Source organism: Nicotiana tomentosiformis, chromosome 5 (assembly GCF_000390325.3).
Source record: "Nicotiana tomentosiformis chromosome 5, ASM39032v3, whole genome shotgun sequence".
Lineage (NCBI taxonomy): Eukaryota > Viridiplantae > Streptophyta > Magnoliopsida > Solanales > Solanaceae > Nicotiana > Nicotiana tomentosiformis.
In genome coordinates this window covers 104038860-104110948 of record NC_090816.1, presented here as the reverse complement: position 1 = coordinate 104110948, position 72089 = coordinate 104038860, and the positions used below count along the sequence as shown (strand labels likewise).

At 38.4% G+C, this 72089-nt stretch overlaps 2 protein-coding genes and 2 long non-coding RNA genes across 7 annotated transcripts; 2 read left to right on the top strand and 2 right to left on the bottom strand.

The window, feature by feature from the left end:
• The first annotated feature begins 49171 nt into the window (after window positions 1-49171).
• LOC104089677 (uncharacterized) lies at window positions 49172-60655 on the top strand. The gene is made up of 4 exons (XR_011407972.1): window positions 49172-49526; window positions 53749-57694; window positions 58115-60112; window positions 60195-60655. It is a non-coding gene; the product is annotated as an uncharacterized lncRNA (long non-coding RNA).
• Window positions 49533-53346, top strand: LOC138891602 (uncharacterized). Its single transcript, XR_011407973.1, has 2 exons — window positions 49533-50474; window positions 52722-53346. It is a non-coding gene; the product is annotated as an uncharacterized lncRNA (long non-coding RNA).
• Window positions 53876-58224, bottom strand: LOC104089678 (BTB/POZ domain-containing protein DOT3-like). Of its 4 annotated transcripts, none has more exons than XM_009594622.4 (6): window positions 58091-58224; window positions 57891-58002; window positions 56421-57304; window positions 56009-56276; window positions 55789-55917; window positions 53876-54470 (listed from the first exon to the last, which is right to left on the bottom strand). In XM_009594622.4, exons 1-6 carry the CDS (start codon window positions 58219-58221, stop codon window positions 54105-54107), a joined length of 1890 nt encoding a protein of 629 aa, XP_009592917.1. In that variant the 5' UTR covers window positions 58222-58224; the 3' UTR covers window positions 53876-54104. The 4 variants fall into 4 exon arrangements, with proteins under 4 accessions (XP_009592917.1, XP_009592918.1, XP_009592919.1 ...); XM_009594623.4 differs by having other exon boundaries at window positions 57891-57960; window positions 58091-58221; XM_009594625.4 differs by lacking the exon at window positions 53876-54470 and adding an exon at window positions 54772-54858.
• A 173-nt stretch (window positions 60656-60828) lies between the features above and the next one.
• LOC138891600 (uncharacterized) lies at window positions 60829-64140 on the bottom strand. Its single transcript, XM_070175181.1, has 2 exons — window positions 61991-64140; window positions 60829-61646 (listed from the first exon to the last, which is right to left on the bottom strand). The coding sequence occupies exon 1, from the start codon at window positions 64122-64124 to the stop codon at window positions 63222-63224; it is 903 nt and encodes a 300-aa protein (XP_070031282.1). The 5' UTR covers window positions 64125-64140; the 3' UTR covers window positions 60829-61646; window positions 61991-63221.
• Between the last annotated feature and the right edge of the window lie 7949 nt (window positions 64141-72089).

Below are 72089 nucleotides of genomic sequence, written 5' to 3'. Positions count from 1 at the left end.
TTTCATGAGTTTATTGCTTTATTTCTATTCCTGTTTTTTCTATAATTATTATTTCGTACAAGTTATTTGTGAGTGACTTGCCATAGCCTCGTCACTACTTCATCGAGGTTTGGCACGACACTTACAGAGTATATGGGGTCGATTGTACTCATACTACACTTCTGCACTTCTTGTGTAGATACCGGAGTTGATCCCATCGGCGCGTAGCGAGACTGCTCGGATTTAGCTACTTCTGGAGACTTGAGGTATATTTGCACGATGTTCGCAGCCTTGAAGTCTCTTCCAGTCTATCTTTACTGTTTATGTAGCTTCAAACAGTTGTATTTTGTTCAGACTTTATCTGTAACACTCTAGACGCTCATGTATTCGTGACTCCAGATTCTAGGATATGTTTAGATTTCGTCATTTAAAACTTTTTATTATTCCATTTCAGGTTATTATAGTTTATTTCCATTAATATTTTAAATCGAACTGTTAAAACTAAATAAATAATTTAGCTTACGTTGACTTGCTTACAAAGTGAAATGGTAGGCGTCATTACAGTTTCAAGGGTGGGATTCCATGTCGTGACATAAAAGAATACTAGAAGGCACATCTCATTCCTCAATCTATGCAATAACGTCTTCATTAGCATAATAGTTGAATTCCTTATTATTATAAGAATGTCGTTGGATAAAATTATGTATAGCTATAGTAGTTGTAACAAGATGAATCTAAATGTCAAACTTGAAAAATGGCATTGAGCGCAAAATAGAAAACCTATTTTCCTAGACTCCAAATGCTCTTTCAATCGATTCCATATCTCCTTCTTTTGCTTGTAAAACCTTTCTTCAAACTTTTTTTCTTGGTATTTATAATTATTATGAGATGCAATTGTAAATTTGTTATCTATTGATAAGTGGGGATTTTGACTATTTATTAGCACCTTTTAACTTTTATTTTAGTCTAAAAGTATTGAATTGTGTTCCCGGAACTAATAAAATTGTGCAAATTTGCACGAATGCTGGAAGTTGGGCTCCCGAGATGAAATATAACTCAAAAAGGAGAAGTTTAAGCACAAGGCAATAGAAATTACCGTAGAAGGAATTCTGCGGTCGCAGAAGAAATTGCGGACCACAGAGTTCCATCTGCAGCCGCAACCAAAGAAGGCAAAGTCTGCAGACAATTGTGCAAATTGCAGACCGCACATAAATTGTGCGGCCGCAAAAGTTGGGCTAGGAGTTAAGATTAGAGAGTACGCAAATTACCAAGTCCAGAACCTTAGTGCATTGCGGACCGCACAATATTTGTGCGGCCTCAGAAGATTGCCTTATGGCCGCAACCTTAACATTGTGAACTGCAGAAGAGTGTCTTGCGGCCGCAGTTCTAAATCTGCGGACCGTATAAAAGTTGCTTCGCGGCCGCAGTTCAGAATTGTGTGGCCGCAGAACTCTATCTCCTGTCAGATGAAGAAATCTGCGGTCAGCACATGGAATTATGCGGCCGCAAAATCTCCTGAAGGGTATTTTCGTTTGAGATTTTTAGCCTTGTATAAATGGATGAGTTTCACAAAATTAGGTCAAGTTTGAACATCAGCAATTACTGTAGCCGTTTGTCTTTGCCATTTTTGGAAGTTCACTTTGCTTTGGTGTATTTTACAATAGATTTAATTATTTTAAGCTTTCATTATGAGTTTAATTAGTCTTTCTTCTCTATTTTCTTCGAACCCAAGTATGAGTAGCTAGAGTTTTACTAGGGTTGTGACCCAACCCTAGTGTGTAAACCTCATGGGTATCTAATTTAGTGCTTGTTTATGATTGAGTGTTTATTATTTAGCTTAGTTCATGCTTTAATTATTGAATTAATGGTTGCAAATATTAGTTCATGCCTATTTGACTTAGTCTCTTCTTGAGAAAGAGAGACCTAGTCTAGGATAACTTAGCTAACAAGGAATTGGATCAATCAAGAGATTGATTAACCCAATTAAAGGGTTCAACCTAGAGATAGTAATAACCTGACTTGAGCTTTTATCCACTGTTTTGTGTGATACCCATTTGGTATTGAGAAATCTAAATTGGGCAAAACCACTCTCTAATCGAGAGGTATTGAGTGGGTAATTTAGAGTTGATAACTATAATACATCCCAGTTAACAGAACAAGCATTTAAGTCTTTATCTCGTTAGGCAAATACTTAGGTAATGGTCACAACCCTAGACTTTTTATCAATTTGGAAAAATCCCAAAAATAATTATCTCTAGTCTTCTTTCTTTATTTTGCAATCAGTAGAGTAAAATTAGAAATAAAAAATCAATCTTTTTGTGGAAGTGCAATCTAGATAGTTCAATCACGTGCATTGAAATATATACCCATAACTCCTACCTTAGCTCCAGTGGCAGACCCACGTAGTGACTAGCGGATTCAACTGAACCCGCTTCATCAAAAAATAATACTGTGTATATGTATAAATTAGGATTAAAGTTGTGTAAATTTTGTATAAATATTTTATTTGAACCCACTTGATAACTACTATTTTACGACTAAAGTTATGTACTACTAAGATTGAACCCGCTTGCACAAAATCCTGGGTCCGCCACTGTTTAGCTCCGTATGGATTCGACCCCGACTTTTAGTAGGGTTTCTATAATTACAAACGATCGTTTCATACCTATTTTGAGGTTTGCATTTGGACGCGATCACCTATCTGTAGGCAATTTTTACAAATCAGATTTGATAACTATTTTAAAGACTCAAAAATTAATAGCCTATAATAGAAGCAAATATAAATGATTGTTTGTAGGAAAGAGAATTGATAACCGAAAGAAGCAAAAACGAAAAATCAAAAAACGAATTTGAAAAGTTATACATGATTCCTGTATCTGATATTTCAACCTTTCAGCCTAGAATTTTCCTCATTTTGTAGCCAACAAATCCAAGAGTCAGTTTGGATTTGGACAGTCTACTTTGTCATCATTTGCGTTCAATTATATTATAGAGAGAGATGTTAGAAGGATGGTAGAAAATAGAAATAAAAAAGAAAAAAATGCTTAAATCAGTAAGGGATAATTTGAAATATATAAATTTATGGTAAGGATAATTTTATCTTGAATAAATTAATTTTCTGCTTCTGTTTCTCGGAAGAAGCTAGAATTTTTTGCTTCTTCCCAAAAGCAGAAAAACTGCTTCTGCTGCTGGCCAAAAGTACTTCCTCTTCTTGGTCAAACAAAAATTTCTAAAAAAGTACATTTTTGGGAGAAAAAGTACTTTTAGCCTACGAGAAGCTAGGTCAAACAGGCTCTTAGAAACACTTTTTAAAAGATTGACTAAACACTAATTATTGTTCAGAAGTGTTTTTCAAATTAATTTGCCAAACACAAATTGCTTCTCACCAAAAATACTTTTGAGGGAGGAAAAAACTTCTCAAAATAAGCTGATTTTATAAGCTTGGCCAGACAGGCGATAAGCCTATATGTTAAATTGTCCATGAAACTCTACCCCATTGATATAATTTGCCTATGTTGTTCAAATGAGTGTTCTAAAAATTGCAATCCTAGTTTCAAGCAAACCACCTCAAATCTATCCAAAAAACTTGAAACCAAGCCTTCAAACACCAGCACAAACGATCCTAAATTATCAATTAATTCAAATAATACAGAATCAATAAGTCATCTTCAACACTTTCTAAGGACCAATAATGAAGTTTTAAAATTTTTAAAATAAATTATTAAATTAGTGTATAAACTATGTGAGCACATATAATTAACACTCAAATAATTTTTTAAATTTCAACCACCAAATAGAAATTAAAATTTTCAAAATTGAAGAACTATGGTATGGTTGATTTTGATTTTTGTTTTTTTTTCAAAAAAAGAGATGGAGAAGGAGTTAAAGGGTATCTTAGTCTACATTAAAGGTTCTAGTAGGGAAGGATCGGAGCTTACAAGATCACAAAAAGGCATAGTTTCAAAGCTTGGCCTTTGTCTTGCAAAGCCTGCTTAAAGCCAGCTCATTCCTGGCTTTTGCCTTGCAAAGCCGGCCTAAAGCCAACTCATGCCTGGCTTTTGCCTTGCAAAGCCTGGCTAAAGCCAGCTCATTCCTGGCTTTTACCTTGCAAAGCCTGCCTAAAGTCAGCCCACGCCTAAAGCCAGCTCAAGCCTGGCTTTTGCCTTGCAAAGCCTGCTTAAAGCCAGGCTCCTCTTTTACACATTAATTTTGATGAGTGAGCACATAACTAATACTTGTACAAAATCAGTCCACTGCATATGGAGATCATATAGTAGCTACACTTGGAAGACTATGCTGGCTTCAACTCTGTGGTGGAGATGTTTGAAATTCATTTTAGCCTATGGACAGTATACCCTGGCTCCTGGTGAGAGCTTGATAGGTGCTGCTTGGTATTTGCCAATGACAATTGGATTCACATACACTGATAGGAGAAGGAAGCATTCGACTTATTATGTTGTAATAGCTAGTTCATTAGATTTTAGCTTTTCTATCTTTTTAATAGCTAGTAGCTTCATGCAACTTCTATTTTGGTTTGGACATCTTGTAAACTTTGGACCCATTTTGAGATTTTATTTATATATTAGCCACTAGGTAAGTGCTGCCGAGTGGTATACTTGTTTAAAAAAAAAAGTTATCTTAGTCCAGAAATTGTTCATTAAACTTAAAAATGTCAGTTTCATACTTAGTTCGTGAAAAGAATTCATCTCCATAATTTTTTTTTTTTTGGTTTTTCATCCGGTGTCCGGTACTCACATTGGACTCCGACTAAATTCGGATTCGCGCCAGGAAATCTCACATTGGGGGTAAAGCGCTCCCTAACAAAGACGACTCTATACCCAGGGACTCGAACCCAAGACTTCTGGTTAAGGATGTAAGAATACTCACCACTCCACCACGTTGGTCATCTCCGTTATTGAGAAAGCTAAATTGGTTCATGTACCTTTTGAAATTCCAGAAAATTATGTCGTTTTCTGAATCAAGGATGAAAAAATAAAGTTAATAGTTTGAAAATGATGGGTCGTTGTCTAGGCACAATAAACTTAAGCAGCCCACAATCTACTACAATTAAAAATATCAGATTGTTTGGGTTAATTTTGCTCTAGTATCCTGTGCTTAATCATAGCCTTTGAACCAATTAGTAAGAAGAATAATATGGAGTTGTGCTTGTGCTTTAGAAATGTAGAACTGCCTCTCCTGTGGCTTTTGCATGCGCCAAAACTGTGTAATAGAAATTCGAGGCACGACTTAGAGGAGGAAATGCCTTTTTGTAAACATTTTAGTTTGTTAATTTATTAAATGTTTTCGAAAGGATCTTTTTTTTTTTTATCAACGCAGATGCATATTTATCATAGCGGGAATGTCCGCACACATTAAATGTGGAAAAAAGATTTTGACAAAAAATGAATTAAACAAAGAATACATCAGTAAGGGTAAATTAGTCCGAACATAATCTTTTTACACTAATAAAAATAAGTACGTCTTATGTCACGACCCAATTCCTCCTATAGGCCGTGATGGCGCCCAACGTCGTCGCTAGCCAAGCCAACGGTGAACTAGCCATATACTTATTCCTTTTAATAATTTCAAAGTAGTTGATTTTTATTTATTAAGTAAATGACAAATAAAATATTTAATAAAGTAAAGCGTAAACTAATAAAAGAGCAAATATGATGAAATAAATACTCAAAAGTCATAAAGTGTCTACTAGCATGTTCCCAAGATATGGTGTCACAAGTGTATAAGCAATTAGTAGAATATACAAAACACCTAAGCTACTGTCTGAAAATGAGATAGACAGAAAGTAAATACAAAAAAGAGAGACTGCGGGTACTGCAGAACGGACTCAGAGAGCAGTTCACCACTAAGCCTCAAGATAACGGGGATGCGCGCCTGAATGAACACCAGATGCACCTACCTCAGATTCTGCACGATTAGTGCAGAAGTGTAGCGTGAGTACATAAACAGCATGTACCTAGTAAGTATCCAGTCTAACCTCGAAGAAGTAGTGACGAGGGGTCGACATCGACACTTACTACGGGCCAATAATAAAATACAGAAACTTTAAATAGGCATGGAATACAAGAATAATAATAATAATACAATAGCCAGCAATGGATAAATGGTTCTTTAGCTAATAATCAATTTAAAAGTCTCCAATTGACACATGCTAACTCCACCAATTTTTGGCCATTAAACAAATTATAATCTCTTAATCCATAAAATAATATCAAGTGCAATCGGGCTCCAGGTATTATCACGCACAATTTATGCCGAGGTCGTACGGTCCGATCTAAAATACCGTATGCACTGCCGAGGGTCGAACGACATGAACCATAGATGCATCTATTATACTGTCGAGGCGAACGACCCGCTCCCATGAGAGTAGATAAGTTTACCTCGCTCGTGGATGTACTTGCGACGCGAGAGGACATGGGTTTCTCAGAGTTATTATGTATTTCCTCAATTCTTCCCAAAAATAAGAAATTTAAATTTAAAATTTGCAACTTTAAAATCCCTAGCCTCAGCTCTATTCAAACAATTAATATGCATAATAAACACAACGGTACAATTAAGCATGATGTGAATCTAAGACTACCCGGACATATCATGGAATATAGCTATGCACGGACTCTCGTCACCTAGTGCGTACGTAGCTCCCCACACAAGTAATACACAACAAGATACATCTAAGGGGATGAGTTCCCTCTTACAAGGTTAGACAAGAGACTTACCTCGTCTCAAAGCTCACTTTCCGGCCCACGAATTCACTCTAAAGTCTCAACTTGGTGCAGAACAATCCGAAGCTAGCCAAATATTATATAAATCAATCAATATACACTCACACGTTCATAATTTAGCTATTAGAGTAATTACCCAATTCAAATTAGAAGATTCTTAAAATTCACCTCCGGATTCCGGAAATTTTTAAAGATAAATGTTACCCATAACCTCACAAACTCAAATATAAAATTTTCATCCAATTCTATAATCATTTTCGTGGTTACATTTTATTTTTATCAAAACCTAGGTTTTTCAACTAAACCCATAATTTCTACAGTTTATGTGTTAAGAATCTACTCAAAAAGCATGTATTAAACTCATCTTGTATAGAAATTACTTACCTCAAAGTGCTAGGTGAAAACCCCTCTTCAAAGAGCTCTAAAATCGTCCAAGAAGTGAAAGAAATGAACCAAAATAGCCTAAGTCCCAACATTAAATGAACCTCACTGCCCCATCGATTTTCACTTCTGCGGATCCTAGGGCACACCTGCGATGCCGCACTTGCAGAAAATCCATCGCAGCTGCGGTCCTCGCCCAGCTTGGCCAAGTCCGCTTCTGCGGAGAAGCATACGCGCCTGCGCTTTCGCTTCTGTGGAGCTGGTCCGCATTTGCGCACACGCACCTGCGGAAGGTTTCCCGCTCCTGCCATCCCAGGCCTCCTTGTCCTAGCCCGCACCTGCGAGCTCGTAGGTGCGGTACGCCCTCCGCTTTTGCGACCAGTGGGCAGCCTGCCCTAGGCCATTTCTACAGTATATAGGCCGTTTCTGCGAGGTCGCACCTGCGGCCAAAACCTCGCAGGTGCGAACACACCAGAACTGGAGCACTAGCTGCTCCCCCAAGTCAAATTCTGAGTCCGATTCCAATTCGTTTTGCATCCGGGGCTCCCGGGACGTCGATTGTCCGCATCTGCGGAACACGCATGACCCATGATAGTTTGCACCTGCGGCCATGTCCCGCATCTGCGAGCCCGCTTCTGTGGCTTGCCTCGCGTACCTACGACTATGTCCAGGCTACCTCTCTCCGCATCTGCGGACCCTCTATCGCAGAAGCGAGTTCGCTTCTGCAGAAAATGCTTCGCTTCTGTGGACCTCGCTGACTCCCCTCAATTTCGCTTTTGTGAACAATATGCCGCACCTGCGGTGCTGCTCCTGCGGCCATCCCCACCGCAGGTGCGAACGCATCAGATGCCAGCCCTTTCAGTTCTTCTCCAAAGAGCAATCAAGCTCCGTCAACCCTTCGAATCCTACACGAGAAACGAGGCCTCGACCAAACATACCAACAAGTTTGTAAACGTAAAACGGACTCTCCTGAACCCTCGGAATGCGTAAAACAACATCAAAACTAAGAATCGCACCCCAAAACTAAATCGAATCAACTTATGAACTTCAAGTTTTTTTAACTTACTCCGAATGCGCCGAATCATACTTAAACTACTCGGAATGACACCAAATTTTGCGTACAAATCATAATTCACCATACGGAACTATTCCCAAGCTCGAAATCCCAAACGGACCTCGATGACACCAAAACCTACTCCAAACCAAACTTAAAGAACTTGAAAACCTTCAATGCGCCAACTTTCAATATTAAGCGTCGAAACGCTCCCAGGTTATCCGAAACCTGATCCGAACATACTCCCAAGTCCAAAATCATCATACGAATCTATTGGGACCGCCAAATCCCGGTTCTGATGTCGTTTACTCAAAATGTCAACTCAAGTCAAACTTAATCATTATAAGCCACGATTAAGGAACTAAGTATTCTGATTCCAAACCCGAACCCTTCCAAACCCGAACTAACCATCCCCGCAAGTCATAAAACATAAAAGCACATATAGGGAATCTTAATTAGGGAAACATGAATCTATAAAGCAAAATAACCGGTCAAGTCGTTACAGCTTCCACATTAGATTTCGTCAACTGATGTATAAAATTGAAACAATCCTTCTTTGAATATCCTAAAACATCATCCCCTCCAGTTTCTTCTGCCAAGTAAGAATATATTGCAGTCGGCTTTATACCAGTGTTAATCATATTTTCAATCACTAGCCCTTTGGTTTTAGTTATTGAACGAGAAGATCTTAACAAGTGTCTCTTTTTCGGTGAAGCCATCTCATGATTATGCTCTTTAACAAATCTATCCACCATGAAAGGACTATTAGGAAATTAAAGCTTAAAGCTAATCATTGCAAGATAATTTGATCGTGTGTCTATGTGACTTCAAGATGTCTTACTGGATTTCCTGCCTTTCATCTTTTCCCCATGCTTATAGCACACAAATCGTTTTTCTCTTATCACTACACCACCTTGAAAGTAATATTGTTTATCCTTCCTTACGCTGAAAAGTTTAGAATGTGCATATTCACAATATAAGTTATAAGCTTCGTCCTCGTCCTTAATAATTTGATCTTTTATTTTTTCCTCTAATTCAGTTATGTAATTTTCTGAAACTTTCTCTTCTTCTATTTTCTCATCATCCTCTTCAGTTCTAATATCTTCTAATGACTATTCATAACTCTCAATATTGTTTGTCTTCTCAAAATTTGACATTCTGATATTACAAAATAAGAAATAATTTTTGTAATACATATAACAACAGAAAAAATAGAAAACTTTATACAACCATAATCAAATTTAGTCAGATTCATGTAACAAATTATAAAAAGACCAAATTAATAATATTTAAAAATAGAATTTTTGATATAGTATAACTGAGAATACTCCTAAATACTACTCATATAGAATATTCGCTTCTACACATTAATTGACGTAAAAGGCTTTCCTAAGTTCTAAAGTCAAACCATGAGTATTTGTTTTAATGTTTTCAAGAATACCGATACTTCTAATTTTTTCAAGTACCAAGAGAAGTAAAATAATGAGGTTTTTTAATCAGCGGCAATGGAGCAATAAAAACAGTGGCAGAAACAATATGCACAAAAAGTATTCCTTAAATTCTTTCAATCTGCACATGTTCCTAAAATAGTATGAACTAACCTGCTATATGTCAATTCTTTAACTCCTAAACCAACACTAGTCCTTGGACATAAAATTTAATTTAAACGTGCAAAAAATGGACTAATTTTTTTATTTAGGAATAAAAAAGACTCCATCAACCTAAACGAATTAACCAAATATTGATCGAACTGCGGTCGATCCTTCCTATTAGGTCATTGTGGCTAGTGGTACGTATACTGTATGCATAAAGTAGTGAAACTCAAAGTTTTCGAATCCTACCAACGTGCTAAGCATGGCCCAACATCATACATAATATAGCAACATGGCTTTTTTCCCCCTTTTGGATCAATTTCAGTGCAGATATATTAAATGCTTACATAAATTCAGTCCTTTTGGACAAACAAGGTCTGCGAAACTCGACAGCAACCTTTGAATCTCCGAAAAATTAACTGTGTGAAAGAATCAACACCCACTATGTCCGGGATCACCTGGATCTCCACACGAAGTGCAGGGTATAGTATGAGTACAACCAACTCAGTAAGTAACAATAACAAATAAGGAACTGAAAGTAGTGACGAGCTTCTCAGCTAAGTCAAAATACACTACTTTCCAACATAAAAGGGTAGGCATGCTCTCAAGTTCAACATTTAAGATTTCACAGAAATTAAATATCAAGTTTGACTGAAACAGAAAATAATATTTTTTCGAAATTTCCAAAATAGTGATATATGACAGTTCAAATGCAGCAAATAATGAAATCAATGCATCCTCTCAGAGTAACAGTCACTCAATCCTCCCATTTACTCCAACCTCACAGTCACTTTTTCCTCACAGTCACTCATCACTCGGCACTCGCACTCAGTAGATACATACGCTCACTGGGGGTGTGTACAGACTCCGGAGGGGCTCCTTCATCCCAAGCGCTATATCAAGCCAATCATGGCATATAACAATAAAATATGTTGCGGCGTGCAGCCCGATCCCATAAATATACTCACAATTAGGCCCTCGGCCTCACTCATTCATCAACCTCTCCAATCTCTCAGGATCAAGATGTCATGAAAATCAACCCAAAAATAATAATATGATGCATCAACATATAGCAACAGAGACTGAGATATGATATAAAATGAATGAACATGACTGAGTGTGAAATTATAATTTGAACATATAATTCAACCACAGAAATGACCCTAGTGGGTACCAATAATAACAGCATATGTCTAAGCCTGATTTTTAATACGAGTTTCAACTCAATTTTCTCTAACACATAGAGAATGTAGTGGTATCAACATATTATTTAACTACACAGTTTCATGGAATTTGACCAAGTCATAATTTCTACGGTACACGCCCATACGCCTATCACCTAGCATGTGCGTCACCTCAAAACTAATCACATAACACATAATCCGGAGTTTCATACCCTCAGGACCAAATTTAGAACTGTTACTTACCTCAAACTGTAAAATTCTTTATTCTACTATGCCCTTGCCACGATAACTGGTCTCTGAAAGTCTCTTATCTAGCCACAATTAATTCGATTCAGTCAATACCAATTATTGTAGTTAATTCCATAAGAAAATACTATTTTTCCAATAAAAATCCGAAATTAACTCAAATATCGCCCGTGGGGACCACGTCTCGATACCCGAAAAAAGTTATAAAATATAAACGTCCATCCAACCACGAGTCCAACCATACAAATTCCACCAAATTCTGACATCAACTCGACCCTCAAGTCTTCAATTAAAGTCTTTGAAAATTTCTACCATTTTCAACCCAATCTTTACCCATTTGAACTCAACAATCTTACCATAAAACTTATTGATACATATAAATAATACTCTTACACCCAAGAATTATACTCTTCATTACCCATCTTTACCCCAAAAATTGAAATTGAAGAATTAGGAAAAGAAATTCTTACCTCTTTGAAGCCCTAGCAAGATCCTTGTGAAATCTTCAAACCTTGAACAAGAAATGATGGACAAATGGCTTGGTCTTCACTTTCTCTCTCTAAAATATCATATGAAACCCTTCAAAATGACCCTTAATAGTGTTTTATAAGAATGGGGTCGGGTTTATAAAACCAGAAAAATAAAGCCCCGGAATAGGATATGCGATCAGAGAATGGATATGCGGTCCGCATATCAGACGTACAATTTGTGCCCAAAAACTAAAGTTGTCTGCCTGGGTTTGCGGTCACTATGCGGCCCGCATACTTGTTCTGCGGTAGCATAATAAACCGCAGAACAGTTATGCGGTCGCATAGTCGACCGCAGAATGGCATCCAAAACTGCCCCTTTCTTGCCTCACTCTGCGGCCATTATGCAGTCCGCAGAATGATTCTGCGGTCGCATAATGGACCGCAGAAACACATTTCTCGGCCAAAAATTTTTCTTTACCCCTCAGTGCATTGTTCAACCCAAAAAGACCGAGCCGCGGCGAGCTTGCAAGCCGCGAGAAATTTCTATAACCTTTGTACTAATTGATCTACCTCGGCACCGCAGAACCTTAATTTCCATAGCAAAAATTCTCCGGGGTCGTTACACATAAGTCCACATCTGGTCAACCTTTTCAACTTAAATTCTAAACCTTGGAACTAAATATTCAAAATCATTACAAAACCTCACCGGACCCGAACCAATTACCCCTGGCAAGCGAAATAACAACCGTAAATCACAATTTGAGCAGCAAATGGGGGAACTGGGTAGTAACACTCAAAACGACCGACCGGGTCGTTACATTCTCCCCCTCTTAAACAAACGTTCGTTCTCGAACGAGTTTAGAATTATACCTGGAGTCTAAAAAAGGTGTGGATATTTTCTCCGTATCTCCCGCTCAGTCTCTCAGGTAGCTTATCCGACTGGTTGGCCTCTCCACTGCACCTTCACTGAAATTATATTCTTTGATCTCAACTTCCAAACTTGCCGGTCTAAATGGCCACCGGCTCCACATCATTAGTCAAATTCCCATCCAACTGTATTGTGCTAAAATCCAAAACATGAGACAGATCCCCGACATACTTCCGGAGCATAAATACATGAAACACTAGGTGAACATTTGATAAAATAGGCGGCAATGCAAGTTCATAGGCCACCTCTCTAATCTTCTTAAGTATTTCAAAAGGCCCAATATACCGAGGGCTCAGCTTGCCCTTCTTTTCGAACCTCAACACACCTTTCATGGGTGAAATCTTAAGCAGTACCTTCTCCCCAACCATGTAAGCAACATCACGGACCTTCCGGTTGGAGTAACTCTTCTGTCTAGACTACGCCGTGCAAAGCCGTTCCTGAATCAATTTAACCTTCTCCAAAGCATCCTGAACCAAATCAGTACCCAATAGCCTAGCCTCACCCGGCTCAAATCAACCCACCGGTGACCGAAATTGTATTCCATATAAAGCCTCATATGGAGCCATCTGAATGCTCGATTGGTAGCTTTTATCGTAAGCAAGCTCTACCAGTGGCAGAAATTGATCCCAAGAACCCCCAAAATCGATAACCCAAGCGCGTAGCATATCTTTCAATATCTAAATAGTGTGCTCGAACTGCCTGTCTGTCTGAGGGTGAAATATTGTACTTAGCTGGACCTGTGTACCTAATTCTTGATGTACTGCCCTCCAAAACTGTGATGTAAACCGCGTGCCCCGATCCGAAATGATGGACACTGGCGCACCATGTAGGCGAACAATCTCGCGGATATAAATCTCAGCCAACCACTCCGAAGAATAAGTAGTACCAACTGGAATAAAATACGCGGATTTGGTCAACCGATCCATAATCACCCAAATAGCATCAAACTTCCTCAAAGTCCGTGGAAGCCCAACTACGAAATCCATGGTAATACGCTCCCATTTCCACTCCGGAATTTCAAGTCTCTAAAGCAATCCGACCGGTCTCTGATGCTCATACTTTACCTGTTGACAATTTAAACACCGAGCTACAAACCAACTATATCTTTCTTTATTCGCCTTCACCAATAGTGCTGCCTCAAATCCTGATACATCTTTGAGACACCTGGATGAATGGAGTACCGCGAACTGTGAGCTTCCTAGAGAATCAACGCATGCAAACCATCTACATTAGGCACACATAGCCTACCCTGCATCCGTAATACACCGTCATCTCCAATAGTGACTTCCTTGGCATTACCGTGCTGAACCGTGTCCTTTAGGACAAGCAGATGGGGATCGTCATACTGGCGCTCTCTGATGCGATCATATAAAGAAGACCGAGAAACCACACAAGCCAAAATTCGACTCGGTTGGGAAATATCTAATCTAACAAACTGGTTGGCCAAAGCCTGAACATCCAAGGCTAAAGGCCTCTCTGCTACCGGTATGTCTGCTAAGCTGCCCAAACTCTCTGCCTTACGACTCAAGGCATCGACCACCACATTGGTCTTTCTAGGATGATAGAGAATGGTGATATCATAATCCTTAAGCAACTCCAACCACCTCCGCTGCTGCAAATTAAGATCCTTCTATTTAAACAAATATTGTAGACTCCGATGATCGGTATATACCTCACAATGGACACTGTACAAGTAATGCCACCAAATTTTCAAGGCATGAACAATAGCTGCTAACTCAAGGTCGTGGACCGGATAATTCTTCTCATGTACCTTTAACTGTATGGATGCATAGGCAATCACCCTACCGTCTTGCCTCAATATTGCGCCGATACCAATACGCGATGCGTCACAATATACAGTATAAGACCATGAACCTGTAGGCGACACCAATACTGGAGTTGTAGGCAAAGCTGTCTTGAGCTTCTGAAAGCTCTCTTCACATTCATCCGACCACCTGAACGGAGCACCTTTCTGGGTCAATTTAGTCATAGGCGATGCAATAGACGAGAAACCCTCCACGAAGCGACGATAATAACTGGCCAAGCTGAGAAAACTCCAAACCTAGGTAATTAAAGATGGCCTGGGCCAGCTCTGAACCGCCTTTATTTTCTTCGGATCCACCTTAATCCGTTCACTGGACACTATGTGTTCCAAGAATGCCACCGAGCTAAGATAGAACTCATACTTGAAGAATTTGGCATAAAGTTTCTCCTCTCTCAGCCTCTACAATACACCCAAGTGTTGTGCATGTTCCTCCTAGCTACATGAGTACACCAGGATATCATCAATAAATACCACGACAAATGAGTCAAGATACGACTGGAATACACTATTCATCAAGTGCATAAATATTGCTGGGGCGTTGGTCGGCCCAAAAGACATCACGAGAAATTCATAATGACCATAACGGTTTCTGAATGCCGTCTTTAAAATATCCGAATCCCGAATTTTTAACTGGTGATACCCAGATCTCAAATCAATTTTGGAGAACACTCTCGCTCCCTGAAGTTGGTCAAATAAATCATCGATACGTATCAAAGGATATTTATTCTTGATTGTAACTTTGTTCTGTTGTCTGTAATCAATGCACATCCGCATAGTACCATCTTTATTTTTCACAAACAAAACTGCTCCACTGCAAGGTGACACACTGGGCCTAATAAACCCCCTTTCAAGGAGTTTCTGAAGTTGATCTTTCAATTCAGCTGGTGCCATACGATATGGAGTAATAGAAATAGGTTGTGTGCCCGACACCAAGTCAATACCGAAATCAATATCCCTATCGGGCGACATACCCGACAGGTATGCAGAAAATACATCCGGAAAGTCTCTTATTACCGTTACTAAATTAATAGTAGGAGTATCTGCATCAACATCTCTCACAAAAGCCAAATATGACAAACACCCCTTCCCTACCATACGTTGGGCCTTAAAATAGGAAATTATCCTACTGGGAACATAATCTAGAGACCTCTCCATTCGACCTTTGGCAACCCCGGCATTGCCAACGTCACTATTTTTGCGTGACAGTCCAGAATAGCATCACATGGAGACAACCAATCCATACCCAGAATTACATCAAAATCAACCATATTGAGCAATAAGAGATCAACTCTAGTCCCCAGTCCCCCAATAGTTACCACACACGGTCCACAATAATAGTATCGCCCACCGATGTAGATACACGAACAGATGAAATTAAGGACTCACGGGGCATATACAGATAATGAGTAAAGTACGATGACACATATGAATAAGTATAACCAGGGTCAAATAATATAGAAGCCTCACTATGGCACACTGAGAAAATATATGTGATCACTTCATCTGAAGCAACAACATCTGGTCTAGCAGAAAAAGCATAGAATCGGGCCTGAGCGCCACCTGATCGGCCTCCCCCTCTTGGGCGACCTCTATCTGACTGAGCCCCACCCCGAGCTGACTGGGCGGGTAGCGAAGTAACTGGTGCTGAAGTCGTAGTCTGACTCCTCTACTGCACTGGACCTCCCGAGTGACGAGGACTATTGTAAGACAAAGGAAAGTGAAGATGTTATGGTGATAGTTCATAAAACTCATAGGTCAAAAGTCTAAAATGTTTTTACTTTGTTTTTTATTGGCATTAAGATCTTAGAATATTTGAAGTCTTTCTTTTTTTAATTCACCTACTTCAAAGACAGAGTAGTAATAACATTCTTAAATGAAAGTAAAAGAAACTCTAATAATAGTAGATCAATTTATGCATCAAAGTATATATATACAAACAACATTAGGCATATATATATATATAAGAAGAAAGAAAACAAAATACTATCTTAACCTTCCTCAGAAGCTAAACAAGGATCAATAATTATAAAAGTACTCTATTTTCTAGTTTGACTATCAACTTCTAAAAAGATGTGCATTACGTGAATGATGTTGGAAAAAATTGGTTATGGAGAATAGGATTTATCAAAGCTTGATGTGTGTCAACGACACTATCCTTAAGGATATTTCGCCCACACAATAATAAATAAAATTAGGCGCATTCCCAGAATTCAATAAGCTCTTTCGATTATTAAACTAGGAACATAACTAGCAGAAATCTCAAGAAAGAAACCCAGCATATAGGAGGAAAAGATGATTCAGAAAATTATATTAGAAAGTGTGTCTTTAGCTCTCCAAAGACCATGTTTATAAAGACATTCTCCAATGGCTAGTTAACGGCTAGTAATAGCTAGTTTGATTCTATTAACTTGCTAAATAATAAGTAGATGTAAATAATACTAAGAAGAGAAAAGTTTTTCCAAGTCAAGATGAACATTACCTTTTGAGATATCACTAATTTTCTAACAATCCCCCATATATCTCAAAAGAGATATAAATAATAAATAGTAAATAAAGAAAGAAATAGAATATAATTTGCTAGGTTTCGGGTATAATGAAATTCATCTGGTGTCTTAAAGACTATGAACCAGATATAGATAAAATAAGATTTATCTTACAGAATAATTGGTGAATTTGATAACTTCTATGAACCAAAAAATTCTTGTTGTAAGCTAGGGACCTTATTCATCATATTACACCCCCACAATTTCTGTTGTTATCGTGATTTTACGCTAATAGGCCATGCGCGCGCCAGGTTTTCATGAGTGCTCTAGAAATGTTTTGCCATAAATTTCATAGGAGTTGTAACGGCCCGATCGGTCATTTTGAGCTCTAGCGCATCGTTCCGTAGTTTGAGGCCTTGAGTAGCTTCACTTCATATATTATTACTTGTACGCATAGTTAGAATTGAATTTCGGGAAGTTCGGAGTTGATTTGGATGGAAAATTCTTATTTCAGAAGCTTTAAGTTGGAAGAGATGACTAAGGTTCGACTTTTGAGTAAACGATCTCGGAATCAGGATTTGAAGGTTCCAATAGGTTCGTATGATGATTCTGGACTTGGGTATATGTTCGGGTTGAGTATCAGGTGGTCCGGGAGAATTTCGACGCTTATTATGGAAAGCTGGCATTTTGAAAGTTTAAGAATTTTTAAAGTTTGATTTGAAGTGAATTTTGGTGTTATCGATATTCGTTTGGGGTTAAGAACCTTGAAATAGGTTCGTATCATGATTTGTGACTTGTACGTAAAGTTTGGCATCATTCTGAAATGTTTTGATATGATTCGGACGTGTTCGCCAAAGTTTGAATGTTTGAAAGTTTAAAGAAAGATTTTGATCATCGATTCATGATTTTGATGTTATTAGTGGCATTTCGAGCCTTTGGATAAGTTTGTATAAGGTATTAGGATTACTTGGTATGATTGGATGGGGTCCCGGGGGCCTCGGGTGTGATTCGGGGTGGTTTCAGATCAAGTTTGAATGTTTTGATGCTTCTGGTGTGCTTCGCGATCGCAAAGGAGATTGATGAAGGGCCCATTTTGTTTTCTTCGCGAATACGAGGAGGAACACGCGAATGCGGAGAAGGACCTGGTCCTACTTCGCGAATGCGTGGACTTAATAGCGAACGTGAAGAAGGTTGGGAGGGGGATGGTTGTGAGGCAGAAGGACTTTGCGAACACGGGTGGTGAGCGCGAACACGAAGGGCATGGTCAGCTAGGCATCGCAAACGCGATCAGGCGGTCGCAAACGCGTAGAGTAACTGGGCAACTGGGATGAGTTGTCCTTCGTGATCGCGAGACTTTTTCCGCGATCGCGAAGAAGAGCGGGCCTAGGCAGCTTTGATTTAATACGGGATTTGGCTCATTTTCCCTCATTTTTCACTTGGTTTGGCGATTTTTGGAGCTTTTAAAGAGTATATTTCACCATCTATTATGAGGTAAGTTACTACCACTTGTTGTAAGATAAATACATGAGTTATATATGAATTTAAACATGAAATTTTGTAAAATTTGTGGGATTTGGGAGAAAACTTAGAATTTGATATTTTTGGACTTTTACCACGAAATTGGACATGGAATTAGGAATAAATTATATATTTGAATTCGTGGTATTATGGATAAAGTTTATCTACAAATAATTTCGGAATCTGGGCATGTGGGCCTGAGAGTTGACTTTATTGATTTTTCGAGCGGAGTTGGGAATCATTTTAAATTGTTAAATTGTAAGCATTGGAGTATACTTTGATTGATTTGAACATTGTTTGACTAGTTTCGGAGTGTTTGGCTTTGATTTGAGGCGTTAGAGAGGCGTTGGAGCCGGTTATGGAACTTCAGAGCGAGGTAAGTCTCGTGTCTAACCTTGTGAGGGGGAAAATACTCCCTAGGTGATGTAATTGTTAACTGCTACTAGTTGTGGGTGCTACGTACGCACGAGATGACGAGAGTCCGTACGTAGCTAAAGCATGTTTATGTCCGGGTAGACTTTATCATATAATATTTGAATTATTTGAACTCATTCTGCTGGCTTAATTAATGAAAATTTTAATTGAACTTGATTTATATATATATATATATATATATATATATATATATATATATATATATATATATATATATATATATATATATATATATATGGCCGAGCCTTATCATCCTTGAGTTGTTGGTAAGTTATTTGAGAAACAGTAAAGGTTATATTCACTTTGTGCTCATGTATTGTATTGTAAGCACGTGTCTCGTAATTCGATAATTTTCTTCCTTTCTTGTGGAGCGGGCCGAACGCCTCGGCAATATCATAGATGTATCTATGGTTCATGCCGCTCGACCCTCGGCAGTGTACACATTATTCGGGATCGGGTCGTACGACCTCGGCATAATCGTGCGTTATATCGCTAACAGTTCGAACATTTACGATATTATACTTCCACCGATGCCTGGTATTTTATATGGTATTCCTCATTCCTTTGATATTGGCACGTGATATTTTTCAAGCTGTTGAGATAGGATACGAGATTGACAAGTTTACATCGTTAAAAGAATTTTTAAAGAATATGTTGGTTACCGTTTTATCCCATTATTATGTGATGCTTCATATCTGCTTACGATTTATCATATTGCTTTATTGGACCTCTAGTAAGTGTCGATGTCGACCCCTCGTTACTACTTCGCTGGGGTTATTCTAGATACTTACTGGGTACGCGTTGATTTATGTACTCATACAGCACTTTTGCACTAAATGTGCAGGATCTGACAGGTTCATTTGATGGTCATCTGGGCGCATAGGCGCAGCTGCTGAGTAGACTTTATGGTGAGCTGCATTCCAGGCTATGTATCGCAGCCCACAGAGTATCCATCGTACTATTTACTTTGTCCTGTCTTATTTACATTCCAGACAGATGTTGTATTATTATTGTAATCATTAGTAAATGCTCATGCACTTGTGGCACCGAGGTTTTGGGATATTCTAGTTGATGCTTACGGATTCGCATATTATTATCATCTTTTTTTATGCAATACTAATTATGTATGTACTCGTGATTTTAAGGGCGCAGATTTCCTTACTTAATAAAATTTATAATTTTGAAAGTAATAAAATGAATAATTAACGTGATAGCTCACTATTGGCTTGCCTAATAGCGACGTTGGGTGCCATCACGACCTGTAGTGAGTTTTGGGTCGTGATAGCTTGGTATTAGAACTCTAGGTTCACTTGGGTCTCACGAGTCATGAGCAAGTCTAGTAGAGTCGTGCGGATCGGTACGGAGACGTCTTTACTTATCTTCGAGAGGCTACATGGCTGTTAGGAGCACTTCCCTTCTTGATTCCTCATCGTGTGATTTGCTTCCATTGAAGCTTATGCCTTCATTTCCTTCCTACTCAATCATATTAGACGTGGAGCGTTTGTTATCAATTGGGCATCAAAGAGCTGTAGTGGTACTGCAGATGTGGTGCAGGATGTTTCTCCCTGCATATTTGAGCGAGTGATTATCGTTGTCTTGTGGAAGAGGTTCTGTCGTTTCAGCCACATATCAGTAATTCCTATGGTTTCGAGGCTATGCACAGATTATTATGATGTTCATGCGTTGTTATCCCATAGTGTTGGTGTAATGGAAGGGTGCTTGTTTATGTGTCGAGGCAGCAAATGGATCGAAAAGAGGATTTCTCGGTTCATAGTTTAAAGGTTCGACATTTAATTTCAACGGAGGAAAGGCAATTGGACTATGGATGTTCGGGCTTTGGCTGATGGAGTAACAAGGCCTGATATTTTCGAGCGTGGTAGAATTCTCATTTGTGATGTGGTGTCGTCGTCCTTTTTTGAACGCATTAAGGCTCGTTGGTGCTATGATCTTCTTTGATTTGCCTTCGGGGTAGGGTGTTGTGAAATGGTGCCTGAGAAGCGATTGTCAGAGATGGCGGTGTGTAGCGGTTTCAGAATCGAATCAGTGTTCCTGATGTTGATGGCTCGAGAAAGATGATATTCAAGGAGGCTTAGAGTTAGTAGCAATTTATTAGTTCAGGTGCTACAGAGATGGATTTTGATTTGAGGCAGTATTTGGGTAGTGAAGGATGAGGAAGGACATGGTGGGAGGTGTCTCGTGGTGGTTGAATTGCTAGCAGGTCAAATATGAAAAGCAGAGGTCGAGAAGTTGCTTAAAGGAGATGGTTTAACTATAGTGGGAGTGGCAGAGTAACATATGGATTATGTGGTAGGATAGCCACATGCCTTGAGAAAAGTTTAGAGCGATTTGGGAATCATGGTGGACAATGACTAGGTCTACAAATTTTATTTGGAATGGTGGCTACTGTACTGAGGAAGGTTGAATATAACTGAAAGAAGTTTGCTTGGGGTGCTTAGGGGTGTAAGAGCATGATTATCGTTATGGGATACGACGTGACTTCGAGTTTGGAAGGTATTGTCGGACTTTCAGTTGATGTCAATGGGGAATACACAGACTTGTACAACTGGTGTACGAGCATGGGCTCAGGAGGGTTTACTGATTTCATAGTAGTGGTACCCAGTGCAGCGTCGTTGGAAGATGTCGGTATGAAATTCCACAGGTGGGCTATCTCCTATGGACAGGTTAGCGGTTGCATGATTTTGATGAAGTTTCTACGAATAGTTCTACTTACTACTCGGCAGAAGGTCGAATATACGATTGTGGCTGATAATTCGGAATGATCATGACAAGTTTAACAAGGGATTTCGAGAAATTTGGCGGGTTAACAGTGCGAGATCATGGTAAATTGAGAAGGAGGAATCTTTGTGGGTTTTAGATTTATGTTATTGTAGCTTAAAGATAAGTGGGGGATCCCACCGTCTACAATTGGACCATGTTGTTGTCTACTTGTGTGGTTTCTGGTTATCGGTGCATTGGTAGATAATTTATGACTAAGAAAAGACAACATTAGGGGTAATTCGAGCAAAGAACTTGATGGATGTGTGATATATTTTGCCTTATCGACTCATGTGCAGGTTTTGGGAAGACTCGGAGTTTATGCTTCTTATGGATGTGATATACAAGAAAAAGAATTAATCTAGTTGCTTCTTTGGGAGTGTTCATGTTCTAACAAAGCGATGGAGTTTGATTATATTCGGGACCAGGTCAGAGTAGGTGACTCTCAATAGTAGTTCTAATGGGTTCAAGGATGTAAGCGGGGTGTCTAAGGATTTTAGGTTCGTTGTGTGGCTGAAGACCGGGATTTTGCAGCAGAGTGTGAATAATACTTGGGGAATTTTCTATGTTATCATCGGGTATGCGGGGTAGTATTGGAGTAATGGAAGAAACAGTTTTGGATTCGCGGAAGGTCCTTCAGAATGGGTGTACTAGTTGGAGATGTTATTATGCGCATGAGAAGGGTATGTGAGTTCGTGGGTATCGAGATGATGTGGTCTCGTGAATCGGGTCACTCGGGATGAGTGCTGATTGAGTTTGTTATGTTTTTGAATGGACCTATTATTATTTCTAAGGCAACTCAAGAGTAAATTGGAAGAAGTTGGGTCGGTTAGTAATGGTTTGAATCAGCATGATTGTGGCAATGATCAGTTCCTTCGGTGTGTTAGTTATACAAGTGATTCGTGGTGTGTGTGCGGGCTTGAAAACCACTGTAATTTGATTGAATGAGAGGTATTTGATTATGATGGTTCGTTATGTGTAGATGGATCCCAGAAGAGTTATGGTGGTTTTGGGCCATAACTTGAGGTTTGTATTTTCTGCGGTTATAGGAATTCGGTTGTGTGTTGCAATTGTTCCTCTGAAATGTGTTGAGTGAAAGGGGTTCTAGATGATGAAGTGTTTATTCCAGTGGTGATTCAGGAGTTATGATAAAATTCTTATACTCTCGCGTAGCGGCATGATAAGTGCAGTGAGCGGTATAGAAATTGGAAGTTGAGGAACAAGGTTGAGGTTCAGTGTGGATAAGAATGTCACGAGCCCGGACGAGCGGGGAGAGATTTAAGATGTTCAGAGTATGCTAGTATTACTTTCGGGCAGTCTGAAGATGGTCTTTTTGTAGAAGAAGTGTTGGGTATTGAAATACGGATGCTTGACTAGCATTATGGAAATAACATGGTCGATGGCCATCAATGTTCAGATTTTACTACCTGGTGCGGAAGGTTATGGGAGTATATCCCACGAGAAGATCGTATAAGGGTGATGTGTTAGTCATCTGATTGTTAGAGATTGAAATCAGGTATGGAGATTTTGGTGTCGCCAACGGAAGAGGTTATGACTGCGAGGTGCTCTATTCATTTGGTTATGGACTGTGGGAGTTTGGTCCGGATTGGATGACTGCTCGTGTGTGTCATGAATAGGGCCATTGTGGATCCTTGAAAGGATGTTGGCCTAATATGGTATGATCAGAATCGGCTTGAGGTCCGTTGGTGGGTCTAATGTGAATGTATGATCTACGTCAGGTCGGATATGTTCATTCAACATAGCACTATTTATGGAGGAGTCTTCGGGCATTGTATGTTATTCCCGCCGCCAGCTATTCCATGTAATACTCTATTGTGCCTTGTGGATTGTGAGACGGCTTGATTATTCGCACATGTGTTGTGATCTAGTGTAGTTTGTGGTGTTATATCACCAGGATGGCTCTCGAGATACAAGTCATTTATTGCACCTTAGTCGTGCTTGGGTTTTTGTAGCGTATGGCTCTATCCGTCTCCCCAGGGTTGTATTATGCACTTGGCGTGCTTGTGGTTGATATTCGAGCATTCGTAAGTCTAAGCATTACGGCTTGATGGGTGTTTCCTTATTGATTATTGTGTTGATCGGGTGGCACGCTGCCACGGGTATATTGTTGGATCGGGTGGCACGCCACTATGGGTATGTTGTGTAGATCGGGTTGAGCGCCATAACGATTTCATATTCGAATCGGGTTGCATGTCAGAACAGTGTCATGTTTGGACCGGGTTGCACACCGCAATAGTGTCATGTTTGGATCGGGTTGCACGTCGCAACAGTGTCATAGTTGGATCGTGTTGCACGCCACAATAGTGAGATTTTAAGTACGGTTCCTTATACTTATTTGTGTGCCTTGATTCTTATCTCCGAGATGGAACCATAACATCGACTTGGACATTTCATTCATTATGCGGGTTGGGTAGTTCATTGCCAAAGTTCGTTTTTCATTATGAGTCATATTCGGGTTGTAGCTTGTTGGCACATTGATGGCGTCATATAATATTTTAGACAGTGTTTGAGGTGACTTATTGCCTGAGCATCCTATACTGGGTGAGAAGAGATTATTGGACCTGAGATCAGTGCGATCGGAGTTAAGTAGGGTATATTAAAGAGAAAATATTATTATTTAGTTCAGAATGAGGTAATGGTGCTTGTCAGGTGAAGACACCCCATGATTTATTATTTTGGCAGGTGGTTATGAGTTTCTACACATCTCTTTCGTCGTGGCGATATTGCGAGAGTTGGAACATGGCTTACATGTGTTATGAGGCGTATTGTGGGCATCAGATTTGTGAAATTGTAGCTATTATGGCCGGAAGGATGTTATTATGGGCATGTGAACATGCGGTGCATAGTGTGAATTAAGCAAAGGTGTATGATCATGTTTTGGTACAGTGTGCAGTGATTGATACGGTGTTCGTATGTTAGTATCAGGTCTTGTAGAAGAATTCGGAGGTTAGAATTTGGTTCTAAGGCTTATTGACTAAATAAAAGGGAGGATCTTCAGTCTGGCTCGAGCTAATGTGCTCAAATGGGTTGTAGTGCCTCGGGTAGGTGCACAAGGTGTTAAACAGTGATTTTGGGGCAACTCCAGAGCGGTTCTTAGCACGTTCGAGGACGAACGTATGTTTAAGTGGGGGAGAATGTAATGACCTGACATGTCATTTTGATCTCTAGCGCATCGTTCGGCAATTTGAGGCCTAGAGTAGCTTCACTTCATGTATTATGACTTGTACACGTAGTCGGAATTGAATTTCGGGAAGTTCAGAGTTGATTTGAATGGAAAATTCTTATTTCAGAAGCTTTAATTGGAAGAGATGACTAAGGTTCGACTTTTGAGTAAAAGATCTCGGAATCGGAATTTAAAGGTTCCAATAGGTTCGTATGATGATTGTGGACTTGGGCGTATGTTCGAGTTGAGTATCGGGTGGTTCGGGAGCATTTCAATGCTTATTATGGAAAGCTGGCATTTTGAAAGTTTAGGAATTTCTAAAGTTTGATTTGAAGTTAATTTTGGTGTTATCGATGTCCGTTTGGGGTTCCGAGCCTTGAAATAGGTTTGTATCGTGATTTGTGACTTGTACGTAAAGTTTGGCATCATTCTGAAATGTTTTGATATGATTCGGACGTGTTCGCCGAAGTTTGAATGTTTGAAAGTTTAAAGAAAGATTTTGATCGTCGATTCATGATTTTGATGTTATTAGTGTCATTTCGAGCCTTTGGATAAGTTTGTATAAGGTATTAGGATTATTTGGTGTGATTGGATGGGGTCCCGGGGGCCTCGGGTGTGATTCGGTGTGGTTTCGGACCAAGTTTGGATGTTTTGATGCTTCTGGTGTACTAGTGTGCTTCGCGATCGCAAAGGTAGTCCCCCGATCACAAAGAAAGCTAATGAAGGGCCCTTATTTTTCTCTTTGCGAACACGAGGAGGCACACGCGAACGCGGAGAAGGACCTGGTCCTACTTCGCAAATGCGTGTACTTAATCGCGAATGTGAAGAAGGCTGGGAGGGGATGGCTATGAGGCAGAAGGCCTTCGCGAACACGGCTAGTGGAGCGCGAACGCGAAGTGCAGGGTCAGCTAGGCATCGCGAAAGCGATCAGGCAGTCGCGAACGCGTAGAGTAACTGGGCAACTGGGAGGAGTTGGCCTTCACGATCACGAGGCTGTTTCCGCTATCGCGAAGAAGAGCGGGCCTGGGCAGCTTTGATTTAATACGGGATTTAGCTCATTTTCTCTCATTTTTCACTTGGTTTGGCGATTTTTGGAGCTTTTGAAGAGGATATTTCACCATCTATTATGAGGTAAGTTACTACCACTTGTTGTATGATAAATACATGAGTTACATATGAATTTAAACATGAAATTGTGTAGAAATTATGGGATTTGGGAGAAAACCTAGAATTTGGTATTTTTGGACTTTTACCACGAAATTGGACATGGAATTAGGAATAAATTATATATTTGAGTTAGTGGTGTTATGGGTAAAGTTTATCTACAAACAAATTCGGAATCCAGGCACGTGAGCCCGAGGGTTGACTTTATTGATTTTTCGAGCGGAGTTTGAAATCATTTTAAATTGTTAAATTATAAGCAATGGAGTATACTTTAATTGATTTGCATGTTGTTTGACTAGTTTCGGAGCGTTTGGCTTTGAGTTGACGTGTTAGAGAGGCGTTGGAGCCGGTTATGGAACTTCAGAGAGAGGTAAGTCTCATGTCTAACCTTGTGAGGGGGGAAATACCCCCTAGGTGATGTAATTGTTATGTGATACTAGTTGCGGGTGCTACGTATGCACGAGGTGACGAGAGTCCATATGTAGCTAAAGCATGTTTATGTCCGGGTAGATTAGGACTTTATCATGTAATATTTGAATTATTTGAACTCATTCTGCTGGCTTAATTAATGGAAATTTTAATTGAACTTGATTTAGAAATATATATATATATATATATATATATATATATATATATATATATATATATATGTGTGTGTGTGTGTGGGGGGGGGGGGGGGGGGGCGAGCCTTATCATCCTTGAGTTGTTGGCAAGTTATTTGAGAAACAGTAAAGATTATATTCACTTTGTGCTCATGTACTGTATTGTAAGCACATGTCTCGTAATTTGATAATTTTCTTCCTTTCCTGTGGAGCGGGCCGAATGCCTCGGCAGTATAATAGATGCATCTATGGTTCATGCCGCTCGACCCTCGGCAGTGTACACATTATGGGGGATCGGATCGTACGACCTTGGAATAATCGTGCGTTATATCGCTAGCAGTCCAAACATTCACGAGATTATACTTCCATTGATGCCTGTCATTTTATATGGTATTCCTCATTCCTTTGATATCGGCACTTGATATTTTCCGAGCTGTTGAGATAGGATACGAGATTGAGAAGTTTTTACATCGTTAAAAGAATTTTTAAAGAATATGTTAGTTACCGTTTTATCCCATTATTATGTGGTGCTTCATATCTGCTTACGATTTATCATATTGCTTTATTGGACCTCTAGTAAGTGCTGATGTCGACCCCTCGTCACTACTTCTCCGGGGTTAGGCTAGATACTTACTGGGTACGTGTTGATTTACGTACTCATGCTGTATTTCTGCACTAAATGTGCAGGATCTGACAGGTTCATTTGATGGTCATCTGGGCACATAGGTGCAGTTGCTGAGGAGACTTTATGGTGAGCTGCATTCCATGCTATGTATCACGGTCCAGAGAGTCTCCGTCATACTATTTACTTTGTCTTATCTTATTTATATTCTAGACAAATGTTGTATTATTATTCTACTCCTTAGTAAATGCCCATGCACGTGTGGCACCGGATTTTGGGGATATTCTAGTTGATGCTTACGAATTCGCATATAATTATCACCTTTTGTTTTTATGCAATACTAATTATGTATGTACTCGTGATTTTAAGGGCGTAAATTTTCTTAATAAAATTTATGATTTTGAAAGTAATAAAATGAAAAATTAACGTGATAGCTCATTGTTGGCTTGCCTAAAGGCAACGTTGGGTGCCATCACGGCCTATAGTGAGTTTTGGGTCGTGACAGGAGAGGCCCCACTCCACACTGATATAGGTCCATCCATAAAGTGTATTCTGCAACCAATACACCACCTATAAAAGGCAATGTATTATTGGATTAAGAGTTTAATACCTCAACCTCACATTCCTTGTAGTCTTGCACAATATACGCACACCATAGGAAGAGACATAATTTAATAGTGCATGTTTGATCAACTAATAACTTTTATTACCCATATGAATCTACTTCATGGAATCTACAATCACATAAGTTGGGTTACCATCATTGTTGATACACCTCAATTGGCAAAAGTCTCAACCCCTCGATGTTCCACTTATAAGTCAAAGGATCGGCCAAATTCTCTTTTGACTACACATAATATGTATAAAAAATTCTCTTCTCTGAGAAATTGCTTTATCACATTATGTCTCAAGAGAATGTGTCTACTCTTATCATTGAAAGATTTATTTTCTTACAATAGTTATTGCATCTTGGCAATCATAATTCATCGACACAAATGTTGTCGGCTTAATTCCTATTGGAATATTCACCAAGAGGTTGATTATTGCCAGACAATTCCATTATCATAACACCCCATCAAAAGGTGACCACACGATCACTAGTGATCTTTTCTCATCTAAATCAGAGATTCAATGTCATCACTGTATCTTTCTAATACAGTGGAAATTAACATACAAAATACTAACTCATAGTACTTCTCAAGTAAGGCATAAAATTATCTCAAATGTGACTTCCATACAAGTGCCTTTTGAAATATTTTTCAACATATAATAAAATTTATCTTCTTTTGGTATCTTCCATATTCAAATACCAAAATAAAATTTTCTAAAAAGAAGTAACTTTAACTTCTACAAAAATATCTCAAATTAGTAAAAAACGAATGATAATTCAATAATTTTTTCACTCAAATAACTAAGAGACCCGAAACAAAATAACTTTTCAGAGCCAAAAATATAACATATATTTTTTATCTTCAAATACAAATTTTCACCAGAAAAAATCTTAATTTTGTAAGGCTTGTGATTTGAATAAACAGTTTTCTTACCTTTTTCTCTTCTTAGGATTATGCTATATAACTTCAGGTAAGACACCCAGGCCTCACACTTTCAAAAACGTTTAGGTTAAGGGATAATCTTTTTACATCATAAAGAGTTTTACCAATTTATAAATAACAAGCTAATAATATAGCTTCACCCAAAAAGTCACAAAAGCATGAAGGTCTTATCTTATCTATTATTTCTATTAAACTACTATGGAGGAGACCCGCAATGATCTAGGAATATATATACTCAAGCTAAATTCCTAGAAATCATGGCTCACTAATTAAGATAATTCGGTAGTTACAAATTATTTGTAAAGATAAATGCAGATTCATCAAAATTTAAGAGCTAAAAAACTGTTAAATATATTGTGAAATGCTTTAGCAAATATATGTAAAACATTCAAATATGATGAGAGGAGATTTATAAAATCAACACATTATAACGACCCAGCCGGTTGTTTTGAGTATTTTAGCCCCGATCCCCTATTTATTGCCTCCTCTATGTTGTATCATAGTTATGTGATTTTCCGGGATGGTTGGTTTTGGTTTCGGGTGAGTTTCGGAGTGGAATGAGTCACATAGTCCCTAAGTCGGAGGCTTAAGTTGAAGAGTTGACCGTAGTTTGACTTTTGTGTAGATGACTCCGGAATAGAGTTTTGACAGTTCCAATAGCTCCGTATGGTGATTTTGGACTTAGGAGCGTGTTTGGATGTTGATTTGGAGGTCTGTAAATCGTTTCAGCTTGAATTGGCAAAAGTTAGAAAATTGAAGGTTTGGAAGGTTGCAAAGTTGACTTTATTGATATTGGGGTCGGATTCTGATTACGAAAGTGGGAATTTGAAGTCACTCGGAGTTGTTTAGGTATGAATCGACATTAGTTTCGCAATGCGAAAGTTCATAGTTTTAATAGGCTTGAATTAGGTTGCGATTCGTAGAATTGATATTGTTTGATCTGATTTTTAGCCTCGAGTAGGTCCGTTATGTATTTTAAAACTTGTTGGTATATTCGAATGAGGTCCTAGGGGACCCAAGTGTAATTTGGATTGAATCCGGAATAAGTTTGTACTTGTGAAATTGCTGAAGTTTGGTTGTGACTGGTGAAATCGCACTTGCCCATTTTTGGCCGCAGAAGCAAGGTTGGACCTGCCCAGCTGGGACCGCAGGTGCGGAGAGGGCGTCGCAGGAGCATATTTGAGTGTGCTGGGGAAGGAGCGCAGATGCGGGCTTGCAGAAGCGTGGGCGCAGGACTTAAGTCATGGACGCACCTGCAATGGAATTTTCCCATGTGCGGAGCCGCAAAAGCGAAATCGCTAGGCAGAAATATGGATTTTTTAAGGGTTTGATCTCATTTTCATTTTTGGACCTAGAGAGCTCAATTTGTAGCGATATTTCGAGCGTTTTTCAAGAAAATCATTGGGGTAAGAGATTTTAACTCAGTTTTGTCTATATTTCACGAATCAATTATTATTTTCATCATTTAATTACTGATTTGAGTTGGAAATTTGGGAAAAATTTGTGAAAACTTCTTAGGCTAAATTTTGGGGATTTGAAAGGCGATTTGAGGCCGGATTTGAGTAATTCTTATATGGTTGGACTCTTTATTGAATGGATATTCAGATTTTGTAATTTTGGTCTGGTTTCGAGGCTCGAGTCTGGGTTGACTTTTTGAGTTGACTTTTTATTTCTCTTTAAAGATCGTAACTTTATTGTTTGAAATAGCTTCCTATAGTTTATATTTATGGAATGAAGTTGTTTTGGCTAGATTTGAGGTAAGTGTCTGGCCTAACTTTGTGGGGAGGGGGGAGGAATTACTCCTTAGGATTGGTGTTGGTTTGTGTTGATTAAGATATGTAAAAGTCATGTACGCAAGGTGACGAGTGTGTACATGGGCTAAATGTGAAAATTTGACCGATTTTAGCTATGTAGATTCCTTTCATGCCTTAATTGAGTTACCTTAACCTATTATATTCATCATCATTAGCCTATCTTCACATGCTTTACTTATCTTATCTCTTGTTAATTGTCTTTACATGTTTAGTTGAAGTAGTGTTTTCTTTATTCCTTATTCATTATTTAACCGTTGAGTTCTTCACTTGAAGTTGTTATTCTTGGAATATCTTATTGTTGAAATTGGTATAGAGTTATGAAGGCCGTGATTTACATTGAGGCAAAGTTTTAAAGTTGTGAAATACTATTCTCGTTGAGTTATTTACCTTCGATTGTTATTATTGAGACTCTTGTGCATATTGTGGTTGAGCCATTGGCTATTTGTTATGAAAACACTATTGTTGTTGGTTACTTGGCAAGTTGTGATATTGGAAACTTGAGGTGCGATTTGTGATACGTTGTGATATTGATACGCATGCGGTGGTATAAGAATTTGGGGTTGAAACACATGCGGTGAGATAAGGTGGGCTTTATACATGTGTTGCTAGTAGGGAAATTACTTGAAGTCATGCGGTGTGATAAGGTGGGCTAAAACGCGGGAAGCTATTTCAGGAAAAATAATTTTTCAAAACTAAATGCAAGGCTCCCTTGGTGATATAAGGAAAGATTGTGAATTATTTTGTGATTTGAGACTACGAGGCGGTACCTCGGTAGTGACTATTGTTGATACATTTCTATTACTTCATTTGTGTTTTGGTTGCTTTGTTTCCTTGGAAAAACATTCCTTGTTTCTTCCATGATGTATTATTTGCCGTAGTTCAGTGTAGCCAATCCTGGTATATTTCTTACTTGTTTCATTTCCATTGTTATTATTATTACATTGTTAACTACTTATTCAGTTTCTTATTTATTCCACTAGGGCCTTGACCTGACGAGCCTCGTCACTACTCTACCGAGGTTAGGCTTGGCACTTACTGGGTATCGTTGTGGTGTACTCATGCTACGCCTGCATATATTTTTGTGTAGATCCAGGTACCTCTTACTAGTGCAGGCACTAGTGAAACTAGCTCAGTTTTGGAGACTTCAAAGTTTACTTGCCGGCGTTCGCAGGCCTCGGACTCACCCTCTATCTAGTCTACTTCATTTTCTTTTTCTTTATAGATACTGTTGTATAGGGATGACTAGTACTTATTCATAGAGTTTGTAACTTGTTATCACCAGATTTTGGGGTTGTATATGCTGAGTTGCGGAGTTTTCTCTATAATAGTTGTTGGGTATATGAGAGTTATTCGTTATTTCAGTTATATTTTGCATGTATGTTAGGCTTACATAGTCTTATAGACTAGGTACCATCACTAAATCCTACAGAAGAAAATTGGGGTCGTGACAAGTTGGTATTAGAGCTCTAGGTTCATAGGTGTTATGAGTCACAAACAGGTTTAGTAGTGTCTCACGGATCGGTACGGAGACATTTGGACTTATCTTCGGGAGGCTATGGAACTGTTAGGAAAAGCTTCACTTCTTTGATTCCTTATCGTGTGAATTTGTTTTCTTCGAAATTCTAAATCGCTATCTTTCTATTCTCTCACAGATGGTGAGGACACGCACATCTGAGGATCAGACACCCGCGCCCCCTGCTAGAGCCGCGAGAGGCCAGGGCAGAGGCTGAGGACAGGCATGTGGTGTAACCAGAGCACTTTCCCAAGTTGATACAGAGGAGCCACCAGTAGGTCCAGTTGGGGGCAAGCACCTGAGATGCATGTTACTCCATTGCACTTCAGGAGACCCTCGACTAACTTTTTAGCATGTTTGGCACTCTAGCTCAGGCGGGGTTGATTCTACTCGCTCCTGCCACATCTCAGGCTGGAGGAGGAGCACAGACTCCCGCCTCCCGTACCCCAAACCAGCGGGTCCAGGTTGACCAGATCCCAGAGGTCATACCAGTGTAGCCAGTTATCCTAGTTTAGTCCGAGGTTAGGGCAGCAGCATCTGAAGAGGAGCAAATCAATCTCGAGAAGTACAAGAAGTACCACCCTCCTACTTTCAGCGGTTTAACTTCAGAGGATGCATAGGGTTTTCTTGAGGAGTGCCACTGTATCCTCCGTACTATGGGTATTGTGGATACGAGTGGGTTTGCTTTCACTATGTTCCACCTTGAGCGGATTATCCATGGTGGGCTCAGTTCTCAGAGATGTTCATGAGAGAATTTTTTCCCCAGAATCTTCGGGAAGCATGGCGTGCGGATTTTGAGCAGTTGCACCAGAGTGCTATGATCGTATCATAGTATGCTGCCAGGTTTAGCAAGTTGTCCAAACATACACCAGCCTTAGTCTCCACAGTCAAAGGGCTAGTCCGTCGATTTATCAAGGGGCTCAACCACGGTATTATATTCAGCATGACTTGAGAGTTGGAGACTGATACCCCATACTAATAGGTTTTGGAGATCGCTCGGAGATTGGAAGGTATGTGGGGCTGGGAGAGAGAGAAGAGGGAGGTTAGGAGGCCTCGAGATTCTGGCACATATAGTAGTGTCCGTGCCCCAGTTGCAGCCTGTCATGGTAGGGGCTATGTAAGGCCGTCCTATTCATTCAGCACTCCCAGCATCCAGCGATATTCTGGTTACTCCCAGGTCTCAAGTTGCCCATTATGCACCGCCACTGTCTAGTGCACCTACTGCACGGGGTGCTTCCAGCGGACAGTCAGCCGACCAGGCCCAATCTAGTTTCATCAGCCACGTTTTCTAAGAGCGTGTTTTGAGTTTGGTGACATTCGTCACATTGTGAGGGACTGCCCCAGGCTCAGGAGGGGTGCACCTCGATAGACTACTCAGGCTCCACGTATTCCACAGGGTCCCCAGACTTCTCAGACCGTGGTCACCGCACCAGTTGCCGCTCCACCTACACAGCCAGCTAGAGGTGGAGGTCGGGCGGGTAGGGGTTGCCCTAGAGGGGAGGCCAGGCCAGATGTTATGCTCTTCCAACTAGGACGGAGGCAGTTACATCAGACTTAATCATCACAAGTATTGTTCCGGTTTGTCATAGAGATGCATCAGTCTTATTTGATCCAGGCTCCACTTATTCATATGTATCATCTTAATTTGCTCTATATTTGGGTATATCCCATGATTCTTTGAGTTTTCCTATCTATGCGTCCACGCCTGTAGGAGATTCCATTGTTGTTGACTATGTGTATCGGTCGCATTTAGTTGTTCTTGGTGGTTTTAAGACCAGAGTTGATCTATTGTTGCTCAGTATCGTATATTTTGATGTTATTTTGTGCATGGTTTGGTTGTCGCCCTATCATGCTATTCTTGATTGTCATGTCAAGACGGTAACGTGGGATGCCAGGTTTTCCACGGTTGGAGTGGAGGGGTACTTTGGATTATATTCCTAGCAGGGTGGTATCTTTCCTTAAGGCACAACGGATGGTCAGGAAGGGGTGTGAGGCATATCTAGCCTTTGTGACAAATGTCAGTGTTGATGCTCCTACCATCGAGTCAGTTCCGGTAGTAAAGGAATATCCAGATGTATTTTCGGCGGACCTTCCGGGCATGCCGCCCGATAGGGATATCGATTTTGGTATTGACTTGTTGCCAGCCTATTTCTATTACACCATATCGTATGACCCCAATGGAGTTGAAAGAGTTAAAGGAGCAGTTGCAAGAGCTATTTGATAAGGGTTTCATTCGGCCCAGTGTGTCACTTTGGGGTGCTCCGGTCTTGTTTTTAAAGAAGAAGGATGGTTCTATGTGTATGTGTATTCATTATCGACAGTTGAACAAGGTTACAGTGAGGAACACGTATCCATCGCCACACATTGATGACCTATTTGATCAGCTACAGGGTGCCAGAGTGTTCTCAACGATTGTTTTGTGGTCAGGCTATCATCAGTTAAAGATTCGATATCCACATATTCCGAAGACTAACTTCAGGACTCGGTAAGGTCATTACGCATTCTTTGTGATGTCATTTGGGCTGACCAACGCCCCATCAACATTCATGCACTTGATGAACAGTGTGTTCCATCCCTATCTTGACTCATTCATCATTGTGTTTATTAATGACATCTTGGTATACTCTCAGAGCCGGGAGGATCATGAGCAGCACCTGACGATTGTGCTTCAGACCTTGAGAGAAAAGAAGTTGTATGCAAACTTTCAAAGTGTGAATTCTGGCTTGATTCGGTGGTATTTTTGAGTCATGTGGTGTCAAGTGAGGGGATTAAGGTAGACCCGAAAAAGATTGAAGCAGTGCAGAGCTGGCCCAGACCGCCTTCAACTACTGAGATTCGGAGTTTTCTAGGTTTGGCAGGGTATTACCGTCATTTCATAGAGGGTTTCTCATCTATTGTTGCACCTCTGACCAGATTGATCCAGAATGGTGCTCCATTCAGGTGGACCGAGGAGTATGAGGAGAGGTTTCAAAAGCTCAAGACTGCTTTGACCACAACCCCAGTATTGGTGTTGCCTACGGGTTCGGGGTCTTACATTGTGTACTGTGATGCGTCACGTGTTGGCCTCGGTGCGGTGTTGATGCAAGATGGTAGGGTGATTGCCTACACGTCTAGATAGCTGAAGGTATATGAGAAGAATTATCATGTCCATGACCTTGAGTTAGCAGCTATTGTTCATGCCTTGAAGATTTTGTGGCACTATTTGTATGGTGTCCCTTGTGAGGTCTATACCGACCGTCGGAGTCTATAACATTTGTTCAAATAGAAGGATCTTAACTTGCGGCAGCGGAGATTGTTAGAGTTGCTTAAGGACTATGATATCACCATTCTATATCATCTTGAGAAGGCCAATGTGGTGGTTGAAGCCTTGAGCCGAAAGGTGGAGAGCTAGGGCAGTTTAGCTTATCTACCGGCAGCGGAGAGGCCATTAGCATTGGATGTTTAGGCCTTAGCCAACCAGTTTGTTAGATTGGATGTTTCGGAGCCGAGTTGAGTTTTGGCTCGAGTGGTTTCTCGGTCTTCTCTAAATGATCGTATCAGAGAGCATCAGTATGACGACCCCCATTTGCTTGTCCTCAAAGACACGGTTCAGCATGGCGATGCCAAGGAGGTTACTATTGGGGATGACGGTGTGCTACGGATGCAGGGTCAGCTATGTGTGCCCAATGTAGATGGTTTGTGTGAGTTGATTCTTATGGAGGCCCATAGTTCGCGCTACTTCATTTATCTGGGTGCCGCTAAGATGTATCAAGACTTAAGATGACACTATTGTTGGATGAGGATAAAGAAAGACATAGTGGAGTATGTAGTTCGGTGCCTAAATTGTCAGCAGGTAAAGTATGAGCATCGGCGGCCAGGTGGGTTGCTTTAGGGGCTTAAGATTCCCGAGTGGAAATGAGAGCGAGTTACCATGGATTTTATTGTTGGGCTCCCACGGACTCAGAAGAAGTTTGATGCAGTATGGGTGATTGTGGATAGGTTGATCAAGTCGGCTCGTTTCATTTCAGTGGTGACTATTTATTCTTCAGAGCAGTTGGCTCGGGTCTATATTCGCGAGATTGTCAGACTTTATGGCGTGTCGGTATCTATCATCTCTGACCGGGGTACGCAGTTTGCATCACGATTTTGAAGGACCATACAATGTGAGTTAGGCACACAGGTTGAGTTGAGTACAATATTTCACCCTCAGACGGACGGACAGTCCGAGTGTACTATTCAGATATTGGAGGATATGCTTCATGCCTGTGTGATGGAGTTCAGAGTTTCATGGGATCAGTTCTTGCCGCTTGCGGAGTTTTTCTACAACAACATCTACCAATCAAGCATTCAGATGGCTCCATATGAGGCCTCCTTGTATGGGAGGCGGTGTCGGTCTCTGATGAGTTGGTTTGAGCCTGGTGAGGCTAGACTATTGGGTACTGACTTGGTTCAGGATGGTTTGGAAAAGGTTAAATTGATTCAAGATCGGCTTCGTACAGCCCAATCTAGATAGAAGAGTTATGCGGATTGGAAGATTCGTGATATTGTATTCATGATTGGAGAGTGGGTCTTGCTCTGGGTTTCACCGATGAATGGTGGTATGAGGTTCGAGAAGAAGGGCAAGTTGAGCCCTAGGTATATCAGACCTTTTGAGATTCTGGAGAGGATTGGAGAGGTGGCCTACAAGCTTGCACTGCCACCTAGTCTAGCTGCATTTCATCCAGTATTCCATGTTTTTATGCTCCGTAAGTACCATGGTGATCCGTCCCATGTGTTAGACTTCAGCTCGGTCCAATTGGACAAGGATTTGTCTTATATTGAGGAGTCGATGGCCATTTTGGACAAGTAGGTCTGAAAGTTGAGGTTAAAAAATATTGCTTCAGTGAAGGTTCAGTTGAGGGGTCAACCAGTCGATGAGGTGACTTGGGAGACTGAGCATGATATACGTAGTCGTTATCCTCATCTTTTCACTACTTCACGTAAGTCTCTATACGCATTCGAGGACAAATATTTATTTTAAGAGGGGAGGATGTAACGACCCGCTAGTCGTTTGAGTATTTTAGCCCTGATCCCCTATTTATTTCCTCCTCTATGTTGTATCATGGTTATGTGATTTGCCGGGATGGTTGGTTTTGGTTTCGGGTGAGTTTTGGAGTGGAATGGGACACATACTCCCGAAGTCTGAGGCTTAAGTTGAAGAGTTGACCGTATGTTGCTTTTTGTGTAGACGACTCCGGAATGGAGTTTTGACGGTTCCAATATCTACGTATGGTGATTTTTGACTTAGGAGCGTGTTCGGATGATGATTGGGAGGTCCGTAGGTCATTTCGACTTGAATTGGCGAAAGTTAGAAAGTTGAAGGTTTGGAAGGTTGGAAGTTTGACCGGGAGTTGACTTTATTGATATCGGGGTCGGATTCTGATTTTGGAAGTGGGAATAGGTCTGTCATGTTATTTATGACTTGTGTGCAAAATTTGAAGTCAATCAGAGTTGTTTTGGTATGAATCGACATTAGTTTTGGAATTCCGAAGTTCATAGTTTCAATAGGCTTGAATTGGGTTGCGATTCGTAGAATCGATGTTGTTTGATGTGATTTTTGGCCTCGAGTAGGTCCGATATGTGTTTTGGTACTTGTTGGTATATTTAGACGGGGTCTCAGGGACCCCGAGTGTGATTCGGATTGAATCCGGAACAAGTTTGGACTTGTGAAATTGCTGAAGTTTGGTTGTGACTAGTGCAATCGCACCTGCCATTTTGGGCTGCAAGTGCAACACTGAAGAAGCGGCCCTCGAGCCATAGAAGCGAGGTTGGACCTGCCCAGCTGGGACTGCAGGTACGATCATCTATACACAGAAGCGGGCACGTAGGTGCGGAGGGGGCGTCGCATGAGCGGATTTGAATATGCTAGGGAAGGACCGCAGATGTTGTCGAAGCTCCGCAGATGCGAGCACGCAGAAGCGAGCCATTGATCGCAGAAGCATGGGCGCAGGTGCGCTTGGGTGTCCGCAGAAGCGCATTTTCAAGACTTAAGTCATGGCCGCACCTGCAATGGAATTTTTGCAGGTGCGGAGCCGCAGAAGCGAAATCCCTGGGCAGAAATAGGGATTTTTCGAGGGTTTGATCTCATTTTCATTTTGGACATAGAGAACTCGGTTTGTGGCGATTTTTCGAAAGTTTTTCAAGGAAATCATTGGGGTAAGATACTCTAACTTGGTTTTAGCTATATTTCATGAATTCGTTGTTATTTTTATCATTTAATTAGTGATTTGAGTTAGAAATTTGGGGGGAAATTATGAAAACTTCTTAGGCTAAATTTTGGGGATTTGAAAGGCGATTTGAGGTCGGATTTAAGTAATTCTTGTTTGGTTGGACTCATTATTAAATGGGTGTTCAGCTTTTATAATTTTGGCCAGGTTTCGAGACGCGGGCCCGGGTTGACTTTTTTATTTGACTTTAAAGATCGTAACTTTATTGTTTGGAATAGCTTCCTATAGTTTATATTTATGGAATGAAGTTGTTTTTGCTAGATTCAAGTCGTTTAGAGTTGGATAATCGAGGAAAAGGCTTACTAGTGGATTGAGTTACTGTGTTTTGATGTAAGTGACTTGCCTAACTTTGTGTGGCGGAATTACCCCTTAGGATTGGTGTTGGTTCTTATTGATTATGATATGTGAAAGCCGTGTACGCAAGGTGCGATTTGTGATACATTGTGATATTGATATGCATGCGGTGGTATACGGATTTAGGGTTGAAATGCATGCAGTGAGATAAGGTGGGCTTCATATGCGTGTTGCTAGTAGGGAACTACTTGAAACCACACAGTGTGATAAGGTGGGCTAAAATGCGGGAAGCTATTTCGGGAAAAATAATTTTTCAAAACTAAATGCAAAGCTCCCGGGGTGATATAAGGAAATATTGTGAATTGTATGTGATTTGAGACTACGAGGCGGTACCTTGGTAGTGACTCTTGTTGATACTTTTTGTAACGATCCGACCGATCGTTTTGAGTATTTGCACTTCGCTCGGTAGTTTGAGGGCATGAGTAGCTCTGTATGATGTATTATGACTTGTGTGAATTGTCGGTTATGGTTTTCAGGTTAATCGAAATCGAGTTGGAAGAATGAATTTTATGATTTAAGCTTTAAGTTGGAAGAGTTGACCAAGTTTGACTTTTGTGAATTTGACCTCGGAATGGAGTTTTGATAGTTCTGTTAGGTCCGGATGGTGATTTTGGACTCAGGCGTATGTCCGGATTTGCAATTGGATATTTCTGGAAGGATTTTGCGCTAATTGGCGAAAGTTGAAAATATAAAGAATTGAAAAGTTCATAAGTTTGACCGGAAGTTGACTTTGATGATATCAGATTCGGATTGTGGTTCCGAGAATTGGAATAGATTCATTATGTCATTTGAGACTTGTGTGAAAAGTTTGAGTTCATTCCGGGTTGATTTGATATGTTTCGGCGCGAGTTTTGGAAGTTGAAACTTCAAAGTTCATTAAATTTTGATTTGGGGTGTGATTCGCCATTTCAATGTTGTTATGTGTGATTTGAGACCTCGAGTAAGTCCGTGTTATGTTATGGGACTTGTTTGTATATTTGGACGGGGTGCCGAGGGGCTCTGGTATGTTTCGAACGGGATTCAGATCATTATGGAACTATTTGGTTAAGGTTGGTTTGGTAGGGATTCTGGTGTGACCGCACCTGCGGAGCTATGGGCGCAGGTGCGCAGCCTCAAAATCGGCAGAGTGTTCGCATGAGCGAAAATGGGCGGAGTTTGGAGTCTTCGTAGGTGCGAAAATTGGGGCGCATCTGTGGCCCAGCAGAAGCGATGGTCTGGGGAGCAGAAGCGAGTTCGAGCGCAGAAGCGTGTTTATCTTTGCACCTGCGGTTGTGCAGAAGTGGATGGAAATCTGCAGGTGCGAGGGGTCAGCTGGCTAGTGGAGTCCGCAGAAGCGGAGTTTGTGTCGTAGAAGCGAACTGCAGAAGTAGCTCATGTGTCCGCAAAAGTGAAAATGGCTGGGGAGAAGCTTTTAAATCGAGGGTTTGGTCGTTTTATTCATATATGGAGATATAGACCTCGGATTGAAACGATTCTTGAAGCAATTTTCACCATGTGACTTGGGGTAAGCATTGTGGTTATATTTCGTGATTCTATCTTTGTTGTTGGCATTTGGATTATGAATTGTAAAGAGAAAATTTGGGATTTTAGCCTAAAGTTTCATAGAGTGAGTTTTTGAGTTTTGAATATCGATTCAGAGTTAGATTTGAGTGAAACTAGTATGGTTGGATTCAAAATTGAATAGGTTGTCGGATTTTGTGAGTTTTGTCGGGCTTTGAGGTGCGGGTCCGGGTTTGATTTTTGGGTTGACTTTGGGCTTTTGATTAAAGATTCAATCTTTATCGATTAGGTTTGTTCCCTTTTGAGTTAATTGATGTATTTGAGTTTCTTTTTGCTAGTTTAGAGCCATTCGGAGGTCTGTACGCACGGGGTGGTATTATTGGAGCATCGCTTGGCTTGCTCGGTATTGGATTTGGCTTGTTCGAGGTAAGTAACACTTCTAAACTTGGTGCTGATGGTATGAAACCCTGAATTACATGTTATGTGATTGATGTTGAGGTGACGGGCGTGTGGGCGTGCACTGTGTGAGTTGTGATTTAGTCGATTCCGTGGAACTGTATAGCTATCTTATCTGAACATTTTACTGTACTCTACTTGTTAAAGCACTTGAGCTGTAATTTATACTAGAAATCACGTTTAGGCTATATGCTTGTACTATTGAGACCCACAATGGTCGTTCTTTATTGTTGAGTTATTTTCTTAATTGCAGTTATGTACTCAGTCGCATTCATCATTTTATATCATATCTCAGTCTCTGTTATTGTATATTGTCACATCTCATATCACTGATTTGGGATGCTTAGCATGAGTGTTGTGAGCCCGAGAGATTGGAGAGATTGATGATTGAGTGAGGTCGAGGGCCTGGTTGTGAGGTTATTGATACTATAGCACGTGAGTTGTCTGTGCAGCACGTGAGTTGTCCGTGCGGATCCAGATGTTGATACTATAGCACGTGAGTTGTCCGTGCGGATCCGGATATCGATACTATGGCACATGAGTTTTCCGTGCAACACGTGAATTGTCCGAGCGGATTTATGCCATGATTGGCTCATTATAGCGCTTGGGCTGAAGGAACCCCTCCGGAGTCTGCACACCCACAGTGAGCGCAGGTACCGTATTGAGTGCGAGTGTCGAGCGCGAGTGCCGAGCGATTGGGAGGATTGAGTGACTGGGAGGATTGAGTGGATTGATACTCTGAGAGTATGCAAATGGTTATTCACTATGTTGTATTGCATTCGACATGCACACTTGACATACATGCATAGAGATGCATTTTTCCTCATGTTATACAGTATCACGTCATTTATGACTTCTCATATACATTGACATGTAGGCATAGGGATGTATTTTCCTCATGCCATTTGATGATGAAACATTTACCCGTTGAAAGGTTTTGGAAAGAAAATCACGATTTTACAAACTTACTCATATTTTGATGCTTTCGGTAAGAGATTTGGGTTTTTCACTGTGATACTTGAAAATCATGCCTATTTTTCGGAACTGTGAACTAGCTGAACATTATATCTCTAAGTTATTTCCTATACCACTTTTATTATATTATTATGAACTGTCGTTGGCTATTGGTATTGGGCTCTGACCTTTGTCCCAACTCGTCACTACTTTCAACCTAAGGTTAGGTTTGTTACTTATTAAGTACAAGGGGTCGGTTATACTCATACTACACTTTTGTACCTTGCGTGTAGATGTTGGATGCTAATGTTGATGTGCACTGCGGGATATGGATTTGAAGATGTACTTGTGTCCCGGTCATAGCTGCCTCTCGGTCATGGTAGCTTTAGAATTTTAATTTGTTCATGTATATTTCAGATAAATGATGTAATTTATTTCATACCAGCTTTGTAAATTCTAAATCTTAGAAGCTCATGATTTGTACTACCAGTCCTTGGGGATTCCTTGTATAACAGTTTAGTTGTATTATCATTTCTTCTCGTAATAAATATTATTTGAACTGGTTTATTGTTAACTGGCTTACGGGTTAGGTGCCATCACGACGGTTGGGATTTTGGGTCGTGACATTTTTCTATTACTTCACTTGTGTTTTGGTTGCTTTGTTTCCTTCGCATAACATTCCTTATTTTCTTCCGTGATGCATTATTTGCCTTAGTTCAGTATAGCCAATCTTGGTATATTTCTTAGTTGTTTCATTTCCATTATCATTATTATTATTATTACACTGTTAATTACTCGTTCAGCTTCTTATTTATTCCAGTAGGGCCTTGACCTGATCTCGTCACTACTCTACCGAGGTTAGGCTTGATACTTACTGGGTACCGTTATGATGGTACTCATACTACGTTTCTGCATATCTTTTTGTGCAGATCCAGGTACCTCCTACCAGTCCAGACACTAGTGAAACGAGCTCAGTTTCGGAGACTTCAAAGTATACCTGCCAGCGTCCGCATGCCTCAGAGTCTCCCTCTATCTAGTCTACTTCATTTTCTTTTCCTTTATAGACACTATTGTATAGGGATGACTAGTATTTATTCATAGAGCTTGTAACTTGTTATCACCAGATTTTGGGGTTGTATATGCTGAGTTGCAGAGTTTTCTCTATAATAGTTGTTGAGTATTTGAGAGTTATTCGTTATTTCAGTTATATTCTGCATGTATGTTAGCCTTACCTAGTCTTAGAGACTAGGTGCCATCACGACATCCTACGGAGAAATTGGGGCCGTGACACACATTAATCATCATCTTCCCTTCGATCAAAAAGATCTGTCAAATTCTATTTGACCTGAATGACTATCATGTATAGTGAATTATTCACTCTTTCATTCTCATAGAATTAGCAAAAAACTTATACGACTTGGTATAGAAATCAATAGTGCTTTTATTTATAACACTCCAAATTCAAAACTCAAATTTGTTGAAATTGAAGAATCAATTTAAACCCACTATCTTAGAGCTATTAAGATTTTAAAAAATGGATAACAATAAAAGTTTACATTTATGTAGGCTTAGGCGCATTCAAATATTAGAAAAAGTGTACCTTAATTTTGTGGTGCATTTTGATCTTCATAATGCGATAATGCACAAAAAGAGTGCATGCAAAAGTAGAACAAGCAACAACGATATATGATACCAATATAATGATAATATTTGTTCACCTGTCATCTATTACTCTCGAGATTTCAGAATTGATATTTTCCATAACACCGTGGAACTATCCTTAAGAAAATTTGGTTATGGAGAATATGATTTATCAAAGATTGATGCGTGTCAAGGACACTGCCCTTAAGGATTTTTCGCCCACACATTGATAAATAAAATTAGGCGTATCCCCCAGGATTCAACAAGCTCTTCCATTTATTAAATTGGGAACAGAACTAATAGAAAACTCAAGAAAGAAACCCAGCATATAGGAGAAAAAGATGATTCATAAAGTTGTATTAGAAAGTGTGTCTTTAGCTCTCCAAAGATCATGTTTATATAGGCATTGCTCCAACGGCTAGATGACGGTTAGTTAATGGCTAGCAACGGTTAGTTTGACTCTATTATTGTAAAATAACTTACTAAATAATAAGTAGATGTAAATAATACTAAGAAGAAAAAAGATTTTTCAAGTCAAGATAAACATTACCTTTTGAGATATCGCTAATTTTCTACACAAATGATATGTAAGAGTCGTTGCTTCTTTAATTACGCAACTTACAGTTGAACAAAATTAATTATTGTGACATTTGTCCATATCTAGAACGACATAAAATTTCTATCAGCAAGTGTAAAGACTAAGGCCAAAGAGTGCATCCTCAAAATTGCAATTGGAATGGACCAAATAGATCCTTTGGATTCCTAACAAAAGTGTATATCCTCCAAATTGCACGAATGTTAAAATTGGAAGAATTGTTTTTTACTTATGTCAGAAAGATAAATATGAATACAATATGGGACTGAAAGAAATAATGGAGAGAATAATAAGTATACATTATTATAATCTAATTCGTGTATTGTTTTACTTTAAAACTTCAGATCCAAGGTCTGAAGGTTGTAGTTCGAACTTCTAAAGTTTAGCTATGACAATTCAAACTTCAGAACACGTGCAGAGGGCGGTCCCAAAAGTTAGGGGTGAATCCCAAAAGTTATTATTTCTATTAACAAATTATCTCTATCGGTCCCATATTTTTTTTATTTTTTATGAAAGATGTATTTTTTCTTTGATATATTCTTTTCATTCACTTTTAGTTGTTTATTTTTGATTTTTCATGCCCCTTAAAAAATAATAAATAAAATATATATTTTATAATTTTATTCATAACAATGATAGCATTTTCAAAAGTCTTGGGAAATGAGTTGTTAATGTTAAGGGTAAAACAGGAAAAAAAATTGTCTTTCTCTTGATTTAGTATAGTGGACAGGTAAAAGAGAAAATATATTTTTAGTAGACAAGTAAAAGTGAAGAGAGAGAACTGAATATTTTTTTAGAAAATCATCAGATACAACTACAGTTAGACCTCTCTATAACTGCATCCTTATATAACAACACTTCACTATAAAAGCCAAGTTTTTTCGGAACCAAATTTCATGTTCTGTTACAATATATGTTTTCTATAACAGCAATTCGCTATAACATCCAAAAATATTTGGAACAAACGAGACTGTTATAGAGAGGTTTGACTATATTTAATATTAAAAAAAATTTGGGCCCTCCTAGATATGGCTTTACCATTAGGCCGCCCCTATCTACGTGTCTAAAATAAGGGTGGCATGTGGGCCCGTTAGGACCGGGCCCGACCCAGGACCGCAAGCCCAAATGGGCAGTGGGCCTAAACGGTTCTAACCGGATAGGACCGGGACCGTGGGGAGGTGGGCTAGGTAGTGGGTCGGTCCCATAGGCGAGGCCCGCGAGACCGGGACCGGCTGGGAAGTGGGCCGGTTCAAGCGGTCCTAAACGGGCCTATCGGTGCCCAAGGACTAATTTTTTTATTAAAAAAAATCTGCCACATTATAGTCTTTATGGCATTTAAAATATGACCGTTTTACCTGCCAAAATAGCCTATATATATATATATATATATATATATATATATATATATATATATATATATATATATATATATATATATATTATAATATTATAACGCATTGCTTTTAATATCTCTTTACAATATTTTTGTCTTTAAATTTGAATTAAAAAATTTAGGTGACAATTCTATAATATAATTTACAAGGAATTGCCTTAGATATTTTTATTACCATTTTTTTCTCTAACTTCTATAAAAAAAAAAAATTAAAGATAGAAAGCATCCGTTGGGCCCACTTAACCCGGGACCGGCCCACTTAACCCGGGACTGTTAATTCGTGGTCCCGGTCCCGGACCGGTTCCAACAAGAAATCCGCGAAGTCCGGGACCGCTTAGGACCGGCCCGCCTTGGAACGGCCCACTTAAGACCGGGCCCGTGAAGCCCACTTAGGACCGGGCCCGGCCCCACATGCCACCCTTAGTCTAAAATTTGGCTATGATAATTCAAACTTGAGATCTCCGGGCATGAAGTTTGCACTGCTACAAGTGAAGTTGAAAATCAAGGTGTGAGCTTTGCACTCTCTTGTGCAAACTGAACTCACTTCCTTCACCAATTAAGTTGACGCACAACTTCCATGAATTTGACATGAAGCTCCAAAGTCCATTATGTACAACCCTCTCGCATAGGATCTTTTTCGAAGTACTACCTTTCTTCTTGGTTTGTATATATTTTCCATTTGATACATTTTTGTTTTCAACTTCATGATTGCTCTAATTGTTCTCATTATTATATATTGGGTATCATCATTCTTCTCTCCAGTATATAGTAATGTTGCCAGTTTCATCATCATCACCGATATTCATCTCTCCATTTTCTAATACTTTTCTCACTTTGTCTCTTTGGAGTTTTTCCTTCAATACGAATTGCCACAAGTATTTCACAAATTTCCTCTTGAAGTGGTTTTTTGAGTTAAAGGTAAGCTCCAATGTCCTCGCTTTCGTGCAAATGGTGGCAGTGATGCAAATTTCAACCTGGAAAAAAAGGTATTCTTAAGTTTACTTTGACAATATACTAGCTATTTTTGCACGAGATTTCCAAAAATTTACTAAACTATAAATAACAAGGTATAAAATGCCAGCCCATGCCATTTCTACCTAATTAGTACAGAATCAATCACTCATATGAGTCCTCGTCCCATTGAAATACCATCCCTTATTTCTTATTATAGTACTAGTTAAATCAAAAAAATATTTCAAAATTACAAATTTAAGATAGGCAGTCACCAACAAAAAAATACAAATCGGGAAAAAATAGTTATAAGGAAAAAAGAAAAAATAATACCTACTTTTTGGATCTAGCCCAAATTAAATACAAAAAAAAAACTTGTTACGAATAATGAGATAATGTCAAATTCAACACAAAAATGAATAAAACTAATTAATACTATTAAATTGCCACAAAATATAGTTGTAGTAAAAGTAGGTAACCTCGACGTCACAACTGTAATAATGCACTTCGAAAGTTAGTAAAGTCATAAAGAACAAGAAAGGAAATCCATAAAGTAACTGTGAAAACCTATATTTAATTCCCAAATAAAATCTTATCTTAATATTTCAATGTCAAGATTTTATGGAAGAACCATGAAAGAGTTGTGTTGGTTTCCCTTTTAGAAAGAGAAAGAAGAAAAATAAAAGGCGAGAACAAAAAAGTAGTTGTTATTTTTTTTGGGTTGAATGCTGAAGAATGTTTTTTTCGGCGATATGTAATTTTTTCGTCGATTTATGATTTTGCCAATGTAAAAGAAAAGAAGAAAAATGTATCTCTTTTACATCTATCACTCTATGAGTAGGTGTGTCATATTACCTTTCAATAGAAAGTGGTACAAGCTATTCAAGAGAGTCTTGGCTACGAAAGTTGCATGATAAGATTTGTAAAAAGAATATCCGTAAAGAAAAAAATATGTAGACAAAAATCTGTGCAAGTTAAAAAGGAAAAACATGTATTAATCCAAAAATTTATAAGGGACAAAGTAGAGACTTATAAACTCTACAAATATAGCGACTGTTGACAAAAAAACAAATGCAAATTATAAAGAAATAATATGCTCAAACTGCAGTATTAGAAATTTTACCAGTGTTCTGATCGAAGGACAATCTAACATCCTCGCTATATATATATATATATATATATATATATATATATATATATATATATATATATATATATAGAAAACTGTTTCTCCAGAATTCATTTTCAAAATGTTTGATATGCCATGAATAAGGACTTTCTATGATTAATGAAGTTTTTCAACAACAAAGTTTTTCATTGAGAAATGAGAAGAAGAAAGAACGAAAATCATAAGTAGTCATGGATCTCATATTCAAAGGTAAAGTTTGTGGTTGTATTTATAGTTGTCACAGAGTATAAGATCCACGAGAAGATTATATAGATATTATTATATTTATTTATTTATAATTGTCGTAATCCATGAAAAAATTATATCAGTATTGTATTTATACTCCACATATAAGATTCACCAGAAAATTATATTGACATTATTGTATTTATTTTATAACTGCCATGGAGTATGAAATCTACGAGAAGATTGCGACAATATTTTATTTAAGTGCAACTGTCCTGTAGTGTAAAAATCTATGAAAAATTATATACTAATCCTTTTTTAAAAATTTAATTTGTGGTAAAAAAAAATGAATTTATTTGAAGTTCACAGTAATGCCGGAGTAAAAATGCTAAAACAAAAATACCCTCTTTTTCACTCATACATAAAAACTGCTCATTAAATATTTTTCTACCAAGCGTCTTTCTCCTCCAAAGAGCATCCCTTGTGCACATAAAATTAACGTACATTTTTAAGAGTTGAATAAAAATAAATTATTGTTTCGGGTAAAACTCCTCGATCATGTCCCTCTCACCCATCCCTAAAAAAAAGGAATAGAAAAAGAAGAACAATTGACCTAAATAGCCGTTCATAATCTCTTAAACTAAAAATAATTAACGGATATATAATTATATATGTTTAGTTTATGTATAATATATATATAATCATATATAATCTATATATAATATATACCGATTGAAAAAAGTAAATAATGAATTCGATCTTTTTGTAAGATCCAAAATGAAGAAAAGAGTGAAATTGTAGATATTGTTAATCAGCTAAGCAAACTAGAAACTTAGCCTAGCCCACACTAACGAACAAGCAATGGTCACGGACTAGATAGGGAAATGTGCAAAATTTTAAGTTTACCAAGTTTTACCTTACGAACAAAACTTTTTGACCTTGAAAATTTGCCCGATCAGCTAACTTAAGTCCAAAAGTTAAAGAACTCCATTATGATATTCTATTGATGTGATTTTCTGAGGAAGAAATGCAGGATTACCTGATTTACAACCGGTGATTAAAAATTAGTTATATTGTCACAATTATTTAAAATTTAGCACTTTTGTCACGCGAAAATAATATTTGGACAATAATACCTAACTTAAAAGAGCGCAAAGACTCGCTTCTTTATCTTTTCTGCTTTTTTCAAACTCCAGCGAAAGCTGAAATTAGAATTATAGGATTGTGTCTTGTTTGAGTTCTGATATTTTTTCTTCGAGTTCCAGCTCTATATGCTTAAATTTAACTTCTAAAAGTTTGAACTCCAACATAATATGCTGAAATTCACACACAGTATGTCTTATTTGAGTTTTAATATTATTTCTTGGAGTTCCAATACAATATGTTGGAATTTAACTTCTAAAAGTTCGAACTCCAGCATAATATGCTGAAATTCACATACAACATAATATGATATAAAGATTTTATTTTCGTATTAAATAGTGAATATTTTTTAATTACTTTACAAATACTGATTATGTTTTAGTTACTAGTGCTAAAACTGCCAACCCACGCTATTTAGACATTTTTCGTACTAGACAGTCCATAGAATTTAAGGCCCGTCAACCCAACCCAGGCCGAAAGGGGTAAAGTACATAAATAGTCGTCAAAATGGATGATGTTGAATTTTTATTCCCGGTTACCTATGGACAGAACTTTTAACTTTAACTGTATTTTCCCTCTGCTCCAAGTATAATACATTTAATATTTGACCTTAAAATTCTACCCTTAGAATAAGTGGGGGTCAAAAATGAAAAATCCCAAAAAAGTACTACATATTTCTGCAATTTTTTGTTCATCTTTCAGCTTAAGACCACATTGTTGAGAGTTCCCATTCACTGCTCAACACGGGAGAAAACATGGGAAGTCGTTTGGGAAGAAGAATTGTGAACTTTGCTAATTTCCCCCTTAAGCTCCTCATGCCTTCCTCTTTCTCTAATATCACTGAAATTTCCCTAAAAACAATCCCCTCTGCTTCAAAGGTAACAACTTCTGAGAATTTTTTTATATTTTAGTGTAAAATAATATGATCTTGAACCTTAATTTCATGGATCTCTTGCAATTTTACGTGCATATTGAGAAAAGAGAATGCAATATTTCTTAAGTCAAAAAAGGAATCTTTTTAACGTATGTAATATGGCCAATTTTTCATGACATTTGCCATACATAATATCCATTATAATAAATTTGTGATTCATGACATTTGCCATGACATAATATCCATTATAACAAATTTGTGGATCATGACATTTGCCATGACATAATATCTATTATTAGGCTAAGGATTTCTTGCTATAAATCGAGAGTTTCTCCTCATTTGTAGACACACCAACAAGACTTGTCTTCAATTCTTGTTTCTTCCTTTCTTCCTTTATTAAGAATGTTTTGTATGAGAGTTAGTGTTGTGAATAACTTGTGTGAACCCTTTCTTTGGAGTGATCTTGTGAAGTTATTCTCTTAGAGTATTTGGGATTAATTAGAGTGTTTACTCTAATTTTGTACTCTCTTTTGTACTCTTATTGTATAATAAATTGCCCCTCTCCGCTTGTGGACGTAGGTCACTTTGACCGAACCACGTTAAATTTGTGTCTTCTTTATCTACTTTAATTGTCGTTGTTATCAACTTACATTGTCTTTGTTATTGCCATTATACTGTTGTTTGGCTATATTCCGCACTACCCGAGTTTCCGATCCTAACAAATTGGTATCAGAGCCGGATCAAACCGGGTTTGTTTCAGTAGCCAATATGACTCGAACAAAGACCTGTGTTGAGAAATTTGACCGAAGTGCAAACTTCGGAATGTGGCAATTAAAGATGGAAGCTATCCTAATTCAGGATGGCTTAGACTTGGCGTTGCAAGGAAAGGAGAAGAAGCCGGATAAAATGACGGATGAGGAGTTTGCCGTCATAGACAAAAGGGCAAAAGCAGGTATCATTTTAAATCTCTCAAATGAGGTTTTACGTGAAGTTTCTGTAGAAACCACAGCCAAAGGCATGTGAGAAAAATTGAAAACCTTATATATGAAGAGGACGGTGGAAAATAAACTTTACCTGAAGCAAAAACTTTATACAATTCGTATGGGTGAAGGTACCTCTATTCTCTCTCATCTTGACACCTTTGATTCCATTCTTATGGATTTGAGTAATATAGATGCTGAAATTAAAGATGACGATCAAGCCGTGTTACTGCTTTGTTCTCTACCCCCATCTTTTAAGCATATAAGAGATACTATGCTTTATGCAAAGGATAATATCTCTTATAAGGATATTAAATCTATCTTAAAATCAAAAGAACAGATAGATAGTAATGTTACTGGGGAAGCTAGTTGAATTCAAGCGGGAGTTGGCTTGTTTGTTAGGGGCAAATCCGACTCCAATTCCAGATACAATAATTTAGAGTGTCGCTATTGTCATAAGAAAGGGCACAATATTTCTGAATGCTATAAACTGAAAAATAAAGAAAAGCATAAAAGAAGAAAAAATTAGCACAAAAATACTGACACCGCCGAAGCTAGTGTAGCAACTGATGAGATTGAGGGAACTATATTTTTAGCAACTGAAACTAGTTTCAGATTAGACAATGAGTGGATTTTAGATTCCGGTTGTTCATATCATATGTGTCCTAGCAGGGACTTGTTTTCTACATATGATTTTGTTGCAGGTGGAGTTGTCAACTAGGTAACAATGTTACTTGTAACGTTATTGGCAAAGGTACAATTCGGGTCAGAATGCACGATGATGTGGTGAGAACTCTCACCGATGTTAGATATGTTCCTGAGTTGAAGAAAAATCTCATTTCTTTGGGCACTTTAGAATCCCTTGGGTGCAAATTCACTAGTGAAGGTGGAGTTTTAAAAAAATTTCAAGATGCTCTTGTGATCATGAAAGCACACAGATCTGGTTCGTTGTATACTTTATTGGGCTCCACTGTTATAGGCCCTACTACAGTTTCGGTATCAGACAACTTGTCTGATTTTGATGGCATTAAATTTTGACATATGCCCATTGGGGCTTTTGCGGAGAAGGTGGAACAAATTTACTATATCAGCCAAAATTAGGCCAAGGTGGAGATTTGTAATATGGCCAATTTTTTATGACATTTGCCATGACATAATATCCATTATAACAAATTGTGGTTCATGACATTTGCCATGACATAATATCCATTATAATAAATTTGTGGATCATGACATTTGCCATGACATAATATCCATTATTAGGCTAAGAATTTCTTGCTATAAATAGAGGAGTTTCTCCTCATTTGTAGATACACCAACAAGACTTGTCTTCAATTCTTGTTTTTTCCTTTCTTCCTTTATTAAGAGTGTTTTGTATGAGAGTTAGTGTTGGGAAACACTTGTGTGAACCCTTTCTTTGGAGTGATCTTGTGAGGTTATTCTCTTAGGGTATTTGGGATTAATTAGAATATTTATTCTAATTTTGTACTCTCTTTTGTACTCTTATTGTTATAGTAAATTGCCACACTCCGCTTGTGGACGTAGGTCACTTTGACCAAACCACGTTAAATTTGTGTCTTCTTTATCTACTTTAATTGTCGTTGTTATCAACTTCCATTGTCTTTGTTATTGCCATTATACCGTTGTTTGGCTATATTCCGCACTACCCGGGTTTCCGATCCTAACAACGTAGATACTGGGTGGTTGTTGTATTGATGCATTTAGTATTGATGCATTATTTCAAAACTTAGTTTCAAAAGTTCTCTTGGAAATTTTTATTCATTTGTTCAGATAAAAGGAGGAATTCTTTTAAGCATTTAGTTTTAGAATTGTGATGGGTATTAGTTGCTTTTAGGATTTTATTGGAATTTTATGTACATAGACATAAAAAGCACTCCAAAAAACTTTGCTATACATTTTTTTCTGTAGTCATTGCTAGAGTATTTTTATATTTTAAGCATATTTAGCTTTTGTAAAAAGTTCATTTTTTTCTTAAACGTGTAACATATAGAGTTTTTATTTTTCGATACTAGATCGAAATAAAGAGGTATTTTTTCATACAAGTGATATGAAAATATGATTTGGAAACTTAGCTTCAAGAAGTTTCTAGGATTTTTATATACACATTGACAAAACGAGAGAAATACTAATTCATACAAGTTAAATTGAAATATGAACGAAGAACTTAGTATCAAAGGTGCGTTGGATTATTTGTACAGATTGAGATAAAGAGAAATTTGGAGTCACCATACGGATTTGAGGTGGAGAAGGTCTAAACCCTTAACATGGATGGGAAGAAGAAGAAGAAGAAGAGAGGTGGGTTGTTGATAGCTAAACCAGACTATAAAAAAGCATATGTTACTCTTAAGAACCCGTTGTCTATCTCATCGGATCTATATCCAGTCCGGATACTCGAAGAGGAGAAGAAGAATACGAGCAAGAAATCAAAATCTAGCAGTGTTGAGGATGATGAACCTAAGAAGATGCATTGGCTTGACGGGAAGAAATGTGGGAGGTCTAAATTAGAGACGAGCACTAGTCGTGGCTATGATGGAGATCGGAGTAATGTTGGTGCAGCACCAGCAAAGTTCCCATGGAGCAGTATGAGGTCTTATGCTGCTAGGTAGGTTTCCTCAATTGGAATGAGGAGATCTTTGTCAGAGAGTTTTTTGGGTTAAGTGCTTCCATAGCTCAGTTTAGTAATGGTGGTGTATTATCCTGGTGTCAACTTCTCTATAATTGTTTGAACTTTGAAGTTCTATGTATTTACCTTCATTCATTGGAGATAATTTGATTGTGAGTTAAAAGCTGGAATATGATGAGTTTCTTTTGTATTGTTTCTTACATGGATGATCACAGATGGTACTTGAAATTGTGTTGAATAAACTGTTTGTGATTTAGTAATCTCCAATTTTTAAATGAGAAAGCTTGCCCGGTGCAAGAAGAAATGAGGTCAGACTTCTCTTTATCATTGTCAGGCTAAAAATGTGTATTAGGAAGTTCATATCTCCTCCTCCTTTTTCTTCTTTTTTTTGTTGTGGGAAGCCACAGCTACATAAAACAATTGATCAAAGAAAGAAGAAATCTTCAAGATCAAGAGGACTTTTTACTGGAAGTGTGATATGATTGATTTCTATTCTTTATAGGGAAATGATGGGATCCTGATCTGTTGAACAGAAGATACTGGTTCTGTTGTGAAGTATAAATGCCACTTAGATAAAATGACTGTGTTTCTGCATTATGCAGGTGATGCAACCATTACTAATGGGGCGGACGCACGTGGTGGCAAGCGGGTTTAGTTAAACCCGCTTCATCAAAAAATAATACTGTGTATATGTATAAATTATGATTAAAGCTGTGTAAATTTTGTATAAATATTTTATTTGAACCCACTTGACAACTACTATTTTACGACTAAAGTTATGTACTTCTAAGATTGAACCCGCTTGCACAAAATCCTGGGTCCGCCACTGACCATTAGTGATAACATTATTACATAGTTACTTACAAACAAGATGGTAGATGACGAGTTCATTAAATTAGATGAACACTTTGTAATTTGACACTCTGTCTGATCTGATAAGAAGCACAACTATAGGATCTTAGGATATAGACTGCCTTCGACGAGAGCCCGCTTTACAGCCTACATTTGATCTATAATGGCCTTCTTCAGTTACTTCTCTATCCAGTTTTCCATCGGAAAGAGCAGATTTTTTCTTCCTCCACCCAAAAGTCCAGGTTGTTTTTCTATTTTTGTTGTTTACTTTTTCATAATCGTGTTGCAGTTCCGAGTAGTCCCTCTGAAGCTCTTCCATTTGTATCTTTATTTTTTCAAGTTCTTCTTTAAGGGACTTGACCTCCTTCTTGGAAGGTGACTGACTACTTTCCTTGTCTGACTCGTCATCACTTGCTATATAGTCTTTCCCTTGTATTGCAGCCTTCATCTTCACTTGCTCTGAGAACAAAACCTGCAAGTTTCTCTCTTTTTAATTCATAAGTTTATGAGCATGTTTAGAAGGCTATTTGGTCTTGTTTTGGTACATATATGTCTTTTTGCAAGCTTATTTTTTGATAACCCTTACGGTGTGTTGGGTTCAGCTTGCTCGCATCTCCATTGTTCTACCACACCTACTCCCTCCCACCTAGTAGTTCTGCCTACCAAACTTAGGCAGATGGAGAGAAATCACCTAGCATTTTTTTGTCTCCGTTGTGATTTGAACCCTGATATCCAAAGTTTTCACCCACGAGAGCAATCCATCTTAGACATTCTTATTGCAATTTCACTCCTGCAGCTTTCTTCCAGATATGTGCCTCAAGTTTCACATGTTTGCTGGTTCTATGAAGCTCCACCATGTCCTGATGCATCTAGTATGTTCAGATAAGGTCTATTCTTCTGGTCCTTTTGTTGCATGTGCTAATAGTATTGGTGTTATCTGAATTCTGAGGTGGATAAGGTGTTCATATATCTGATATATTGTTCGAAAAAGAGGCGAGGAAAACAAACAACTTGCCCTAAGATACACAGGAGGACTATTTCAGATTTAGCCATTCAAAGTAAGAAAATAAAGATTGGTAGACTAGTTTCTAATTTGTCTTTTACCTAAATGGGTCAGATGCTTCTAGGTTTGAATTTTACAATATTTGGTTTCGAGCATTTTGTGCCTAAAAATAAAAGGATGCAATGGCAAGCTAATTAATGTGTAAGACTATCAAATTGTGATTTTGAGGCTTTTGATGCCTGCACATTTCTAGGATTGGCACATAGAAGTTAGTTCTATTTTTTTTTTTGGATAATCGTGGTATTCGAGCTAGCTTGCGCGCACCTCGACTAACTCCACGGGTATCTGCTACCTCCCACCAGTGTAGGTACCGAATAACTCTACCCAACAAAGTTCGGACAAATGGGAAGAACTCACCTAGTATTTTTTGCCTCGATTGGGATTTGAGTCTGAGCCCTCATAGTTGTCAACCCACTTCATTGACCACTGGGCCACACTTCCGGGTGCCATAGAAGTTAGCGCTATTATATCCACTTATTTCACCATTCAACTTTGCAAAGTCAAATAAAAGCTAACTTGCTCTAGCGTAAGACTCTGGACTTGTTGACATCTAGAAAGTTTTAAGTAAGAAACTGAATTGTATTATGCTATTGTTTACTTCTGCCATGATGCTTGGTAAGGATCTAGAGACTGAATATGCCTTACAATATGAAGGGCTCATTGTCGGCTTTTATATAGTTTAGCTCGATCGTGATGTTTAGGACTCGAAATCTTTTTGCAGTTATACCTGGATAACAATTCTTAGAGGCAACCTGTCATTTTGTGCTGCATGTGCGCATGCGTCAAGTGAGAACTTCCCACAGTCCATAATCTTGCACAGCCTTCGACGGTCATGCTCTGACAATGAAGGATGAGTCTATGGAAAATATTAAACCACTAGTATTCTTAATCTAATTGTAAATCAGGAAGTATATAAGTGAGAGAGAGAGAGAGAGAGAGAGAGAGACCTGGAGGTATGTATCAATGGCTCGATAGAGGCCATCATGACTTGCTCGAGCTTCTCGTGGCAAAGATTCAGCTAAAACTTGGAACTTGTCGATGGAGACATTGGGATCACTTGCAATTTCTGCTAGGTAGCTGTCAACCAGTTTACTGATATTCGATGCTGTAGACTTCAATCCTTGTTGCTGTAGCTGTTGTTTTTCGTATATCAAGAAATAATCCAAAATCCTTTGTACAGCTTCTAAATTGTGCATGGTCTGTTTTTCAGTTGAACTGGATGAACCATTAACGGAATTTGGTAAGACTCTATGTTGGAATCCTCAAATGATATGATAGAAATCACTGAATTAGTACGGAGATGAAAATTGAAAGATTGACCTTTAGAGCAATGTGCTAAATCAAATGATAGAAACTCACTCTATTGTTTGTTCACCTACTGAATTAGTAGGGATCAGAAGATCATTCACGCTGGCATTTTCCAGCACCATGCCGATTTTTTTCTCGAGCTCTAAAACTAGAACTGGTGATGCTGCATACACAATAGCCTTCTTTAACATCCACAGGAGGAACTTGCAAGGAACAGCTTCCTTTTGAGGAGGCAGTATACTAACAAGACTCTCTATGATTGTCCTACGCTCCTTATTCTGTCCAATGTTCGTTTCTTGCTTCCTCCCACTCATGACTTGAAAATCATTTATTCTGTTACCATACTTTCCTGTTCCTTCTGTTTTGGTGTCCGTGCTTGGCAACCATTTTTCCCCATAGCGTATGATACATGAGCCAATGATTTCAGGCTTCATTTCTTTTGCCCTCAGTGCTGTGATTATCCGTAAGAAATGGCTAATATGGAGAGTAGTAACATCTTTTAACCACCAGTTCTCTTCAATCAGCATCTCCTCAGCTGAATTTCCTCTGGAAATCTTCGAAATGATTGAGTCGCAACACCTTCTAACAATCTGAAGGTTTTCTGCCCATGGTGATAGAATCTCACATGATCTAAGGACAGTGACGGTGTCGTTCCATGATGAGAGGACTACAAATGTGAAGAAGGCTTCTGTCTTGGCAATTAAGTTTCCATCTTCCATTGCTTCTGTCATATCTAGAAATTCTGAGGCACATCTTGTTGCTGCGACAGTGTCAGGGTTCAGGCTTATAGGTAGGCCATAACAGAATTTCAATATGATCTCAAAAGTTTCAGATCCGCCTGGAAACTTTTCAAGTTTGAGGTCATAACCTAAATGTGAATTTGGCGGCGGAAGCTCAACTGTTCTTAGGTAGCCACACTTTGAAACCAGTGGATACTGTTTCAGGAGTATATGAACTTGAATCAACTTCTCATAAGCCGGTGAATGTGTGAGGATAGGTAAATAACAGGTAATCACAACATTGCAGCACTCTTTTGTTCCTTTTTTTTTGGGTATGAATACATTATTGCAGAACTCCAAGAAGTGAAAAAAGGGGCTTAAAATTCTCTTTTATATTGCTTCACTTGTTTGTATTTTTATTATTCTCTTTCTGACTGCTGACTCCTAGTTTGTTCTTTTTATTTTCTAAACTCTTTTATTATTGCAGCACTCTTTTAACCTTTTTTCAGGTTCTTCACTTTCTTGTTCTGTTCTCCCAAGCTGGTAAGAATGTTACAAGGTTATTTCAATGATAAGTCAAGGAAGGCTTCTTTTGGAATTATACAGGTGATCGTATATTGACACCTTATACAGCAGTATATTCTTAATGATTGAATAGAATTATAATCATGTTCTTCGTGTGTTAATTAGGAAAAGCAACTTACTCTCTTTTGTTGTTATTTCCAGTTATGGTGCTTCCTATCTGAATTCTTTCGTATGAATTATAAGCTTCGATTAGTTTGGATATAATCTCCGTAGTTACCTTGTGAACGTGGAAGGTGACATCTTCAACTTGAATTGAGAGATCAGTTGGAATCTGACAAGTCGCAAACCTGAAAACAGATGAAAAGCACAAACAAACAAACAAACAAAAGCTAAAACAAAAAAGGAAATGTTTTTTTTAGTATGGGAAAATTACATGATCAAACTAAAAACTGAAGCTTACGGTTTTAAGATTCTTACCATGATTGTTCTTTCTTCTTGAAGCCGTCAGCTGTTTCAGTTTCAACTATGCGTTGGTTGTGGACGTGGTTGGTACCATTAGAATCATTTCGGGGGCTTTCTGGCCGATCCAGCTGAATGGACTTCTGCATTGTAAGTTGTCTTTACTGCATATGACTAGTCATTCAAGAAAGTTCATCTGATAAAAAGATTGAGTTTTGGTGGGGACTGCTTTGAGTAAATGTGAAAAATGAGTCTGTGGCGGGAACTAAAGGACAACTCAAAGTTTGCTGGGATGGTTTCTCAACTTGCATTGAAGTTCAGTGTGACAAACTTGATATTATTTCTAGAGACAATTTGATTAAGATCAGGAGGACAGTGAGAATGTTGTCTGTGAGGTCAATTTTGAGCGAAAACCACGTAGAGTCTAATCATTTGCCCAAGTGATCATTTTGTGGGTTAGACGAATGTGAGACAGTTGTTGCAATTAATTGTTGAAAGAATAGTCTATCTACCTGCATTTTATGGCACCATCTTAATGTTTGGTTGTCTTCTACTTGTGTATATTAAGGTAAAACTTATTATTGTAGTATCTGGGAGTTGTGACAGGACCAAATATGTGAATACCACTAGAGCTTCCCTATAGTGGGTCTTAGTGTTTGCGTAATCTTTTTCGCATTGAAGATACTGCAAACTAACTTCGGAAGAATTATCTACTACTCTTAGTTTATTTCTGCAGTGAATGGTATAAAACAAATTTTGCCATTATGCTTTACTGTTTATATTGTGGAAATAGCACGGGCTAGCCATTTTTTGGACAAATGATCGAAAAATAGCAAGTGTTTGCGAAGTCATTGAAAAATAGCCAATGTTTTGCTGAAACACGAAAAGTTCCAGCATAATATGTTAGATTATGGAGCTCTTGCGTATAAACTTCCAGCATATTATGTTGAAACTCCAGGACACAGAAAGTTCTAGCATAATATGCGGGATTATGGAGCTCCTGCATATAAACTTCTAACATATCATGATGGAACTCCCGTACATTATAAAATTCCAGCATATTATGCTGGAAGCTCATCAGTATATGTAAAAATTTCGAACTCCAGCATATTATTTCCGAATTTTTAATAGTGTTTTTGTTCAGATTTTATCTTTACACGAAAAATGACTAAATTTCGATTACTTTTGAAACTGTTGCTATTTTTTAATTATCAATTGTAAATCTGGTTATGTTTGAATTTCACCAGTTTATATTAGGAAGTGTATTTTGGATTCTAAGGTGGAGAACAAGCTTAATTGAAGGCTTGAAGCCAGTCCCTATGGTGGAGAATGACTAAAATAAAACGTTTAAAATTAGCTTTATTTTTCCTTCTTACAAACTCTTCTACTAAAAAAAAACAAGTAGAAATGAAAGGGTGGGGATATTAACTAGAACTAAGATATTCAAGTGGCATTTGAGTTATGCTTATCTTTGTTGTATCATTCGGAAAATGGCCAAAAATACCCCGGATCAATGAATAACATTTTCCCATTCTTTCGTTTTGGGCACAAACATGCCTTCGTGCTACCCTCCCCACTAGCCAAGTAGCTCAAAAATATTCTTACGTCTAACGGTTGCTTCGGAACAAGGGGGGAAGGCCAATTTTGCCCTTGAACTATTTCAGATTAAGGGAAAATAAAGGATGTCTAAGATAGGAAGAGGAACGGGAAGTCAAAACCTTTCCTTGTTAAAAACAAACTAGAAGCATTGATGGGAGCAAAGTTCCTAGTAATTCCTGCACCAGCATATCTAATTGAACGTAAATTTGGAGTAACAATACCAACTGGAATTCAGCATATCTTTCAGGCCTGTTACTCACCATATGGAGAGTGTTATTCAGTGGCCTGTTAAGATAAATAAAGAGAGTTTTAACGGGGAAAAATTGTTCGCAAGCATGGAAACTGAAACAGAAGGAACAGGAAATACGGTAATAGAGAAAATGATTTGAGATGGAAAGAATACGAAGCACAGGACAATCATACAGACTACAGAGTCTGCAGGTTAGTATACTGCATCCTTAAGAAGAAACTGTTAGTTTCAAGTTCCTCCTGCAGATGTTTAAGATGGCCATTCTGTATGCAGCATCACCAGTCCTTACCTCAAAGCTCTAGAAAACAAGAGGCGTGTGCTGGAAATTGCCCATGTGAATGACCTTGTATGCCCAACTTACACATGCAGCTCAAAATATGACAGGTTGACCTTTAAGAATTGTTATCCATGTAAAATATCCTCTGCTTTGAGATATCTGAGCCTAAATATCTTGATCCTGCTAATGTAGAATAAAAGCCGTGAATGCGTCCTCAATCTTATAGGACATATTCAGTGTCAAGATCCTTAGTTCCTCACCAACCATCATACCAGCAGTAAACTATACTAGATTACGCTTCAGTTTCCTGTTTAAAACTTCATAGATATCAACAAGGCTAAAAATCTTAAGCTAGAGCTAGATTAGCTTCCGTTTAACTTGACAAGTTTCCACGGGAAAATGAATGGAACTACTAAAGCTAACTTCTATAATGCCTATCCTAGAAAATGAACACCAAGCATCAAAAGTCACAAAATTACAATTCGTCAACAAATATGTATACTAGCTCGCTGTTTCATCCTTTCAATTTTTGGCATAAAATATCCCATCATCACATTAACCTAGAAGCAATCTCACCCATTCAATAAAAAGGACAAACTAGAAGCTAGTCTACTAATCTTTATTTTCATATTTTGGACGGATAAATCTGAAATATTCATACTGCTTATATTATGGCTAGTTGTTTGTTTCCTTCACCTCCTTTCAGAAATTTGAACACCATATTCACCACAGATCACACAAATGCTGACAGAGAATATCTGAATAATACATCTAACACATTGAGCACTCAAGAACTCTTACATGGATCTAGCAAAACCAAGGCAAAATGAGTGCTATAACCTGAGGTTGCGGAAGAACATACATGCACAAAAGACAGACCTGTAACCTTATATACATGTTCATACCCTTCCTAAATTACAAATAGAGTATGGATGCAGTACACGTGTAAGATCACATAGCAAGTTATGACGAGTCAGACGAGAAAAGTAGTTGGTCATCTACGAAGGAGGAGGTCTAGTCCCTTAAAAGAAGAACTTGAAAAAGATAATTTACCAATGGAAGTTCAGAGGGACTATTCCGAGCTGCAATAGGAATAAGAAAAAGTAAACAACAAATACAAAAGCTTCACAAATTGAGCATTTGGATGGAGGAAGAAACAATCCATTCTTTCCCACTGAAAGTTGGATTGTGAAGTAACTGAAGAAGGGCAGAGCAGATTAAATTCTGGCTGCAAAGCGGATACACAATAAATTTTGCACATATAAGCCCAGGTACGTACTCCTCACCTCGTGTACACGGCTTTTCACATTTCACAAATGGCACATAAGACTCGATGCCTAAGGAGTAATTCCTCCGCTCGAGGTTAGACAAGATACTTACCTTTTTGAAGTTAGGCCGATATTCCAAAATAGCCTTCTTGCTTGAATTGACCTCCGGACAGTTCAAATCTATCAAAATTAATTGCATAACTTCATTAAAATTCATCGGAAACAATTCCGGATAATAAAACGTCGATTTGAAAATTTATTCTAAAAAGTCAACAAAAGTCAACGCGGAGTCCGCCTCTCGGAACTCGACATAATTTTCATGAAATACGAACACCCATTCCAATACGAGTTCAACCATACCAATTTTATCAAATTTCGATAACAACTCGACCTCCAAATCTTAAATTTTCGTTTTTGGAAGAGTTTTTACAAAAATTCTCATTTCCTCCATTAAACTCGAATTAAACGATGAATATAACCATAGATTCATGAAATATAATCACTTTAGGACATAGAACACTTACCCAAGTCAAAGTCTTGAAGAACTCCTCCAAAATCGCCCAAAAACCGAGCTCCAAAATCTCAATCGAAAAATGGCAAAATGACCATTTTTCGTCCTTAACATTCTGCCCAGTTTCGCACCTGCGAACCATTTTATCGCACCTGCGAGCTCGCTTTTGCGCGCAAATTCTCGCTTCTGCGACGTCTACTGGCACTGCCCTCGCACCTGCGGAAGAGCTTCCGCTTCTGCGCTCACGCAGGTGCGGTAAATGCATCGCACCTGCGACCTCTGCCCTTTTCACTCCAGGCCGCATCTGCGACCATTTTGTCGCTTTTGCGGTCGCGCACCTGCGACCATTTCCATCGCAGGTGCGATTGTACCAGAACTGGAAAAATTCCAGAATTCCTTCAAGCACAATTTTGGTCCGTTTAACCATCCGAAACTCGCTCGAGGCCCTCGGGACCTCAACCAATTATACCAACATGTCCCAAAATACAATACGAACTTAGTCGCAGCTTCAAACCACATCAAACAACGCCGAAATTACGAATCGCGCATCGAATCGAATTATAAGTTTTTCAAATCTTCCAACTTCTATATTTTGCGCCGAAACATATCAAATCAATTCGGAATGACCTCAAATTTTGCACACAAGTCATAAATGACGTAATGGAGCTATTCCAATTTCCGGAATTGAAATCCGACCTCGTTATCGAAAATTCAACCTTCGGTAGGACTTTCCAAAAATCTTCTATTTTCCAACTTTCGCCAAAATGCGTCAAATTGTCCTACGGACTTCCAAATCCAAATCTGAACATACGCCTAAGTCCGAAATCATCATACGAAGCTATTGACACCATCAAAATTCCATTGCGGGGTCGTTTGCTCAAAAGTCTAACTCCCCGGTCAACTCTTTCCATTTAAGCTTCTAAATAAGAATTGTTCTTCCAAATAAATTCTGAATCTTCCGAAAAATCAAACTCGACCACACCCGCGGGTCATAATACATATTGCGAAACTGCTCGAGACCTTAAGTCACTGAACGGGGCGTAAATTCTTAAAATGACAAGTCGGGTCGTTACATAAACAACTAATACAGAAGCTTCACAAGTTGGGCATTTGGATGGAGGAAGAAACAATCCATTCTTTCCCACTGAAAGTTGGATTGTGAAGTAACTGAAGAAGGGCAGAGCAGATTAAATTTTGGCTGCAAAGCCAGCTTTCGTTAAACTATCATATGATAGACAAACTAATCAAATTGCCATTTGTTCTCCTAGTTTAGTTAACTTATCATCTGCTATCTCTTTTATAAGAAACAATGTGATGTTGATGGTGGCGTAAAGTGGATACACAATATCTAAGTCAATCTGATACTTTCCGTTATAGTAAAGGTAAAACCTCTCCAGATTTAGTGCTGCAATTCTTACCCTTTGCAACATATATATTTCTGAGTAACCATAACCAAGACTATATTTTGAGTAACTATTATGCACCCGGAGTTTCTTTAGTTTATTATACTGACCATCAGGTAAGTCGATATACTCACATCCAGTACAGTTAGTGAGAGTCAATTCCACAATATAAGGACACTTTTGGGAAAGGTTAAGGAAGAAATCCTGGGAATGTTCAATAACAACGTTATAGAGAAGTAATTGCTGCAAAGAAAACAAGGTGGGAACCGCAGAAAAATGCAGGTTAGGGAATTGGCAATCAGTTAAATGCAGGACGGAAAGGAAATTGGAGTTGTTAAGGACGGAAGGCATAGTTTTAATGTTAACAAAGTGAAGGAACAACTCACTGAAGTTATGCTTCGCTAACGATTTCATGACATGATTAAACTGAGTGATTTCCCCTTGGAGTCTACGACTGAGTTGAATTGGAATTGAAGTAGAAAGTCCAATACTATCTACTTCAATCTGGTCGACGATACTTAATAATGGTTCGACGCTGTAATCCAGAATTGCTAAGCAAGATTTTCCGAGGCGATGCCATCTCTTGGAAACCAAACAAACTGTTGAAACCAATTCCCTGCTAGTGAAGTAAGAGAAGATGTGACAAAGAAGATCTTCAGGCAACGACGCCAAATTCAAACTGTTACTACTACTTTGTTCGTCAGCTATTCTGCTCCTTTTCCTTTTGTCTCCTTCTGTGCCCATGGCGATGGGACTACACTGATGCAGTGATGTCCCCTTTCGAAAAGGATTTTACTTTTAGGTTAAAAGTATTTTTTTTTTAAATTTGACTAAGTTTTTAGAAGAAACAAAAAATTGAATAAAAGCAAAAATATTTTTAGAGAAAAAAAAAAAGTAGTTGCTAAAGTATAACAACTAATCCAATATGATATCACAAGTGGGTACGGGGAAGTTATCTCGAAAAATACTTTTTCGAAAACTATTTTTGAGAAACTTAAGCTTAGAAAAAATTTTAGTTAAATACTAATTGATGGTCAAAAGTATTTTTAAAATAAATAGTCCGTTTGATTAAGTTTCTTTTAGACTAAAAGTGTTTTTTTTGTCAAATGAATTTTTTTTCAAAATTAAGTTGTTTGACCAAGTTTTTAGAAGGAAAAACATACTTTTGAGTAGAAGCACTTGTTGAGAAGCAGAAAAAATAGTTTCTTCCCCAAATCACTTTTTTGAAAAACACTTTTGAGAAAATAAACTTAGAAATACTTTTTAAAATTTTGGCCAAACACTATTGTTGCTTAAAAGTGATTTTAAAATTAATTAATCAAATATAATTAAACTACTTCTCACCATAAGTACTTTTTTGAAAAGTACTTTTGAGAAATACTTTTAAAAATAAGATAATTTTAGAAGCTTGACCAAACATGTTATAAGCAATTAAACACAAATTACTTCTCAACAAAAGTACTTTTTTGAAAAGTAACTTTTAAAAAAAATATTTTTCACAATAAGCTGATTTTAGAAGTTTGGCCAAATATGATATCTACACATATATTTTCCTAATGCTTTGGGTTTTGACAATTTCCCTTTAACAACTGTTCCTATCTTGCATACTACTTGAGAGACAATTTCAGAAAATTTCTCCAGATTTGTTTTGGTAATACTAACCTCTCTTATAATATAATTTTGACATTACCTTTATTTTTCTTTTTTGAAAATTGTTAACAATATTTAAAGCATTTGCTTGGTGCTTAATTATAGCACGTTTGGATTAGCTGATTGTAAATAGCCGGTAAGCTCGAAGTGCTGAAAAGCATTTTTAAGTGTTAAAACTGATTTTTTAAATAAGTATTTACGTGTTTGGCTAGACGTGCTGAAACTAATAATAAGTAGTTGATGTGTTTGGTAGAAAAGTGCTGATAAGTTCTTTTAGTAAAATGACTAAAATACCCTTAAAACTTTACCAAAGATTATAAATTAAAAAAAATTTTTGTATAGAAAAAGATGAACAACGAATATGAAATGAAAAGAAAGTTACAAAATTTATATTGGGAATAAAATTTTGTGAATTAGAAAATATTATTTAGGATAAACTAGTAAAAGTCTTGGTCAAACTAAAAGTGTTTATAAACTAAAAAGCCATAAGTTGGGGGTGATCAACTTATGACTTATAGTTGATTTTAGCTTATAAGCATTTTGGATATTTATCAAACGCTTAAATAAGTCAAAAAGTGCTTATAAACCAGTTTGACCAGCTTATAAGGTTAGCCGCTCCCTCTTAGTATTTTTGCTTTTACTTGGTTCCACTACCACTCTACGTGGGAACATGCATATTATGGCTACATTGGTGAACGCTCGGGAAATTTGGATACCAATTTCAGGTTATCCCATTCCCACCTGTCTTCCGTAAGCTCCTGAGTAGTGTCCATCCCATATCTGAAGTATCTTTTTTAGATATGATCTTCCTTTGCTTTGACCAATCTATATGTATACAGAGCGAGGCATTCCCGTGAAAAGTATACACATGGGGGAATGCAGTACTTCATTCAGTTGTGAATTGTGATGGATGATTGTATGGGATCATTTGTCCTCTTTAAGCTTTGGTGTCTTCTGTTGGGAGAAATAACCCCCAAAAATAATATTCACGGTATACGACTGTAATAAATGCGGATTACTACAATATAGTAACCAACAGTAATAATAAGAGAAATAAGGACACCGAGATTTAGCAGTGAAAAGCCCTTCTGAATAAAGAAAAAACCACGGCCGGAGAGAAACAACTGATTTCACTATAGCAAAGATTTTACAATTTGTGATACCGGGTAAAATACTTCAAGACCACTACACACTCAAAAGTAATCATCTTTTAATTTTTTCACCTAACTACAAATACCTCTCAAACTTTCTATGTTTTTCTCACAAAGTATTTTACTTCTTACTCTGTGAATTACTTTCTGTCTCTCCATTTGGTGTGTCTAACAACTGAAAAAGAACTTCCTTATTTATAGAGGTGAAGAACCTCTCAATGATGTCAGTGGTGATATCAGTAATAGTAAACTTAACCAAACTTGTCTTCCTTCTTTTTTGACTTTTCCTTGCCAAACAAATCTATATTTGACAAGCTTGGATTTGGACGGTGCAACCTTTGATAAAGGAAAACTCTTTCTTTCGCATGACAATTTATGGGATGGACCCCATAAAGTTCATGCCGACAAGTTCTTTGCATAGCTCGAACTTATCTTGTGGCATTATCTTGGTCAACATATCCGTAGGATTTTCACTCGTGTGAATATTCTTAACCTGCAAAGATTCGTTCTCTACTTGCTCACGAATCCAATGATATCTTATATCGATATGCGTTGTTCTGTCATGGTACATGGAGTTCTTGCTCAAGTCTATTGCTCTTTGACTGTCACAATAGACGACATACTCCTTTTGATGCAATCCAAGCTCTTGAAGAAACTACTTGAGTAATACAAACTCATTGCTAGCTTCTGTAGCGACAATGTATTCTGCTTTATTTGTTAAAAGTGCAACACACTTCTATAATTTAGACTGCCATGATATAGCTCCCCCTAAAAGTATATAGCTATCCAATAGTGGATTTTTTTATTATCAGCATCACCGGCCATATTAACATTTGTATAGCCCAATAAGACTAGATCAGATCTCCCAAAATACAAGCATTCATCTGAGGTTCCTTTTAGATACCTGAGTATTCACTTCACAACTTCCCAATATTCTTTCCCAGGATCGTCAAGGAACCTGCTAACAACACTAACAACATGACTAATATCAGGTTTGGTACATATCATCGCATACATTAAGCTCCCAACGACAAAGGAATATGGGACTTTAGCCATGCTTTCTTTATCTTTCTTTGTTGTAGGGCACATTATCTTTTTCAACTTCATATAACCAACAAGAGGCATGCTAACTGGTTTAACACTCATCATGTTGAAGTATTTAAGTACACGTTCAATATACTTCTGTTATGACAGTAACAACTTTCTATTTGTCCTATCTCGAGCAATCTCTATTCCTAGAATTTTTCATGCTGGCCCAAGTATTTCATGTCAAATGACTTGGACAAATCTTCCTTCAACTTTCAACTTCTTATTTTGTCCTACAATCAACATGTCATTCACATATAATAACAAGATGATCAAGTTATTGTTAGAAAATTTCTTATAGTATATACATGGATCTGGAAATGTTTTGGTGTACGTTTGACTTCTCATGAATGAGTCAAACTTCTTGTATTAATAGCTTTGTCGCTTGTTTCAGCCCATAAAGACTCTTTTCAACTTGCACACTATGTGTTTCTTTACCTTAACTTCAAATTCTTCTGGCTGCTCCATATAGATTTTTTCTTCCAAAACTCCATGTAGAAATGCAGTTTTTATGTCCAACTACTCTACTTCAAGATCTAGACTAGCTGCCAAGCTCAACATTGTTCGAATAGAAGTCAATTTGAAAACAGGTGAGAAAATTTTATCAAAATTCAATACCTATTTTGTTCGAAACCTTTTACCACCAATCGAGATTTGTATCTGACTAGTTTGTCGTTTCCATCTTTCTTGACCTTAAAGACCCACTTGAACTTACGCGATCTTTCGCTTTTTGGAAGTTTAACCAGTTCATGTCACAACCCAAAATCCACTAAAGGTTGTGATGGCGCCTAACACTGCCGTCAGGCAAGCCAACGGTGATTGATTGAATTAATTACTCATTTTAGTATTTTGAAATCATAATTCTCATTAATTAAAAAGTATGAAATAGGATTTACAGGGTAAATGATAATATTTATACGGACCACAATAATGAACAACCTTTAGGAACCCCCAAAACCCGGTGTCACAAGTGCATGAGCATCAACTAGGAAATATAATAAAATACAACATCTGTCTAGAATACAATTTAGACAAGAGAATATAAATAACTCTGATGGAGACTCTGCAAGTTGCGGATCGTAACATGGAATGCAGCTCACGGTAAAGTCCTCGCAATAGCCGCGTTGTTGCGCCCAAAAGACCACCAGACATATATGTACTTGCACAATAAGTGCAGCAAGTGTAGCATGAATACGTAAATCAATTCATACCCAGTAACTATCTAGCCTAACCCTAGAGAAGTAGTGACGAGGGGTCAACATCGATACTTACTAGTGGTCTAATAAGACAGGTACAGTAGAAGTAAACAGATGTGAGTCAGAGTAAATAAACGAAATAACAAGTGTAAATATGTGGTATTGTCTCCTCTCAGTAATAACTCAAGCTCTCAGCTAACAATTACCTCATCATTCGGAGTATATATATAATAAACCTCACCAGATAGGTTGTCACAGTCAAATCAAGAAAATCTCTCAGATATACTGGTTTCTTGCCAATTATTACGCATGGTTTCATAAGAGTATTTTATAGAAATTCTGAGGCATACGACCCAATCCATCATAATATTTTTGAACCATATATACGTGTATTATATTGCCGAGGCGAACGGCCTGCTCCCATGAGAGTGTGTTACATAATCCCGCCTAGGCGAACAACCCGATCCCATCATAATGTGCGCGCTGCTGAGGGTCGAATGGCATGAACCATAGATGTATCTATTATACTGACGAGGCGAACAGACCGATCCCATTAGAATAAGAAGCTTTGAGGGTGGGTCCTTGACCCCACTCATGAATAGACGTGTGAGTTATAAATTTTAAGGGAAATACTTTCGATGAGAACGCATAACGCGCGAGAAATTCATAAGAGGAGTACAATTATTTTATGGCCAATCATGAAGCCCATCGAGTCTCTACAATAGCAAGTCTATCACTCTACAAAAGTCTAGTCTCAGGTCGCAACGTAAAATAAAGGAAATTTAATAGGCAAGAGGCAACTTAAATAGTACAGTTATAACATGGCGAAAACCTAAGTCTACCCGGACATAATATGAATCTAGCTACGTATGGACTCTCGTCACCTCGTATGTACGTAACCCCCGCAACAAGTAGCACATAACAAATACATCACCTAGGGATAGTTTCCTCCACACTGAGTTAGACAGGAGACTTACCTCACTCCGAAGTTCCATAACCGGCTCCGACACCACTCAAACACCTCAACCCGATGCCCGTCTCTTCAAAACTAGTCAAACAACGTATAAACCAATCAAAATATACCCCAATACGTATAATTTAACAATTTATAATGATTCTTAACTTTGCTCAAAAGCATACAAAGTCAACCCTCGGAAATTTTGCAAATATAAACTTTACCCATAACACTATAAACTAAAATATATAACCTATTCCAAATTCCATGTCCAATTTAGTGGTCAAAATCCAAAAATACCAATTTCTAAGTTTTATACAAAAATCTCAAATTTCTACTATTTCCCATGTAAATATCCGTACACAATCCAAGTATTTAACTCACAATAGGTGGGAATAACTTACCTTGCCATAGATGATGAAAACCTTCACTTGAAGCTCTCCAAAAATCGCCCAAAACTAAAAGAGAGTGAAAGAAAATGGGCCAAATCTTGTTCTTAAAAGAACACACTGCACAATGACCTTTCGCATTTGCGATCCATTAGTTGCTTCTACGGCTCCGCAGATGCGATGCTCCTCCTCGCTTATGCGGCTAACCTCGCTTCTGCGGCAATATTGCCGCTTCTGCAAAGCATCCCTCCCTCACACTGTCCGCTTCTACGGCCCCCGAGCCGCTTCTGCAGTCATGCAGGTGCGGGAATTCGTTCGCGCCTACGGCCTCTACCCACCTCCCTTCTTGTCACGACCCAAATTAACCCTCCATAAGGTGTCGTGATGGCACCTAGTCTTTACGACTAGGTAAGCCTAACGTTTGCGGAAAAATATAAAGAAAAACACAACATTTTTAAGATAAACAGTATATTTTAAATAGCCAAGAGTAGTACCACTCGGCATACACAAAATAATTTCCCAAGACCCGAAATATCACTAAGTCACAAGCTGCTATAATCTATGTAGCTCTATACAAAAGTCTGAATATAATAAGGAAAATCTCTAGACGAGGGAGTAGAAGGGGACTCCGAAGATCTGCGAACGCAAGCAGAGGTACCTTGAAGTCTCCTAGAATCAGCAGCACGTACTAATCCCGAGACTGATAGCTCGCACCTGGATCTGTACACGAAAACATGTGCAGGGAAGGGCATGAGTAAAAGTAAGTGCCAAGCCTAACCTCAGTCGAGTAGTGACGAGGTCAGGTCAAGGCCCTACCAGAGTAAATATAATAAATTAAACAGTAAAAGATATATAGAATTTACGGTAACACAGTTAAAGAAATTCTCAAAAATTTAACAGTTAAGGGAGCCCTCGGCTCAAAATAAGGTAAACACTGTGGGAAATCTCTCGGGATACCGTCCCGTAGTTTCAAATGAATATGCAGTACAAGGGGATCTCCCGGAATATGTCTGTAGTCCCAAAGTAAATATGCAGTGCTGGAGGATCTCCCGGAATACGTCTGTAGTCCCAAAGTAACTATGCAGTACAAGGGGATCTCCCGGAATACATCCGTAGTCCCAAAGTAAATATGCAGTACAAGGGGGATCTCCCGGAATACGTCTGTAGTCCCAAAGTAAATATGCAGTATAGAGGGATCTCACGGAATACGTCCGTAGTCCCAAATTAAATATGCAACGCACAATGAAATGACAGGTATGGCATCGAGTTATACAGTTTATACTGGACACAGATAAGGTAAATAAGGACTTAACTGAACATGACGCACAGACTGTCAATTAGGCAGTTAAAACACGTAAGCATGCTTTTCTAGTCTAAACTATACAATTAAACATATTAGTACAATTAATAAGAGAAGCAATTTATGATTTTAAAAGGATAAACATGATTTTTGCAATAATAGCTCGTGTACGTACTCGTCACCTCACGTACACGGCGCCCACACACCAAATAATATCAAGATATCTTAAGGGGAAAGTCCTCAACACAAGGTTAGGCAAGCCGCTTACTTCGAACCGCTCAAATCAACTTGATATCATGTTCTTTCCACGAGTATCCTACTCCAAATGGATCGAATCTATTCTAAACAGTACAATACCATCAATACGCGCTAATGGAATGAATCGCACAAGAAAAACTACAAAAATTAGGCCAAAACCTGAAATTGGCTCAAAGCCGGCCCCCGAGGCCCACGTCTCGAAACCCGACAAAATTCATGAAACTAGAAAGCTCATTCACTCACGAGTCCAACCATATCAAATTTACTAAAATCCGACACCAAATGGTCCTCCAATCCACAATTCAAACTCCCAAATCCCTAGTCTCCAACTTTCAATTTCTACCTTAAATACACATTAACTAGGTGAAAAAATACATGGCAAGACAAGATTATTGACCAAACATAAGCACAAGAAACTTACCTCAAGAAATGCCTCAAAAATGCTCTAAACAATCGCCCCAACCCGAGTTTGGAAAGCCAAAAATGATAAAAATCGCGAAGCTCTTCGGTTTTAATCACTGCCCAGGTATTTCCGCACCTGCGGAACCTGGGCTCGCACCTGCGGGTGCGCTTGTGCGGAAAACGTGCGCATCTACGCAACTCACTTACCCCCTCTGCCTTCGCACCTGCGACGAAAGGGCCACATCTGCGCCCTCGCGCCTGCGGAGTCCCTTCCGCTTCTGTGCATCTTGCGCATGTGCGAACAACCTTGCGCATTTGCGGG

What these genes read in the sequence shown, in the direction of transcription:
- LOC104089678 (XM_009594622.4), bottom strand. Translation starts at nt 58,221, where the DNA reads ATGCAGAAGTCCATTCAGCTGGATCGGCCAGAAAGCCCCCGAAATGAT. An exon ending in TCACCTTCCACGTTCACAAG is followed by an intron (nt 57,305 to 57,890) that starts GTAACTACGGAG and finishes CTCCTGAAACAG; the next exon opens with TATCCACTGGTTTCAAAGTG. An exon ending in CCATTGATACATACCTCCAG is followed by an intron (nt 55,918 to 56,008) that starts GTCTCTCTCTCT and finishes TATTTTCCATAG; the next exon opens with ACTCATCCTTCATTGTCAGA.
- LOC138891600 (XM_070175181.1), bottom strand. Translation starts at nt 64,124, where the DNA reads ATGGGCACAGAAGGAGACAAAAGGAAAAGGAGCAGAATAGCTGACGAA.